The sequence below is a fragment of the Drosophila willistoni genome (genome assembly GCF_018902025.1).
Source record: "Drosophila willistoni isolate 14030-0811.24 chromosome 2L unlocalized genomic scaffold, UCI_dwil_1.1 Seg139, whole genome shotgun sequence".
NCBI classification, from domain to species: Eukaryota; Metazoa; Arthropoda; class Insecta; order Diptera; family Drosophilidae; genus Drosophila; species Drosophila willistoni.
In genome coordinates, this window is record NW_025814046.1 from 3826682 (window position 1) to 3879095 (window position 52414).

A 52414-nucleotide genomic window follows, 5' to 3' on the forward strand; every position below is an offset into this window, starting at 1 on the left:
ACCTTTCAAGTACATAGCTGGAAATTAACATACAACCAATGAATAGTTCCTTTTGGTCAATAAGTTTTTAAATTTTTGAATAGAATTCATCTTCTTCGATATTTCTTATAATTAAGCAGATTTGATATTCAGATATAAGTTGAAGAATATTGTCGATTAGACATAATTACATAGATACTTATACTTATACATATGTATATGTGAATATATATGTATATGTATGTAAATATGTCTCCCCTGGATCGTTGATGATTTCATTAATTAATATTTCGTTTTTACTTTTTAATAGGTCAATGTTTAAATTTTATGATCTGCCTAAATCGTTTAATTTGCCAAACATAAAATAAAGAGAATTTCAGTAGTTGAAATTGTTAAATACTTTATAGCAAAAACATAAAAAAAATAATACAATTAGTTAAGCTCTTTATTATATTCTATATACATAATCTATTCTACTTAAAAAACTCAAATTTAATCTGCCAACAATTTTAACTGTAATTTTTTATAATTTTTGGGATCTACCTAAAAATTGCACATCAATGCTGAAATTTGTAACTTTACTTCTTACAATATAATTTTGTATCTTTTCATAGCCCAATGCTTTTGAAGGCCTTGAAGGTTAAATTTTAAATTCCAGTTGAATCAGTCCAAGCGGTGATATTTTTTATTATGTGTTTTAATGCTGAATTAAACAAATTGAATTTTTTGTTACACATTGTCCGACAATTAAAAGAGGTATTCAATATAATTCATGGTGGAAAAAACTCAAAACTATTTGTTTTTCCTTTTTCATCTCAAGCCATTATAAGCAAAGCTTTCATAAACTTCAAGAAATAGGCAACAAAACGAAAAAAGAAGAAGAAATTTAATTTTTTTGAATATTCTGTAGTCAAAAGTTGTCGTTAATACGATTTTTTGAAAGTGCTTTCCCTTCTTCTACATTCTAAAACATATGGAAATTCTTTTTTGAGGCGGACCAAGCAAAGTAAGCAAAGAATTTATTTACAATTATTAACTTACCATTGCCATTACCATAATTATTAACTACCAGGTAAAAGATCAAAAGGACAACTATTAGTATTTTGTTTCTTTTCTTTAAATTTTGTAAAGGGTCCCAAAAAAATAAGTAATGTATTTAAATTACATACAAATGGTAATAAACCATAATCAAAATTGGTCATTTATGTTTGGTTCGATGAAGCTTTTTGCGTTATGGATGAAGCAATATGGTTACCTGATCCATAAAATAGAAAACCCCTAACAATTTGTCAGGTATAGGTAATAAACAGGTAAAGAACGTTTGACATTTCGGGTGGTGTGTTTATATTACTTAGAAATCGAAATTTGGCGACCCAAAGACTGTGAATTCTGCAACAACTTAAAAGTTTCAAATGAATCATTATGTTGATTTGGGACTGACTAGACTATATAATAGACATTACAATGATTCATTGTTTTTGGCATTTGTAAGTCTAGGGCATAGATTACATAATACCTGAGATCGTTTTTAGCTCGAACTGCATAGGAACCTGCAGCATCCACTTGAAATCACACTCTTGCACGTGTTCTATACTACGTATAATACTTTTTCGAAATGAAAATACCTTGTCAGCAATTTGCGTATTCTGCTGGAAAATGCGTTTATTTCTTCGAAGATAAATATTTCCCTGTTTATATGGAAATATGTTTGTCTGTAAGAAAGTGTGTACAATTTGCAGGGTCTCTGCTTACGTATGCGCCAGTTCTACCAAAAACAAAAACAAACGAAAGATGAAGAAGTGGAAGAAACACACACACAAAACAAAAAAAGAGATATACAAATTGAATTGTTTTTCTTTTAAACCCAACCACAAGACCCATTCCCATTTCAATTGTTGATAATTAATAATTTGCTCATCGAAAAACAACAACCATTTAAATACCAAAAATGAGAAAAAAAAATATATACATATGTATATAATAAAAACTGTGTAAGCTTCTAAATTTAGCTTATTAGAGATCATTGCTGTTGAGATGCTCTACTGCAAGGTGTTTGGTACGTCGTATACAAAAGATTTGTTTGAAATGCACTCATCAACAACGCCCACATGATACCTGCGATTGTGTGTTTGTTTGTGTGTGTGTGCTTTTCGTACTTTGCCAGTAATTATAGTACTTGACAGGTTCTCAAAACCAAATTAGGCAGCCCAGGAGAGGGCTGTCAATCAAATTTTGTAGATTTATCATCTTCCATCCGGTAGATTAAAAAAATAAGCATATTTATTTATATTATAAGAGTTAAAGTATAGCGAGATCAGATGTTTCTCATGGCTGTTCTTTAGTCGTAACATAAACAGTTGGGCGAACACAGCGATCAAGCATTGAAAATGCTAGAACTAAACCCAATCCTCACACCTCGCTAAATTGATAAGAATTTTGAGCGACTTCTCACTTGGCACAAGCTAAAACTGTTTGGGAATTGTTATGCGTCACAGGGGGAAAAAATACGCTTGCTTGTTCTGTAGGCAGCGCAGTAGAAGCAGAGGCCGAGGCAGAGGAAGAGAGCTCTGCCGTTCAGCAGCTTTTTATAGCAACCAGAGATAGGGACAAGGAAGCATTTTAACAAGTCTAAAAGTATAATATTAATTATAATTATTAAAGTATAGCAATAAAAAGTCTTTAAAGCCCTAAAAAACATAATCATTCATTGTTTAAACCTACTTCCTTGTTTGAAAACCTCCCTTAGTTCCTTGTTAGGGTCATAAATAATACTTTTTAATTTAATTAACAAAAATTGGTAGATACTCAGTTTTCCCTTGTGTTTTTATTATGTTTTAGTTATTCCCTTGAAAATCAGTGCACAAATTGTTAAAATTAAACACAAATTAAGAGTCTATAGACAATTTGAAAGAATTTTTTAAAATAGTTTTACAAATCTAACTGATTTTTCTTAGACTGTAGTTTGGCGAACTTCTTCATGACTTCAAAAAGATATATATATCGATTTTATAACAACTTAGCTTATTTTAAAATAGTAGCAGTATTTTGAAAAAGTTAATAATTATATTGGTTTTCGAGTATCGGAAATTTAAAGATAAAAAATTCGAAAACATAGTTTTAAATAAAAACAATAAAAAATTGTCAGAGCTACTCATTCTCAAATTTGAGGGTTTTTGTGAAATTTTTAAAAATAAATTGAAGTGATTCCATGTTAATATGGATAATTCCTCAGTTTATAGTTTGGCCAATTTTTAAATGATTTAAAAAAGTATATTTTAAAAATGTTTATCACGTTTTTTAAGATAGATGAAATTATAAAACTCTCTCAACGATCTCATCCGTTAGAATAATATTCCATTAAATCTTTTAAAAATAAAGAATAATACTCACAGTGTTAATTTCACACATAATTATGGCTTATCACTTGGTCTTTATTAAAATAATGAAATACTGACCGCTAGGTGCGCCACAACGGCTACATGTTTCATCCTTGTATTATTGGAACACAAATATATTTTTACAAAATAAGTTTTCTACTTAGTATAGTTTAAAATTTATGAACTTGAAATGAAATGAAATATTTATGACAAAAACAATTCTAGAAAGTTTTATTACACAAATTCATTCATTTTACAAATTCAAGTATCCTAATTGGGTAAAGAGTATCTGAAAGTCATCCCAACAAAAATAAATTACTTTTGGTTATGGCTTTTTGATTTGGCTATTCAATAAAGTGCTCTGAGACAGAATTTCCATTTTATTATTGCACCAAAACAAATTGCCATTTTTGTACAACTTTCTTGACAAAAACGAAACAAAAAACACATGTTGGCAATTAGATTAATTTATAATATTATTTTTATTATTATTATGGTTAATGACAAATGTATTAATTATATACATATATGCAATAGCCGCACATATAAACAAATTTATATCTGATCGCACACACGCCCACAGTTCGATTGCCGCACAGTTGGTTAAACGCCCAAGTACTAAATGTAGATACAAAATTATATCGGCCAGTGGGACAACTTCATGGGTAACTCAAGTCTGTGAGGTTTACATTTCAATTGGAATGGGATTTGGAATTGGAATTGAAATTGGTATGAGAATTGGTCATGGTAGGTAATAGTTGTCGAGTCTGATATACGTGGGCGTTGGGCTTAGCCAAATTTGAACTAATTTCCATGAAGCGAAAATGAAAACAAAATACAAAATGTTTTTTTTTCTGGGCCACATTCCTTATGTCTACCTAGAAAGTAATTTCATTTTATGTCTATTTTTAAAAATTTACCATTTCGACCAAATATTTTTTTTTTAGCAAGAGACCAAATGAGGACAAGTCCTCGTAACTGATGAAAATTAGCCAAACAATTAAGTGCCTTAGGATTAAGGCAACGAATTTCAGATACCCATTAGAGAAAAAACTAATAATATTTATTGTTTCAAAGATTTGGAAGACAGCAGTCTGAGTATTCAGACTTATATTAGAGAAAAGAATAGTACTTTTTTGTAAGAACAAGTTTTAAGTAGATAGTATTGTTATAGACAGATTTACAAATTGTCATGTACTTTCTCAGAACTATCTAATTACAAGGTATTAGAAGTGGCACTTAATTGTTGTCTTTCTATTTTGCCCACATTTGTTGATTTATATTTGATCATACATTTCTCATAGTCAGTCTCCCCTGAAAAAGTCATTGTCAATGCCAAATGAGAATCATTTTGTCTACGAAATAAACAAAATACACCAAGAGGCATAGAGAAAGATAGATAAACAAGAGGGAGAGAGAGAGAAATGAACACATGTTTTTATGTAAATTTGTGGCATTTCATGTCAGTGACACTCAGAGTCAATGAATTGTATTTTATATTGTTAAAGCTGATTCATGCTGATGATATGATGATGAACGTGTGTTTGTATCAATGTAAAACGTAGCTATAAAAATCTATGACGCTTCAGTTATTAAATACAAATAAAATAAATATATATGTACATACATATATCATAGTTCAAACAAAATCAAATTTTTGCTTATTCCATTTTGATTTAAAGTTTCCTGCTTAGTTGTTTGAGGTCAATTGCAATTTTTAATTCATAAATTTATTCCACATTCTTAGCATAATTAAGAATACAGAATGGAGTTAATATAACGCAGAGAAAAAATTATTACAATCATATTTAATTAACTTTTCATTTTTAAATGTATAAATATTCTACTAGATTCTTAAAAAATTTTGACTTTATTGTTTTATTCAACTTTATTGCTGGTTTTATTTGTATTCTCCATTAACAAATTTGTGTATTACTATATTTATTTTCTCTATTAACTTTCTTTAAAGAATTGTTTGAAGAATTTAATAAAACAATTTTTAAAATTTGCTTTAACTTTGACACTATCTTCAAAAAGATTTTAAGACGTCATGGAATTCTGTTTATTCGTAAACAATTTGCTTACAAGTTTTTTAAATAAAGTTTATTTTAGTGGACCGAAAAAGCTGAATTTACTTTCGTAGAAAAATGTTATTTTCGAAACAAACTGTGTCTAAAATTATATATTAATATTAATTTGGCTTCAAAATTGACAACATCTGGTATATAGTCATTTAGATTGACTAGACCTAAAACATTTATAGAGAGTTTTAGATGGAAAAACATTATTTTAGAGCAGGCTTTAGACATTTTATTTACATATTTAATAAGTTTTTTTTTTTGGGAAATTCCCAATTAGTTAGCTCCAATTCTTGAAGTTGTTCCTTATTGTTTTTTAAGCGTTTAGTTTTTCTTTTTTCCAGCTAAAACTCTTTAAAAATGATTCTTTAATTTCAATTGACACCTTCATAAGGTCCAAAAATTATCGAATTTTTAACCGATTTAAATAAATAATACTTGACGCAAATGATTTAATCTACTTTTGTTTAAGGTTCACGAAATATTGCACTTTAGAATCAATTTATAGAGTAAAAAGATTACAAAATACCCAAAAATAAAAGCAAATTTTGAGCCCAAAACATAGGTAATTTCTGCAGTTTTTCGTAATATTTTTTAAAACTTTTTCATAAAAATTTGTTTGTAACTTCTTTTACTTGCTAAATGATTCATTTTTCCCCTCGGAATCTAATTAAAAATAATTCTATAAATTCAATTGACGCACCTCCATCGAGTCTCGCAGAAATGTGATATTTATTGATTTCAAGGTTAAGTAAGACTAATCAACATGTCAATCAAATGCAAAAAATAATAATAATATACATAATATATAAACCTATATATACTAAATGCTTGAATGTAGATATATACATATATGATAATTTCTTATCTCATATTCAATACGTATAACATGCACAATTAGTGGGCAAAAGAAAACGAATTCTTATGGCTTTATTTTATCTACAAAAAATATATATATATGTATATTCGATAGTCAGCATTAGCGTGTAATGGATAATTGAAGTGACAACAGAAAACAAAAACTTAGACTACTTAAGCGCCACTTCTTAACGGGTGTTTGGGTGTTTAAGTGTCTATTTAGGTGTGAATTGTAACGATTGTTGTTGTTGTTGTTGTTAATTTTCTCTCCCCTTGAAAACCCAAACAAATTTGTTGTCTAGTGAGAAAAGTCAACAATGGGCAAACATTCAACACTAACAGCTTAGTAACTAAAACTCAATAGAGCGTGACGTCAGTTTTGAGATCCGTATTTGCTTTTAGTGTTTTTATTTTTGTCGTCGGTTAAGTGATCAAGTGATCACTAATCAGAAGGGGGGTAAGGAAGCAGCAGCTACAGGTGGTAAGTGGGGGTGACGTCATTTGTCAATTTATTGACAGGCGTCCCCAAAATGTAATTTAGTTAACGATTGAAAGCAATTCAATAAAATGCAATTAATCAATTCAATATGCATCAAGCCAACCGATGCTCAGTGGGGGGGCGTTACGCTACACTTTTGTGTGGTTTTTTTTGTTGGCAAAAGGCCAAAGTTGAGAATCGATCTATAGACAAATAAATATCGTAACTTAGACTGGGTGTGGATTTTTGAATTGAAATAGATATGTATACCCCCTCTGGCCATAATCATCATCATAATAATCATCATCATCATCATAGTCAGCATCGTAAAGATCATTTTGTTTTGTAGCAATTACAAAAATATGCTAAAAACGTGCCAATTTATTTCTATGTACATACATATTTATTTCATTTTTTTGCAAATATATTCTTGACAAATAACCTTAACAGTGCGTATGAGCAATATTTCACTATCAAGTGGCAAAAAAGCGTTAAGAAAAAAAAAAACAAAAACCGATGACTGAGCTGCTCGACAGCGAAAACGTAAACTGCATTTTATGCAATTTACATTTTAATTGCCGCATATTGAATATCAACCCCAAGCCCCCAGACCCCAGACCCCAACCCCAATCCCAATCCCAGTCTGAACAACAAAATCCAAGCAAGCAATTGCAATCCATTTAAATGGCGCTTTACCTAATGACAACCTCACGGCTTGCCATCAAAATATAGCCAAACAAATGCAAAAAATAAACACAGAAATTAAATATCATAAACTGATACAGACATACAGTAAACTCTGGCTAACATTAACCCTCTAATTGATTATGCTAAATGGCTAAAAGTAACTAAGAACCTGTAAGGCGTGAGTTAAATAATTATAGATTCGTTTTAAAGGTGATTTGTTTTAGATAAAAACCTAAGGTATTTCTGGGAATTCGTTATAAAACTTATTCGATGGGATCGATTGGTTGGAGCTGATAGCAAGCCAAATTCCCATTTTAATATTATTAAAAATATGACGACTATAAGAAGTAAAGTATCCACTAATATCAATTCTAATTGGTTTCTTTAATTCGGTTATTTTTCTTAATAAATTAAATTTAATTACTTTTTGCATTACAAAGCCCTTAAATAATGTATTTGTGTTCTAATCTACATTACAAATAGACTTAAATTCCAAAAGCAAATATATAATTAATAATATTTATTTATAAGATAGAAGACTGTAACCTGTCGTCTTCATAAACATTATTTGCCCAGAGATAACTTTATTTATTTCATTATCCGATTGTAATCAAGAATATCATTTTAAATGCAGTTGCACTAAAAGTTTATCTATATATGAAAATATTTACAGTATTTTATGATGGCTGTAAAAGAATTTGTTGAATTAGAATTAGAATCAATAGTTAGTTGAATCCTCATGCTGGGAAACTGAACAAGTGAGCAACTGAACAAGTGGTCAACTGAATAAGTAAACAACTGAGTAGTTCACTCACAACGACAAAACTATTAGAAATGCTTCTTAGTTTATCATAAACTTATAGCATATCTCTTCCCTTACACAAATTCTGGTATTTTATCGTCTTCTGTGAACTGTGAACCATTTTCTGAATAGTAATACATATATTTCTTCGATTACAAAACTGACTTGCTGATTTTTAAGACATATTTAGGGAAAAATGAATACAAGCATCTTAATTTCACATAAACTATAATTTGAAAAGCTTAAAAAATGCTTTCCCCTCATTAGATATGAGATTCCTAGACACTTTTTGTGATAGATCTCTAAAATTGTTAGATTTAATATGGCTTTTGGCAAGGTATGTGGTATGCGATTCGAGGGGTCTTCAACCTTAATGGTGATACACATTTTGCTTTCAAGAGGCCTAAGCCAGTTTATTACCTTTTGATAGACATGCTTTAATGCCAATTCACTGACCCCTTATATACTGACTGTTAACTAAACAGATGAGACGAAATGACATCACCGTCATTTGAGCAGAAAGACCAGTAGCCCGTTTGGGTCATAGTCAAAAAGAGAGGGGGGGATAGAGAGTTTGTTTTTGTTTTTGTTTCTTGGTCTTTGTCTTTGCCATGGAATAGCCGGAACTATTTAAATATTTGTGTTTTGCTTTTGTTTTAGTTTTTGTTTATCAGTTGAAATATTTATGGGCTTTATTGTTACAATTTGCTCGAGTTTTAAATTGTCGGAACCGTTGTTTTTTTTTTTTTTTTTGGCTTTTGTAATATCGACAAAAAATCTGGTTAACCTTAGTGATCAATTTATAAGATTTACATACAAATTTTTAAGGGGTTTGTTGTTTTGTAGTTTGGCCAGTTTCTTTATTTACATATTGGAATCATAATTTTTGGTCTTGTGTTTGTTTTTAATTTTCGTTTTGCGCAGTGTACAAAAGTAAAACAAATAGAGGAAGAAATTTTCTGTTCGACCCCTCAAGTTCACGGTCAATGAAGCAAAATATACATTGCAACATTCTGGCATAACAAATACGTACGTTTGTTTGTATGTATGTATGGTTTCGTTTAAAGAAATATTGTTAACATATTGCCGATCTAAGCCAAAGTAAACATCGAAATCGATGAAGCGCAACACGGCAGTTCTCAACGCCTTTCCAATAACATACATAGACAAGGAAATATTGGCCCGAAATCATCATCAGCAAGCAATGGATAGATGCAAATGCGGTGGGATACCTCTCGGCACCTCCATTAAAATAGATGATCGATTGCATCGTGCAAAATTTTGTACGTTTTCCTTTTGTGGTTCATTCATTCATTCATTCATGCCGTGACTCTCTGCTCAGTTTCACAGTTGCTGCAGTTAGTCAAATTTGCTCTATCATGTTAAATGTATCTACACCCACGAAATGCCATTAGGCAAAAGATACATTCATCTGGCAGCAAGGCAGGAGACTTGCAGCTGATCTTCACATTTTTTGTAAGTGGAACAAAGCAAAAACGAACAAGAACAAAAAACATTCACTGGGTTACTTTCTAGTGCGTTCTTTTTTGTTTTGGATTTTCCTTTGTATCTATGAAAGAGTGCAAGTATTAGATTTTCCGATTACGTTTGGCCCAGTTTTCCCCATTTAACAACAAATAGTAGGTAATATTAAGGCCCAGTTTTCTTCTACTTGGTCAGAAATGGCTTATACAATTATAATCTGGTAATGGCAGATGATCTGATGCATACATATAATGGGAAATATTTTAAATTCATTTGTTTAAGGTTAATTCTAAAAGAATTTCGATTATTTGCATCATTTGAGATCGCAACTGATCTGAATATTCGTTAATCGATCAGATAACTGAATTTGTAATCGTTTGATGTGGTTCAATTCAATAAATTGTCTTAAATAAATATTTAACAAATACATATAAAAATAGCATGAAGTGGAAAATTAAAATATAAACTCTATATAAAGTGATATAAAGTATAAAAAATTGTTTGTAAAAATATGACTTTTTATTGTTTTAGCCCCTGTAGATATTCTGAAAAGGATATCGACTTATATATATTTTGAAATAACAAAAAGAAATAAAACTTCATTTCATTTATCCACCTCTCGAGTCAGCTAACAAAAAAGATTTGATATGAATCAGAAAAATCGCCAAAATCAAACCAACTTATTCTTTAGCATTATTAATGCAAATATTTCTCAATATTTTTTTGCAAAATATATGCCAATATACGTATATAATTTCTTTTTACATCATGAAATCCCTTTGGAGTACATCCCATAGTTAAAAAATATGGAACATGCAAATTTTTTTATACTAAATAGAGTGAAAACTATAGAAAAATCTGATCTCAAATTTTTGTTACTCTTTGCTAAAAAATTTTATTCTATTTCCATTTATGTAGGTTTACATTGAAAATTATGGCATTAATATATTAACAAAAAAAATGGGTTCTTCAAATCTTTCGAACGGATCCTAAGTATGTATGATACTTGTTATAACCTTCTTGGATGTACGATGTTTTCAATTATTAAAAACTACAAACTACATATATGAAAATTTGGCACAAAAACAAGAATTAATAAATATTTTTCAAATTCATTTTTAACTTAAAACAATAACAAGTAAAAACAACGAGTGAGAAGAAAGAAAAGATTTAGGAGTGTCATGCAAAAAATTTATAATAATAACTATATTTTATGATAAAAACTTTCGAACAAATTGCTTTATTCATAAAAAGATACTTTTGGAGGAAAAACACTCCATTATTGATCTACCATTGTAGAGAGTATTTAAAAGTAAGTCAGATGTTGGTAACCCAGAGAAGGAGCTGATTACGACCCCATATATAGATTATATATCATAGCATAAAGTGTCTGCCCGTCTGTTCATATTAGCTTGACGTTCTCAATTAGAAAGCTACTGGAATGAAACTTGGTAATATGTATACGTAAATTTCTTTTAAATAATTCCAAATCCGGAGGATGGGAAGTTTACCATATCTAAGCCATCACAAGAACCATTACAATATATTTATTATTTAAAAGAGACCTAAAAAGATTTGTTTAGTTATGACCAAAACAACAAAAAATACTTTACTTAGTGGTTGCCAGATTAAATTGTATTAAGAATAATTATTTGTTGTTGTTTGTTTTTCATCACCTGCTTTGTGGTTGCATTATCTATCTGTCTGTCTGTCTCTATATAAAACCACAAGACGTCAATTCAAAAAAGTGATATGGATATTCCCCCACCAAGCATTCAATTACATTTAACATTTTCAACACCTTTTTTTTTTTTGTGCTCCACTTCTAGTCAATGAGTTAAACCAATTTTAACCAGATTAAAGACAAGTTTAATTCATGGAAATTATCATTTCCATGCCACACAAAAACTTACCAAATAAATAAATAAACTAACAATGACAACTCAATTTGAATTTTAATGATAATAGTTTTTATCTCAAAATGTTGTCTTCATCTCACTACAAAATAAACACGAATAAACTAAAAATCGAGCAGTCAAATAAAATTAGCGTTAAAAATAATCACAATTTACTTAATTTTTTTTTCTGTTTCCTTCTGTTTTAAACCGCACGCGCGTTTGCTGTCGCAACTGATTTGAAACTAAAACTGAGCCGACTCTCGGCTGGGGGACTTGGTATTGGAGACTGGGGACTGAGACTCCAAAAAAAAATAACAACAACAACAACAACAACGACAACAAAATAATGCAAAAACGGCCGACAGCCAACGACAACAACGAACAGTTTGCCGGCTTCCACTTTCAGCTGAGCAAACGAAATGTTTTCAACAAACTGGCGGGAATCGAGAGGCCAGCCTCATGCAGAAATTTGCCAAAACTTGAAAGTGTCAAGAGAGACAAGTTCTTAGCTTCGACATTATCAATACCCTAGAAGAACAAATACATATTTCAATATCATACATATAAGGAGAAGTAAAAGTAAATTACTTAAGGAAATTTCTTCTTAAGTATATGTATATAGAATAATCTGGTCTAACATAAGTATACTATATAGTGCATATTCTCCATTTTATTCGATTACTTTGTCATTGTAAACTTTGCCACTGGATCAAAAAATATAGTGCCGACTTAGCAGTAGGTATTCTTCACCTGTTTCTATTAGAAACTTTCTAACTATAGAAATCTGTTTTAGTGGTGAAAAGTTCGTTCCAAGGAAGGTTTATACTTAAAGTTGCTTAATTAGGCATATATTCGACACAATTTGCAAAATTGTATATTTAAGAATGTAGTACGCATTCGAGATTTACACGAGTACATTCGAAACACAAAACTTCAAGACTTTTCATCTCGTTTCATTCGCTCCGAAGCAATATAATCAAACCAAATATAGGAAAATTTGTAAGTATTTGAAAGACTGAGGCAAATGAGTGTAATCGTGGAGGACTCTAGTATGCATTGGGATACGTATAATTTGAAACATATTTTGAAGTTTTTTTTAACTTTTAAATATAGTTTCAGTATAATATTTGGGCTTTTGGGATTAAGGCCTTAAAGGTTAAGATCTTAAACTAAAAATTAAGGAATTTAGGAAGGAAATGTTATTATATTTTTTAAAATAACCATGATTAGATCTGGAATTATATTTTGGGGGTCCAAAAGAAAAAAAATTAATAATCAAAATCCAAATAGGACATTGATACCCGATTTCCACAAACTACAATCTTTTTGAGAGATGGGACATTAAGTTTTGCCTTGCGGATATTTTACCATTCCTTTAACCATCCAAAAGAGACCTTTCTCCCTAAGTCGTTCAATGAACTTTTTCTTATTGAAATATTCCGAATGCTAACTCTCAAAATTTGTCATTAATTGAAAAATACAGCAAAAAACAAAATGAAAGAAACAAAATTCAAATAAAGTTTGGATATCATTAACAGATATTTTTCTCGTTGCACTGCCAGTGAAATCAGCTGTTTGGAGATGGTGGATTCTCCCAACCCAATCCCAGCCTTTCCCCGGAGATACATTGAGAAAAAATCGGAGAACTCTAAAATATATAATATCCAAACAATAGACCATTATTTCTTTTATAACCAACTATGAATTATTCATATATGTAGTGTAAGCAATAATCTCTTTCGCTTAAAACTAATATTCCCCTCTTATTAAAGGGTATATTAAAATTTAAAGTCATTTTTCACGCGAAGTTGGAAACTGAGCGAACAACAATAAAAACAAGAAGGAATGAGATGCACATCCATAACGCCACACATTACGTGATCCGCAGTTTAAAGCAAGGACAATGCCAAGTCCTTAATTGGAAGATTGAAACAGAAAATTAATGTTAATTGTTAACTGTTAATAACTGCTGTCATTTCAAGCTCATTCAAATGAACAGCAAACATTGAACAATTGCAAGTCAAAGTCAATCGAGTGACTCTGAATATATATGTTTCACTTGTTATGTGGGTGTATCTAAATAATACTTGAACCTGACATTCAGAAACTGCATAACGCACTTCTCTGGTTGCTACACATAAAGATGTATACATACATAAAAACGTCAGCAGTTTCAACACAACTCGCAGTCTTAATGTTCAAATATTTGTATATGATTCCCAATTTGTATCTTTATAGATATATATGACTGTCTGTGGGTTGATGCGTTTTAAATTGAAATCAATTTTGCTTTCTGCACAATATACATTTCTTCTTTTTTTTTGCATTAGATGTCATCCAAACAGACCTCGGACCATAAATTATCCATCCAAAATGTCAATTCAATTATTGACTTTTCTAAAAATTCAACTACATATATTAATTTGTAATTGCAATCAATTGAAACCCATTTCATTTTTAAATAGCCAAGAAATTGAAACTTATTAACCTTTTCAAATGATTCAGAATTCAGATTTCTGCGATTTGTAACTAAACATTTTGCAAAGATATTGGAAAGAAGGGTTTGGGGAACAAAACAAATAAGTGTTAACGAACAATTGAAGACGAAACTAAACTAAAATGCCGAAACTCCTACATAAAAATGTAGGTAAGTAAAAAAAATATATAAATTTTAAATCTGTAATCTATAAATGAGGAAATCTAACCAGAATGAATTCAGGTTTTTTCTTTTCTGTTTATCTGGGGCAACCTATGAGTATATCTTAAATTAAATTGTCACTGCGGACAATATTCTAATCCAGGAGTTAAATCTGTCTAAAATACCAGCTTAGGGAAGTGATAATCCACCATATATACTCTGCACACATTGGGGCTTATAAAAATTAAAATATAAATATACATACATATATGAATTCATCATAAAAAACTTAAAGTAGCTTAGTCGATGAGTTAGTGACGGAGTACAATTTATTTTCCTATTGGTTTTGTAGCTCAATGATGAAAAGTTGCTTCGGTATTTCAATAGATATGGAAAAGTGAGACTCCTGCATTTCACTGACTGTCATCAGCAACAGAAGCAGCAGAACAGTACGAAAAGGATTCTATTTGCCAAGCCAGGCGATGCAGCCAACGTTTTGCCATTGGCAAGGACAACAATTCTGTTTCATGCCGAGCTTCAGTTGGCTTCAACCGGCGGTTTATGGCCATAAAGGGCCACCAAATGACCGACTGCAGGAGACGTATGTAACGAAAATTCCTAAAAATTCTCCAATAGAAATTCTAAAATTTCAAAAAATAAAAAACGAATTTTGGCCCATTGTGCATTGCAAAAAAATTGAGGTTAATTTAGCAGCCTGAAAGTAGGCAACAAGCATTATGATAAAAACGTGGATCAAATAGTGGGAGCCGGATAAAAAATAATTCAAATTTTTTACACGCCCACTTCCGCCTCCATAATATAGAAAAAGCCGATTGGCTGCCAATCAAATTGAGCTCACTGGTTAGTCTTACTAGTTTTAAGTCGAAGCATGGGCCTATGTCAGTGAGACGACTTACTTACTTTCTTAATCCCAGTGATTTATGAAATCCGGGGCCAGATGGTCTACCGAGATGTGTTGGTTTATTATTTCAGCTCTATAATTCTGTCATCCCTACATGAGTCTGTGAAATGTAGATCTACAATTACTTACCTTTTAGAATTTACCTCTCTGACTATCAATAGATTCAAAAGTGCCGAATAGCTAATCATACCCTATTACTTTTCAAACTGAACGATATCGGGTTTCCATCTCATTTAAAAAATTAAGTAAAATACATATTTTACTAATATATGTTATTAAAATTAAATTTTCTTATTCTTATTCCATACTAACAAAAAATTATATTTTTATAAGGAGAGAATTAGTATTATCTCTGCATCTTTGTTCTTCTCTTCAGCTTCTTTTTTAGTCTCCATGGCAACATCTTTTTTTGTTTAACCCCCTCTAAAATTAACTTTATTGCTTTCCTGTTTTGCTTTCGAATTAAGTCAAAAGATAATAATTTAATTTTTTGGAATATTCATTTTATTATTGTTTTCCATCGTTTCTATGTATTGCACAAAGTCTTTCCATTGCCCACACAGGATGCGTAGGCCATGAAATGAGGAATCGATGACTGTTGCATCACTCCAGTTAGAAGATGGGACTGTGGTCCAATGGCAAAGACGCCAACATCATCGCCAGCATGGACACCGATGGTGCCATGAATATAACTGGGATGAATGAAATCTGCAAATATGGAAATCGTAACAAATGTCTTTTTTATAACCAAATGTTTAAATAACTACTCACCAGCCTCGTCAATTAACTCGGTAAGATCGATACGCTCCCCAGTCTCATCCAAATATTGATTTGTGCCAACTGCATAATTGAGAGTGGCATATTTGACTCCATTCACATCTGTGTCATGGGGATTGAGTCCTAGGATTGGAGAGCCACGACCTGGGTAACCGGAAATGGACAACGGATGGGCATGATCCGAGGTGACAACTATCAAAGTCTCATCCAAATCGACAACACCCAATGCAGCCTCCACAGCATTGGAAAGTTCATTGGTCTCATCAAGGGATCGGGCTGGGTTATTGAAATGATTGCCATAATCGATTAGACCGCCTTCAATGAAAACGAAATAACCCTTTTCATTCTTGCTCAAAACTTCAATGGCCTTGGTTGTCAACTCTGACAGAGTTGGTTGCTGTGTAGGATCGGCATCCAAGTGAAAGTTCATTGTGCTTGAGCCGAAGGTGCCAATCAAACTTTTTATCTTTGAGGCATTCACACTCAGTAGTTGATCACGATTGTAGGCCCAGACGCCACCCTCATGTAGGGATTGCCATTTCGAGAGGAGATTGACACCATCAGAACGTTCTCCCTGCTTGCCGAAAGGATCCGTAATGGTATTGGGCAAAAATTTACCAATGCCTCCACCCAACATCACATCGAAATTCTTTCCCGGCTCCTGGGTAATCAATTGGGTGGCAATATCCGTACAGGTGGCCGGATCATTAATACCATCGCCATAGGTGACAATATCCGTGTCGCATTCAAAGAAGCGATTCGTGGTATGGGCATACGAACCCGATGGACTGGCATGGGTCAGGGTGGTGGTGGTCACGAAGCCAGTGGATTTGCCCTGAGCCTGAGACCAGGCGGCTATAGAGCTAACATGATTGGCAGGATCCTCACTGCCGCTGCAATTGTTAAATGTCACCGCCGAGGTGATACCCAAAGCAACAATATTGGTCTTCACTCCACACAAATAGGCAGTGGCCGTGCAGGCAGAATCGGCAACCTGGGCATTGGAGCAGTAGGTCTAAAGAAACAAAAAGAGGAAATGTAACAGAAATCCCAATCAGCAATTGCAAATTTTCTTCTTCTCACCCTGCTCAGGCCGGAATATGGGAACTTCTCAAAGCTTAAAGAATCCTCTTCGCCTGTATTACCCTTAAGCTGACCCTTGCGTATCCTAGCAGCAGCCACTGTGGTCAATGACATACCGTCACCCAAGAACATAATCACATTCTTGGCTTTCCTCTTGTCAATCTTTCCCGTAGGCAGCTCCAAACGTTTGGTTAACTCCTGATCGGCTATATCATACCAGAACTGAGCATTCATCTCCTCGGGCGGTGTATATTTATTCCTGCCCAATGCATTGGCATCAAAGTCATAGGAAAGACGACTTTTGCCAGCTTCACTTGCACTGCCCACCAGCTGTTCCTGGTTATGCACCTTGTTAACTGTAATTTGAAGACGTTGATCGGATATCTGCATTATCTCGCACTTCTTCTACTCACGGTCTATGGACAGGGACCATGATGAGGTCACCAGGACACTCAAAAGTAATGTTGCTGCCGCGAATCTTGCCATATCTCTCTCTTTCACCTATGGCAGATTTTATTTAACTAATGTCTATGCCTCGGCAGATGCTGCTATTTATACAATCATAGAAATTCTTATCTAAATTATATTGGATTCCACTTGCCTTATTTAGGCTATTGTATAATCTTTTAGGTCTCCCAAAATTTGCTTTTTGCCGCCATAAACCATGGGGCGGACCAGTAAAAAATTTATGTTTATGAGGTGTCTTATTTGAGTGTGCTACCCCTCGGCAAAACCCTTTCCCATCTGGGTGGAAGGCTACGGTTCATGTGCACGCTTCATTAAATTTTTGCTCATCATTATCAAATTTTTTCGAGCATAATGTCGGGCTATAAAAATGAATTATAATATCTAAACACTTAATCTAGACACTTGCGGACCAAATCTAGACGTTCAGAGTTTTGCCAAGAGGAGACACCCACACGATTTTCACAAATTTTTTCGCCATTATTGAATAGGTCTTAATTGTCGTGGATCTAGTTGAAAAGGACATAGGCACAATTCTATATATTCTTAACATTTTTCTTGTTCTATGTTGAGTTCGTTGGTAAGTCACAGGGCAAAGCTGAAATGGTTCACAAAAAATTAGATATATATTTTTGACATGGTTTCTAAAATATCAAGTATATATTCTTAATCTCCTTAAGACGTCAATTGGTCAAATAGAAATTACAAAATATCGTAATGTTTTAGAATTGAAGTATTTTTGAACTTTAATACAAATGGATAGAGGAAAGATCTTTCTATCTCCCAATGTATTCTTATTATTATATTATATTTGAATTTGAAAGCTAAATTTTTCGGCTTTGATGTCATTTTACAAAACTAATTTATACTGAGAACCTATATCATTTTGAGCACTTAAGAAAATTTTGATGAAAACGCTTAGAATTAGATAGTTTTTATAAATATTGGTTAATAATAAGAAAACCGAAGGTTTTAGGATAAATTGCCGTAAGTGGCCAACATATATTTGTTCTTCAAATAGTTCAAAATTTGATTGTCTTCTTGAAAATGAAAGGTGATTATCTCAAGATAGCGCTCGTCGTTCACAGATATGTATGTTCCTTTCCTTCATTGATCTATAATCCATAACAAAGACCTATATTTTCGGGGCTAAATGCTTAAAGTATTGTACGTCCTCTTCTTAATTTAATTGAAAAAGCACTTCTTACATAGACAAATATGTACATATCTATAAAGTAAAAGTGGTGCGAAAGTGCAAAACCATCGGCCGAGTAAAAAAGTGATACTTAAGAGATGTGAAATTGAGGACAAAACAATAAATTTGATTACTGTATTTAATCTACAAGATCTAATAATTATATTAACCTAAGTATGAATGAAAAATATAATTCAATTATGTACTAAACGTTTAAGAAGTCCCTGTAGAAAGAAATCTTGCCTAATCTTGACCTAAATTTATTTGCAGAACCACCAGTTGGTAAATGAGGGAGATAAGCAAAGTATTGCACAAATAAATGTATATATGTTCTTATTCAATCTTTATTTCCCTGGTTTAACTTTTCCCACACCACATAAACCCCCCAGATTAGCTTAGATCGCATACTTTGGGTCCATCGCCAATGCAAGCAGCATAGGCCATCAGATGAGGAATGGTGGATTGCTGCATCACTCCTGCAAATAGATGCGCCTGGGGGCCGGAGGCGAAGATGCCAACATCGTCACCAGAGTGGACACCCTGAGACTGGGTGATGTAACTGGGGAAAATGAAATCATCGCCGCCAATTTGATCGGTCAGATCAATGCGCTCGCCGTTCTCATCCAGATATTGGTTGGGACCGACAGCATAATTGAGAGTGGCATATTTCACACCATTCACATCCGAGTCATGCTGATTGAGACCAAGAATGTTGGTGCCTCTGCCAGGATATCCGGAAATACTCAATGCATGACCGTGATCCGAGGTAACCACAATCAAGGTATCCTCAATGTCGGTTAAATTACGAGCCAGTCCAATGGCCTTTTCGAATTCCAGGGCCTCGTCTAGGGCATAGCCGGCCTGTGTGTAGTGATTGCCATAGTCGATTAGTCCACCTTCGATGAAGACAAAGTAACCACCATCGTTCTGGCTCAGCTTCTTGATGGCCACCTCTGTCAACTCGGAGAGGGTGGGCTGATAGGTTTCATCGGCTTTCAAATGGAAGTTCATCAGCGACGATTCAAAGAGTCCGATTATGCTGGAGACAGCGGATACATTGACACTCAACAACTGCTTGCGATTGGTCACCAGGACTCCTCCAGTGTGTTGAGCCTGCCACTTCGAGAGCAAATTGACGCCATCGGAACGTTCTCCAGCTTTGCCATGGGAGTCGTTAATGGTCTTTGGCAGGAACTTGCCCATGCCGCCGCCAAACATGATGTCAAAGTTCTTTCCCGGTGTTTGGGTAACCAACTGAGTGGCCATGTCAATGCAGGTGCTAGAATCGACTCCATAACTGGTCACATCCGTATCGCATTGCCACATGCGATTCGCGGTCTTGGCATAGGCACCCGAAGGACTGGCATGGGTCAGAGTCGTAGTTGTCACAATGCCCGTTGACTTGCCAGCATTCTGAGCCCACTCTGCAATCGAGGTAAGGCGATTGGCTGGATCCTGACTTTGGGTGCAGTTGTTGTAGGTGACAGCAGCGCTAACCCCGATTTCGATGATGTTCGTCTTGACACCGCACAAGTAAGCGGTGGCTGTGCAAGCAGAATCCGGTACTTGGGCATTGGAGCAGTAGGTCTAGGATGCAATTTTATTAGGTCTTTCGGATATTCTTGGATTATTCCCTTGTGGTACTCACCCGACTCAAGCCGGTGTAGGGGAATGTCTCGAAACTCAGAGAGGACTCTTCACCAGTATTTCCTTGACGTTGTCCCTTTAGAATTCTCGCTGCGGCCACGGTGGACAGAGACATGCCATCACCCAGGAACATGATTATATTCTTGGCCTTCTTTGCATTTGGCTGAGGTAATTCCAAACGCTTGGCAATCTCCTCGTAGGCCAAATCATACCAAAATTTAGGGTCCATCTCCTCGGGTGGTGTATACTTGTCGGTGGCCACATCCGTTGAGAATTTCGCCTTGTTTGCCTGTTGTCCTGTCAACTGGGACACGTCGTGAACTTCCCGTAATCCAGCCTGACCTAGCCCAACCAGGGAGACGAGTGCCACCGCGGCAAGAAGAACTTGGTAATGGAAACCCATTTTAAGTTGTTTCTTTTTGAATTTTAGTTTAGCCAATTAAGGTTTCACTTTGGTGACTTTTACTGGCTGACTGACAACCCAGACGTCTCTCAGTGTTGGGTCTTATATACCTTTTCGGGAGTTGAAATAATCTATCTTTTTTTTTTCATCCTAGACAAGATAGAATTATTTTTAGGTTTTTTGTTTTATACTTTTGTTTATGGTTTTACTATGTTGTTTTTGGGCTTATCTCTTCACGAGTGTGTTCAATGGGCCTCGAAAGGTGGGAGTGTCATGCTAACTAGTTAGTGAAACAATTTACAATCGTTTTGGTAATGTTGTTAACTTATATGGTCGAGACGTGCCTTGTCCATAAACTAATTCGGGAGTCCATAAGAATATTATATAATCCTGAAGATCAGGAACTTTACAAGTGCAGAGAATTCATCTGACCGATGAAGGAACTGTACCATTTATTTTGTTTTGAAATTATCTAATCCTCAACCCTCGTGATGATGAGATGAAAGCATTTTGCTGAGCTCACATGTGCAAATAATACAATCTGAAATCAGTTTTGTCACGTTTTAGGCCATAAAAAAAGAGCACCAAGCGAAAGTAAACTTATAAACCACACTGGCAGATCCTCTAGGAAGGAACTGAGTTAAATTTAGGTCTCAAGGAATGATATTTTACCTCTTAAGATTTCTAAATTTTGATTTTCAAGAACAATTATTTCCCTTAAAATGAAATGATTTAATCCCTAAAATCTTCTTCTTGATCCGCTACTGGCTAGTCACATTTGTTTAGTCCATGGAATTATCCAACTGGAGAAAATGGGAATATGCTTGGTTGTCTGTTCCGCTAAAATATTTAATATTCTTCTAGAAATTAAGATGTTATCTTAGTATACAATTCTAAATATGGCATATTGTATACTATGCCTTGAAAACCTAGACCAAACCAGTTACATCCTTTAAATACAAGAAAATTTGTGATCTAATTGCTTAACTAATTGGTAAATTTTCTGCCAGTGTAGCCTAATGGCACTTTCATTTGTAAGGACGCATGCTTTTCGAACGTGAGTGGGTTTACATTGGCTTATCTGGCCATTCTTATGCTTTTTGCACATTCATTCACACTAATCGTGATAAAAATGATAATGATAGATATTTGGGCTTATCGTGAATCCGAAATACTTCCTTTTTGTTAATTGCACATTAAAGAAAAAAATTTGCAATTGCAAAAATTTTATTGTTAAGTTTATCTTGTTTTGTTTTGTTCGTGAATATTTAGCTTATCATATGATAATTATATCCAAATTTAAACTATCTTCACATATCAACCTGTTGAGAGAATGTTATTAAATAGAAATCTATGACATCTTGATAAGACCAATTATTAAGCTTGATTTCGTGACCATTTCCATTAGAAGGATCATCTCGTGGACTTTCTGAGGGGGAGGGAAATAAATGTAAAGGCTCGCAAATTTTTGACGTCTATTATTGTTACTTTATACTTACCAAAACCGTATTTTCTTTGTTGCTTAAACAAATCTTTTGGTTTTGGCTTTAGTTTGTCTAAATTTATTTAAACTCGGTAACATTTTGATTGCGATTCGAAACATTATTAATTATTATTTTGAGACTGACAACTCAGACGAATTAGAAAACACTGATAGGTCGCATTTACTTTTTTGGAACTGGAAAGAATTTTAGTTCTCCCTAGATAAAGTTAGAAGATGTTAGCATTATTAAGTTTTGGTTTTTACACTGCCACATTGGGTATATTCAAATTTTATATATATGTACATATAAGCTGCATTGTTGATATTCGCCGATTAGTCTTAAACTTGGATCTGTTCGTTTTACTACTCTATATTAAAGAAAAGTATTAATCTATAAAGTTTATGTTTGTCTTTAGATCAGACGATAGATAATACAATCCAAGTATATAGATAAAATGAAGTTGTTATTAAGCAACATTTTCTTATCTCAATAAGAAAACAAAGAGAAGCATTTGTCTTTAGGGTATTCAAAGTTCGGCCCTTCTAATTGAATCTCTGATATTATTTTTATGGTTTTACTATGGGCTTAATCTTTTAACAAGTGTACTCTATTGCCCTAAAAGTGGGAGTATTATAAGACCCTTTAATGTAGTTATATGAGAGCGACGTGTGCTGGCTATAAACTAAATCGGAAGTGCATTTAGCATACGATAATTACAACAAATTGTAGATTATGACGTGTTCTTTAGCGGACGATTTATCTAGCTGACAATGCAACTGTACCATTTTGACATTATCTAAGCCACATCACTCGTGACCAGGGCAATAAGTTAATCAGATGAGTTCACATGTGCAAACAGCACATTGTAGAGTCACGTTTGTGCCATAAACTGCACAAAGAGAAATGAAGAGGAGTTAACACTCATTTAACTTTTTTTCGGAAGTAAATTTAATAGACTTTTAATTTGGGAAACATTTCAAAGGGAAATAAAACGGCTAAAACACGCCATTGCAAAATCATTTTAAAAATTCTTTTAAACGTAAGAAGAGACTTAAAGCAACAAGGATATGCAAAAACGAGTTTAAAAGTGTTCTTAGTGAAAACTTTTCACTGATAATTTTTATAATTTTTAGTAAATTGGGTAATTAATATGGGTAATTTTTGAAACGGAAATAGACCTTTTTTAAAAGTCTTTTGTAAAATATTTGAATCTTAAAAAATTCTCTGGCAGTGTATGCTGATCTGATTTCTAAGGACGCATGCTTTTCGAACGTGTGCGAATTTAAATGGGCTTATCTGGTCATTTCTATGCTTTTCGCATTTTTATTCACACTAATCGTGACTTTGTAAGAATTGTGAAAATTTTGGAAGTTTATCTTCGAAATTATATACATCTCTTTGTTATCTGTCAAAAAAAGATGATATACAATGAAGTGACAGAAATTGTAACACTGAATGTTAAATTAATCATTTGAAAATTGTTTCCAAATTATAAGTTTAGATTTTTAATCGATTGGTAGCGTTTCCTCTGCCATTATCCAATCTGGCGATGTTTAAGCAAACATGCACTCATTTGGCCAAGTTGCCCAAAGCTGATGTGATTCAATGGCTGAATAGCTTCGAATCGATCATCACTGATGCAGATGGAGTACTCTGGCATTTTGATAAGACCATCGATGGATCCGTGGAGACCTTTAATTTGATGCGGGCCAAGGGTAAACAGACTTTTGTTGTAACCAACAATGCATCACAGCTGACAGCAAAAATCCAAAAGAAAGCAACAGACTTTGGATTTGAATTGAAAGAGGATCAAGTGCTTACATCCAGTCTGGCCGTAGCCAATTTTTTGAAGGCAAAGAAATTTCAGAAAAAAGCTTATGTGCTGGGGGAAGAGGGAATCGTCCAAGAACTGGTTAAAGCTGGCATCTGCGGAACTACCAAAACCCCAGAGAGGAATCCGAAAGAGCCAATGGTTGAATATGCCAAGAATATGTCATTAGACCCCGATGTGGGTGCTGTCATCGTGGGTAAAGATGATGACGTTACAATCCCAAAGATTATGATGGCTTGCTCATATTTGGTGAATCCTCGAGTAATATTCCTGGCAACTTGCCTGGATTCCGCCTATCCTGTGGGCAAGGGTATAATAGTAGGAGCAGCGGCTATGGTATCTGCTGTTTCGGTTATTTGTGGGCGCAAGCCTCTTATTCTGGGTAAACCTAATCCCACCATGGTTGCCGAACTGCAGAACAAGGGAGTTATTAAGCCCGCTACCACGCTAATGGTAGGCGACACGTAAGTATTTCACTATCTTAAATTAGAAGCTTTACTTAAATGTTTTTGCTTTACAGCCTGCAAACAGACATTTTGCTGGCCCACAATTGTGGCTTTCAATCGCTCTTCGTTGGCTCAGGCGTTAACAGTCTGGATGATGTCAAGGAACTTCAAGAGAGTGGGGATGAGAAGAAAATGGTTCTGGTACCAGATACGTATGTACCCTGTTTAGCAGATTTACAAGCATATTTGTGCGAAGGCGGCGAAAAATCAGTCAAGCCTAAATAACTTCGAAATACGGTTTACAAATTTTTCAAATAACATTTTAGTTTGTCGAAATAGTTGGCGTTTTTTTCAGTTTTCAAAAGAAAAAGATATTCTATAGTTATCTCCATCCTAATAATTCGAATAAACTTACTTCATCATCTTAAATAAATTAATGATAAAATTGGGAGAACATTAAAATTTGAATTTAACCGCCCAAAAATAATTTGGTGCTGCCAGCTGAATTGACTTTTGCAGCGCTGAAATTTATCGACTGCTGCCCGCAACATTCGATAGCAGACGATAACAAATCGACGTTAGGAGTGTTAACACTGAATTAGTCCATTGCCAACACTGGCAATTGCAAGAACGAAAAAAAAAAAACAAAAAAAAAAATACAGGAAAAGACAAAGAAAATACAAAACTGTGGGAAGGAAAATTCTGAAAAATGTTCCCATCGCAAGCAACATAAAAGTAATCGCAATTGGCTCTTGTGCAAGCAACTTGGCTCGATCGTCGGTGTGTGTAGTGGGCCGAATCGATGCTATTTATAATATTAAATTAAATTCAAATTGCAGCCCAAGAGAATAAGAACTGAAAATCGTGAAAAAAAAGAAACACCAACACCTTGAATGCAGTGCGTGTGAGTGTGTGTGTGTTTGTGTGTGTGTGTGCGAGTGCGAGTGTGAGTGTGTATATGCATGTGGATAAACGAAAATAAAACAAAATCAGCCTGTTCTTCTGGTTGCGCCACCCCGCAAAGCTTGACGAGCGATAGGAAGAGGGAGACGAGAATTGCATTGTAACAGTAAATCTTCCACTACCAACCTACCAACCAACCACCTAACACCCTTTACACCAACAACAACAACAATAACAGGAGCAACCCCCGTTTACAAAAATAGCCTTGTAAACTCTCTCACACACTCAGTTTTGGACATCTTCAGTCAGTGTTCTTCCTTGGGCAATGGATTCGGATATGGAAATGGAATTGGAATCGGACAGCGATGAAGAATTCAATGATGATTACGATTATTATAATACAGGTAAGTCGCCATTACCAACACCAGCGACCTGGCAACCTGGGTCTAACCATCGATTTAACTTGTCTCAAAAATAGAAATAGAAACTTATGCGGGTTTGGTTATTCACCTTTAACGTAACGTAAATGCGTTCAGTAGGCGGGGGTGGTGTCACTGTTAGCGGGGGGTGGGTGCGGGGGTTCTCCATACAATTTGCATTTAACCTTCTACTTGGTTACCACTTGACATTCGCCTTTTGAGGTTTTTGCCTGGCCCCCAATCGGCCCCTGCGTTTCCTCCTAATGTTTGACCATGAAGCTGAAATTATGAAATTGAACTTGAAAATAAATATATACATATATATATCTAAGCGTACTTGCATCAGGTGCGGACTTGGATTTTAAGAGGGTGGATAGCCCTTTTCTGTAAAGTCTCTTTTTGTTTATAGGGTCGACATTTCATTTATTGTCTAATTTTCTTATGTAGTTTTTTTAAGCCAACTTTTTGAATGCAAGGCATGCACTTGGCCAGGTGTTACTTAACCCTTGAATGCGCCCCTGATGTATGTAGTTGTAGTAAGGTTTTTTTACGATTGTATATATAGTATGTGATTCTGCCGTTGCTGCTGCTGCTGCTGGCGTTTGTGGTCGCTGGTTGCCTCATTATTATTGCCTACTATGCCTTCTCCTCTGATTCTTCGCTACGCCATCCTCTTGGCCAGGTTGTTATTGCTGTTGCTGCTGTTGTTGTTGTTCTTCTTCTTCTTGTTTTGTAGCTCTCTTTTGTTCAGGTGCGTGCTCAAGTACACACAAACACACACACAAACACATTGTGGAGTAGTTGCACTTTTGCCTTCACTCCACTTTACCTTTAGTCCCTTATGGAGGTTGTATCCATTGCCCTGGACAAATGTAATTTGTCGATTTGTATCAAACTCACATAATATTATATATATGTATATGTATGTATACCTCAGATGTTTGTGTCTATATTCAGAGAATTACTTTAACCCATAAGCCATTTCTCACTAAGGCATCTTTTTGATATAGAATTTCGACTTGATTTCTCCTTAGTTGGAAATTGAATCTTAAAGATCTTTTACATTTCATAAAACTTGTCAGTGTCTAGATCAGTTTTCATTTTCGGGAGGAAATCAGTCGATTTTAGCCGTTTTTAGCAGCTTATAAGGTAAAATATCGATCTTGGTTAAGTCAATTTCTTAACTAATCTTTCCTAGGGAACCATCACAGGTTTACATCAACTAAGCCAATTAAAAATAAATGGAAAACCAATTTAAAGTTTAATTTATTAAATTATTACACATTTCTTCTATTCCAGGTGAGGACTGTGATGTGGAGCGTTTGGATCCCAAACGTGCTGATCCGGAATACTTTGAATACGATTGCCTCACTGTAGAGGATATTGAGAAGCTGCTAAACGAGAGAGTTGAGAAACTAAACACCATACTACAGATTACACCCGCATTGGCCAAGGTGCTGCTGCTGGAGCATCAGTGGAACAATCATGTGGTCGTTGAGAAATATCGTCAGGATGCCAATGCATTGCTGGTAACGGCCAGAATTAAGCCACCAAATTGTAATAAGGATCAAGCAGATGCAGCTTCGACAAGTGCAGCAGCAGCAGCGGCATCGACCACAACTCAATTGGCGAAAATGGGCAGCTATAAGAACAATACATCAAATCATTCATCGTCATCGACTACGACATTATCCACAACGGTCTCGCCGCAATATCGCAGCCAAATGTGCCCAGTGTGCGCCAGCTCACAGTTGGGTGATAAGTTTTATAGTTTGGCCTGTGGCCATTCGTTCTGCAAGGATTGCTGGACCATCTATTTTGAGACTCAAATATTTCAGGGCATCTCCACGCAAATCGGTTGCATGGCCCCCATGTGCAATGTTCGAGTTCCCGAGGATCTCGTGCTAACGCTTGTCATTCGACCCGTCATGCGTGACAAGTATCAGCAATTCGCTTTTAAAGACTATGTTAAATCTCATCCCGAGCTCAGGTTCTGTCCGGGACCCAATTGCCAGATTATTGTACAATCCTGCGAGATCTCCGCCAAGCGTGCCATCTGCAAGGTTTGCCACACGGGCTTCTGTTTCAAATGTGGCATGGACTATCATGCTCCAACTGACTGCCAGATCATTAAGAAGTGGCTAACAAAATGCGCCGACGACAGCGAAACGGCCAACTACATAAGCGCCCACACCAAAGACTGCCCCAAGTGTCACATTTGCATCGAGAAGAACGGCGGATGCAATCACATGCAGTGCTTCAATTGTAAACACGATTTCTGCTGGATGTGCCTGGGCGATTGGAAGACCCACGGCTCTGAATACTATGAATGCTCCCGTTATAAAGATAATCCCAATATAGCCAACGAATCGGTGCATGTTCAGGCCAGAGAAGCGCTTAAGAAATATCTCCATTACTACGAACGTTGGGAGAATCATTCGAAGTCACTGAAACTGGAACAACAGACAATTGATCGCTTGCGCACCCGTATTAATTCCAAGGTAATGAACGGCAGTGGAACCTGGATCGATTGGCAATATCTGTTCAATGCAGCGGCACTGCTGGCCAAGTGTCGTTACACGCTGCAATATACTTATCCCTATGCCTACTACATGGAAGGCGGCTCCCGTAAGAATCTCTTTGAGTACCAGCAGGTAAGACTAATAAAATCAGATAACTAAATACAAATACTAATACAAACTCTATTTGTATAGGCACAACTGGAAGCTGAAATTGAGAATCTATCGTGGAAAATAGAGCGCGCTGAAACCACTGACCTGGGTGATCTCGAAAATCAAATGGATATTGCTGAGAAACGTCGCACCACATTACTCAAGGATTTCTTTCCTCTGCATGCATAGAGATCCAAGAAGAGCAAGAGAGAGGGAGGGATGGGGTCGCGCATATAGCACAAAACAAATTTTCATTCAGTATGTTATGATAGAGATAGAGAGAGAGAGTAGTGTGGGTGTGGTAGAAAGAAGACGCTTATTTAATTCTGCATATACATTAATATTCAATATCCATCTAGATGTATTGCCGAAAACATTTGTAGCTAATTTTTAAATGTATTTAGCATATTTTAGATGAGATGAAGCATTATTATAGTCGACTACTTGAAGTATATACATAAAAAACAAAACCAACCATAACAAAACGAAGTAAACCTAATCTTAATCATAGCTGTGTGACATACGAAAGAGTCACTCAAAACAATTTCGATCGGTTTAAATGCAATACCAGACGCCATGCGCGATTATAATATCATATAAACTCTAGCATAAACGACGAAAAGCATTTCTGTGGCCAAGTGTTCCAAAAAACAAAACAAAAGATACAAAAACAAAACAGTTTTCCAAAAACTAGCCTCTCAATTAACACTGATTCAATATATATACATGCATATATACCAATTACTTTAAATACCATATAAGCAATTCAAAAATCAACAAACAAAATACACATCTAGAAAGAATACTGGCAAAGGATCCAAAAAAGTAATTATACACACACATCCAGCATTGACAACATTTTGAAAGTATTGGCAACGTTTTAAATAATGTACGAAACGAATTAAGTTACGCCCTCAAAACAAAACAAAAAAATAAACATTCTCGTTTTAAGCTGAATTATAGAAACTATAGTTTAGGATTACGCTATGTATGTATGCTTATGCGACTGAATTTGAATTAAATTTACACTAAATATATTATATGATAAAAGTACAAAATAATCAATGGCTCAAGTGGCGTCAAAAGGAACGAAATTTTCATATCTTAAATTACCCAGACGAAAACTTCTGAGCGCAAAAATGTTTCAAAAATGCTCACTGACAAAAGCTGTTTGCTGCAAAACGAACCAGAACTAAAGTCTGAGTCCAAGTGCTAAGGTCTGAGTAAAAAGTGCTAAGGTCTCAGCCGGAAGTGCTAAGTGTCTAAACTCCAATTCATTTAATTTATTTTATTTCCGTTTGTACTTATTACTTCTTTTTGCCTTTTTTACCCTTTTTGCCTTTTTTACCTTTCTTATTTTTTCCCTTGGGTGGTGCCTCTTTTGGTTTCTCTTCCGGTTTGGGTGGTGGCTCGGGCTTGGGTAAAGCAAACAATCGAAAGTTGGACTTCTCTTCTATAACCTTCTTGGAGAAACGCTGCAATGGTCCGTTGATTGTGGCCACAGGAATCCTATGCATACAGTCGACTTTATTTTGCGGATAAACCTCCACACTGCAACAGCTGGACAAGAGCAAGAGATTGTTATTATCGGTTATTGGATGCCGAATATATAAATCGTTGCCACAATCATTGCATTTGGTACATTTGCGACGCAAACGAAATTTCATGGGAAACACACGACCCACCATTGTATCCTCATCCAAGGTCACGGAATGCTTGTAGGTTGGTTTTTGTCTTGGATACTTGGCCATCTAGGGGGTAGAAATCGTAGAGTGTTACTACAAAGGAGAACAAAAAGAACTTACCTCCTTCATATGCAAGGAAGTTTGCAGGGGCCTGCAAGGAATGCAGCAAGGTTTAGTCTGTGGACACTTTTCCGTATCGCCCTCTAGTTCCGAGGGAAGTCGGCGACAACATTCTCCCTGAACATCAACCATTGTTCTTATCGGACCATCATAATCCAATTCCGATTTGTTGAGATTTGATTCGGGAGGAGGTGTCGGAGGTGGTGGAGCTTCTGTAGGTTGTCCCGGCGCTGCCGATGCTCGTTGTGGTTCTTTAGTTGGTTGTTGGCCCTCCACTCCTACGGTTTTCCTTTGCTCTGCCGGCTTTTGTCCCGCCATTGGATCTTCGGCATCGAGTTGAGGTGTCACCAATTGGTAGTCACAACAGATTCCATCGTTGGGCTCAAAGCATTTTTTTGGGCAAAGTTGAGTACCCACTGTCCCAGATTTACTGTACCAGCGACGACAACTACCCTCCGGGCCCGGCCATGTGTTTGGACCCATTCCTAAACCGGCCATGATGCAGCGCCTCGAAGAAGGTTGTTAAGAGAATAAATCAAAATTTTGTCGGTCTACGTCATTGAGATTGGGAATTCGGAAAGTATATGAATTCAAGTAAGAAAATTAGCAATGAATACATGATTTATTTATTTAATAAAAATTAAAATTGCAAATCCTTGCTACTGGCCCTCAAAGAGCTTAATTTGATATCATCTAAATTATGATTTTTTGGTTTCTTTTCATCCTCTGCATCGAATATCTTTAGATCTTTGGCATAATACCAAACGGCAATGTTGAGTAAACCTCCCAAAAATACACAAAACGCAGCAGTCAGATTCATGGCATATCTGCAAAGGATAACACTCAATGATGACGATGTTGTTCAAGGTCATTGCAAGTTCAACTCACCTCATCGACTTGGTATCATAGAGCCAACAATTGCCCTTACTCGAGCAGGTTTTACCCCAAACCAAACAATAGTTATCAATTAGCCAACCAAAAAATATGGGACTTGGTATAAAGGCAAAGATCTTGAAAAATAAAAAAAGAAAATGTATAACAACCAATTTGGGGGTTAACAGAAAAAACTTACCGAAGCCACCATTGATCCCAGACCGAGGGCAAAACTCTTATCCTCGGGCAAAACAGACCGCAGACTGATAAGGATGCCAGTATTCTTGCTAGAGGCACCAAATAGTTTCAGGATGCACATGACCACCAAGAAGGTGATAAACTGTCCAAAACAATCCACTGGACAAGGACCATCCACGCCAAAGGGTAACTTAAATGAAAGAATAATTATTCAGGAAATACTTTCAGATTGAGATTATAAGGACAATTATTACCTCACTGCTGAGACTGGAATTGCCGAGAAATATTGAGGAATTCCCCATGCATTGGCAATTTGTGAAAATTGTTTGACCCAAATCATCTTTGCCCGTGTCCATGCAACCCGCATGACATGGCGATATATAGGTCACATTCTGAGGTCCACAAATGGGAGCATATGCCACATAGTCACAATGACACGAGGGACTGCAGGTATCGTTAGCCTGACGCGAGATTGTCATATTGGTGACATTGTCACTGCCCTCACAAGCAATGAACACATAACCCACCATTCCGGCCACAGTTAGAAAATCCACTGTGGCATTCCATGCAGCCAAAAGTCTGGCACTTGGCTTATACCTGGATAGCACATAGCCAGAGAGCAGAACTCCAGCTGCCGAGAAACCCAAAGCTATTGTTCCCGTGGCCATGGTGGCCACAGCCGCCGACTGTCTATACTGAACCTCTATGTACTTCGGTGTAAATATCCAATAGACCATATAGCCAAAGAAATAGACGATCGAGGAGAAGGTATTCAATATGAACACCTTATTGCTCAGTATTCGACGAATGGCAATCATCATGTCCCCGACAGAAAGATCTTTGGGCTGCAGGTGTTTAGTTTCTGGCTTCTCCAACATCCGCCTAGCCTTGGCACTGGGCAACTCTTTGGGAAAGAAAAACATGAAGACGGCAGACGCCAGGACTGCAGCAGCAAGGATTAACCAGCCCAGCCACCAGGCACCAAGCCAGCGAGGATCTTTCGGTGTGATCAGAGGTTCCAAAGAAGGTTCTATATAGAGTCGCAGGCAAAAGGCAGCCAAAGAGAAACCAATTGCTGGACCCAACATTCTCAAAAATGTAGAGAGACCTTCAAATTGAAATAGAGTTGAAAAAGAGTTTGGAACAGAACATTATAATATTAACTCACTCAACATGACTGCCGATTTGGCCTTGGTGAGATTATCATCCATATAGGATATGCCCAGGACATAGAACAGAGCCTGGCCCACTCCCGATATGACTTGGGCTGTAAGTAGCACAGCTTGTGGTATCCAAGCATCACTCTCCTGCACACAGGATGAACTGGCATTTTGTTGGCAAAGTTTTGCTCGATTATTCTCCAAATGCATAATATGCTCCGAGCCATTGGCAGCACCAAATTCACGGGTCAATTTCAAGGCTTCATCACCAGCTCCATACAGGAAGTGCAATGAGCTGGTCAACAGGCAAAATATCACAAAGGTAAGGAGTCCTTGAAGGATAATCAGATGATTAAATAAAGACAAATAAACTATGTTGGTTTTATTTTATTTTGCTTACCAACTCCCATCCAACGACAACGATGTCCCGAACCCGCATAGTAACCCAATAGAGCCGAGGCGAACATGGTTGACATGTCATTGCCAACCGAAATAATGCCCGACATTTGAGTGGGTATCTTGTAGCGTTTCTCCAAGGTGGTTATAGTGCCATTAAAATAGGCAAAGGTCATCGCAATGGTACATCCCGCAATGCCATACAATGTCACATACATTCTCTCGGTAGCGAAACTACAAATGAAAACTCGGAAATATAGTAAACGAAACGAGTTTATATCCAAATTGTCTTCACCTTTGCAGGGATTTCCCCTTAAATATCCAAAAGCCACAGGTTGTATCCTCATCTGGTTCATCCGTTTGATTCTCGGGGGCTTCTTTGTGCTGGAGAAAAGGCTCCTCGGCTTCCTTGGCCTTGACAATCGGTTGCTCGCCCATTGTCTTTCACGTTTAACTCAACACGATGAACTGATGGAAATGTTGTCTAGACACTACGTGTATATAACTCAATTCTTTTTAGCTTAATTTTGTTTTATCTTAAAGGTAGATTTGCTACTCACACTGAGTTCAACTTATTTGAAATGCAATTTGAGATGTGAGATCTTATCTATTATCACCCTGACAAGATTAAAACATTATACATGGATACATGGGAGGTGAGTTTAATGTTTGCTCAAGATTTATCTACGGATTATATGTCTATAAGCATATAGAGACGTATCCGGACCTATGTATGTATGTATATATGTACATACATATCTCTCCCCAAAAACCCAACGAGCTGTGTTTATCTGCGTGCCTTTAGTGATGCATTTCACGAATGATTGAAACAATGTGAAATTCTTGTAATTAGAAATACAGTGTAACCTCGAACGACTGATTTTCCGAGTGATCTTATATATTCGGACATATCCGTTTTGAATAAAACTAGAAGAAGTGTATCATACATACACTGTCTATATTCCTTTTTTTCTTTTAGTTCTTTTTCTGTCTTTTTTCAAGAACTATTGAAATAATAAGTTCAGTAGAAACTCGATTATCCGCTTTATCTAAAATACCGGATTTATCCGGACGTCTCTCTTCTAAACTAATGAGACAAAAGTCTATTAAAGCCTGTAGAATTCTTATAATTATAACTACAGTAGAACCTCGATACTCCATTATGAAGATCCCAATTACTCTAGATCAGCCCTGATTATACCAAAAAAAAACTCGGATAAATAGGAGATGACAATTTACTTTACTTTTAGCTTATCAAATCAAAACAAACGAAATTTAACTATAATTCTTCTTTATTCTAACATAATATCTTCCTTATCCTTCAGTTCCAATTCTTCTGGCTCCTTTGGCTTGCCTTCATTCTCATCAAATATTTCCAAATCCTTGGCATAATACCAAACGGCAATATTGCCAAAGCATCCCAGGAATATAAATGTGGCAGATATCAAATTCATGACATATCTGAAAAAAATATCATATTATATCAAATGATAATCTAAATCTAAATCCGTAAGTAATCTCACCTTAAAGATCTGGTATCGTAGAGCCAGCAATTGCCTTTGTTCGAGCAGGTCTTGCCCCAGACCAGACAATAGTAATCCAAAATCCAACCAAATATAATGGGACTGGGTATTAAGGCAAAGATCTAAGAAAGAAAATGAATATCTTTTTTAAAATATTTAGTTATCGAATACACACTGAAACAACGACGTGGCCAAATCCAAGACCAAAGGTCTTGTCTTCAGGTGGAACACAACGTAGAGCCAGGAGTAGATTAGTGACACGTCCAGTGGATCCAATAAATTTGAGAAGACACATTACAACCATGAAAATAAGAAATTGTCGCTGACAATCCACTGGACAAGGACCATCCACTGCAAAGGGCAACTGAAAAGAATTATTGAACTCAGAAGTGTGGAGTAAATGGGAATGGGAGTACTCACCTGAGGATCTCCTGCATCCTTAATGTCTATTGCTACCGATGGCATGCACTTGCAATCGGTATAGATTGTGCGACCCATTGCATCAATCTCTTTGTGCTGGCAACCCGCATGACAGGCTGATATATAGGTAAAGTTCTGTGATCCACAAATCGGTGAATAGGGCACATAATCACAATGGCAGGACAAACTGCAATTGTCTGCTTTGGAGGTCAATGACGATAGGGTATTGGCCCGATCACTCTCCTCACAACCAATGGCCACATAGCACAGGATTCCGGCTATAGTCAGTACATCCACAATGCCATTCCAAGCAGCCATCCATCTGGCACTTGGTTTATACTTTGACAGCACAAAACCAGTAAGCAGGACTCCGGCTGCAGAGAATCCTAGAGCAACTGGTCCAGTTGCCATGCTGGCAGTAGCTGCCGTTTGTCTGTACTGTGTCTCAATGTACTTGGGCGTGAATATCCAATAGGGCAGATAGCCAAAGACATAAAAAGTCGATGCAATTGTATTGCATACATAGACCCGATTCTTGGACAAACGCTTGAGGCACTGCATCATTCCGGCCAGCGACAGCTCAGCTGTGGCCTCCTTCTTTTCGGACTCTCCTTGGGATTTCAAACGTCGAGCATGGGCACTGGGCAACTCTCTGGGAAACATGTAAATAACAATTGCTGAAATTAACATAGTCACGGCCAAAATTAGCCAACCCAACCACCAAGCTCCCAGCCAACGGGGATCGGAATTCTTTATCGATGGCACTTCCCATGGATCAATATAGAGACGGAGGCAAAAGGAGGCCAGGGAATAGCCAGCAGCTGGTCCCAGCATCCGCAAGAAGGCAGACCAACCTGGAAAATAAAAAAGGAAAAAACAGTCAATTTAAGACTTTAATATGATGATGATTTTGGATAGGTTGCTCATCCAAAATTGGAGGAATAATATTGTTAAAGCTTTCACTTAAATTGGTTTCACTTGTAGTTTATTTATAGTTATGAATACTTTTTAAAAGAAGAAGCAGCTTCCATTTTTAATATATTTAATATACAAATATATAGTCGGTAATTAATGAATAACGATCTAGAGGGAGAGATGAGCAGGTTAAGGTAATGGTTTGAAAGGAATGAACCTAAGCCCTTTACCCTTCGGAATAAACTTTTCAACGTAACCGTCGTAATTATATTTATATGTATATGTAAATACTTAAGTAAAATGGCTATATGTGCAAGCCATTAAAACATTTTTTTATTGGGAAACTTGTTCCATTTACTTTAAATTTTTTTGTCGTTTATAGTTACATATCAATGCTAACAGAATAAGGAATAAACATATCCCATATATTTCCCTTTTAAACAAAAACAAGAATTTTAATTCTTATACATAGAAAATAGGTATAAGTGCATTTTACTTTTAACTTCTCCTATTTTACGATTATTTTTTCGCAAAAAAATATTAGTTCTAATACTTAATAAAGTCTCCCATATTTTTATGAAGCTCGTGTAGTCTGTTTGGCATCGACGCTACCAGGTTTTGGAGAGTTGATAGCTCAATTTTTCCGCATTCTTTGATAGATTACTATATTCCTGTTAGTCTACTTAAATAATTCTATAAAGTCATTTAGATAAGCGTTAATTTCTGACTTAAACTGACTTTCACTACCCAGCTGCAGTTATCTAGAAACTTTTTGCACAATATTACTTAAAAATTGATTCAAACAGACATAATAATTCTGATTATACCGAAAGGCGCTAATCATATTGAGCTTAAGATTGAAAACTATACTGATCTGTTCTTGTTTAAAACGTAAAATACTTTTATTTTAAAATGCCTTTAATATTAAATATTTTTTAGGATGATACAAAGACTAAATAACTACCAATTCGAAAATGAATAAAGTGGGAAATTCACTTTGGAACTTTTAAATAAAAAGATTGATATTTTAATTCCGATAAATTTCTTTTGGAAACTATTAAAATGTCTTATTTCATTAGCTTTAAATAAAAATAATTTTACTTTCTCTGGATGTACAATTATGATTTAAATTCATTACTTTTTCGAATCTAAAGATCCATTATATGGAGAAATAGTGCTTCAATGTAAAGATTATACTCCTTACTTCATAATTATTTATTAATGGATCTTGTATTCTATTGAATACGTTCAGTAATTCTAACATCTACTTTCTCATATTTGTATTTGTTTTTGTTTGCTTCAAAGAAAACACAATTCTAAAAGAGTGATTTGAGAGTAGTTCAATATCTAATACACATATGAAAATGTATCATTACCTAAGTCCAATTATCTCTATCATAGTTTTTTTGCAAGTCTGCCTCCCAAAATTGCATTTACTTCTAATCTTATCCTGAACCTGTGATTAGTTTAAACTCGTAGCTTTAGAGGCTTAAGAGAGGAGCAAACTACTGCTTAACACATTAAAGTTTTCTATATATTTCTCCCATACTCACTCAGCATTGAAGGCGTCTTGGATTTCAATGAATTATCATCCATATAGGGGAGTCCCAAAGTGAAAAATAAAGCACCACCAATGCCAGATATAAACTGAGCCATAAATAGCAAAATGATGGGCACTGATGCACTCGTTTCTTTCATTTCACATTGGCTGGTCGAATTCCTATGGCATAGCATTAGATCCTCGGCATTTGCTTTGGTGGAATTCAAAGTATCTAAATGTTGGGCCAGCTTCAAAGCATCCTCGCCAGCGCCATAAAGAAAATGTGGCAGAGCCGTCATCAAACAGAAAGCAAACATAAAGAGTAGACCTTCAATTAAATAAAAAAAAAGTAAAAGGAATTTCATAAGCATTACACTTCAAATGGCATTTCTCTCTCTGTCTCCCTTACCCACTGCTATCCATCTAGGACGATGTCCTCGTCCAGCATAGTAGGCCAAAAATGCTGAACTAAACACTGAACTTATATCATTTCCCACTGAAATGAGTCCCGATATTTTGGTGGGTATCTTGAAACGTTTCTCCAATGTTGTGATAGTGCCATTGGAATATGAGAAAGCCATGGCTAAAAAGCAACCAGCTATCCCATACAACACCATAAACATATTCTCAGTGGCAAATCTACAAAAACAAAATGTAATAATAATTAACTTTTATAATCGAGAGGTCTCATCTTTTATTTATTGTTTACCTTTGTAATTTGGATCCTTTAAAGTGCCAAATGCCACAAGTAATTTCTTTAGGTAAATCTTTAGATTTCTTGCCATTTGCTTGGCTATTATCCTGGAGGAATTTCTCCTGTACTTCAACCTCATCGTGGGACATTTTGCTATCGACTAAACTACAAACTAAAAACTATATTAAATCGCTTCTGTAGATATATGTATATATATATATATGTTGGCTATATAAACTGTGGCCCATAAAAAAGCTCACAATCGAGATAAAGAGAATATATTGTTTAAGGTCGCCCCCTTAACAATTGCAACTCGTTCGCGTTCTGGATAAAGATAACTATCTTCAGGTCTATGATTATTTAAGGCTCACTTATTGTTGTTGTTGTTGTTGTTTCTTTTAATAGTTCTTGGTTTTATCATAATAATACATTCTCTTTATAGATGGTTTTTTGGAATGGTTCGTGGTTTGGGGGAGGGTGAAAGGGGGCAAAAAACAAAACACACACACTGATATTTATTATACATACATGTATATATATATATAAAAACGAGACTTAACATTAAAAAAATAGAAAAACAGAACAGAACTTATAACTAAATCTCTGTATTCTTCTCATTCGTCACTTCTTCCTCATGTTTAACAATTTGCATTTCCTGATCCTTGACATCCTCATCGAAAATTTTCAAATCTTTAACATAATACCAGACACCAGTATCGAAAATGGCACCAATTGCAATAAAAACAGCCGCTGTGAAATTGAGAGCGTACCTAAAAAAAAGATATAATATAGATAATTAGATAGAATAAATAATCTAATGTAATGTAATGGGAAAACTGACCTCATGGACTGAGGATCATAGAGCCAACAATTGCCTTTATTAGTACAAGTTTTACCCCAAACCAGACACATGCGATCCAATATCCAGCCAAAGAATATGGGACTAGGTATAAAGGCAAAGGACTAGAAACAAACCAAATTTAATAAGCACATAGAATTAAAAGGGGATGGAGTTATAAACTTACCGAGCAAACCATCATGCCAAAGCCCATGGCAGCAGTTTTATCCTTCTCCGGGACACAACGCACCGAGACAAGGAAATTGGAGGCTCTGCCTGTGGCTCCCACAAACTTTAGGCAACACATCACAGCCAAAAAGGCAACAAATTGTGTCCAACAATTTACTGGACAGGCACCAGGCATGGCCTGACCAGAGGACAGTAACTAAAATAAAAGAAGGAAATCAGTCTAAAGTTATGTGTAAGATGGAAAGATGCTTACCTCCAATTCGGAAAAGCTGTTGGAGTTTTCCACTAGGGTTATATTGTCGTCAGTCATATCAAAGCTAGTAAGACGTCTGAATTGAGCTGTGGAGTTCTCACTTTCTCCGGGAATGCAAGAGCAGTCATAGAAAATCTAGAAGAGGATAAAAAGAAGAGGTTAAAGATTCTTCGCTTGGCCGGAATGATGTGTACCTTTTTGCCCTCTGAGTTGACTTGTTGACCTTTGCAACCGGCGTGACAGGCCGATATGTAAGTCATATTATTCTCTCCACACACCGGGGAATATCTCACATAATCACAGCCACATGCCGAGTTGCAGGTAACAGACGAATCATTTAACGAATTGTCGTGTATATTCACAATGACTGAACTCTCATTGCCAGGGCATCCGATGAAGGCATAAGCCAGGATTCCCGCCACCGTAAGGAAACCCACAATCACATTCCAGGCAGCCATATAACGTGCCTTTGGCTTATATCGTGAGATAATAAAGCCCGAGAGGAGAACTCCCACTGCAGAAAATGCCAGAGCAACTGTTCCCGTCACCATGGATGAGGTGGCCGCCGATTGTCTGTACTGCACTTCAATATATTTCGGTGTGAATATCCAATAGGGTGTATAGCCAACCAAATAGAACACACTGGAAAGGGTATTGCACATGTAGGTCTTGTTGGTGATCAAACGCTTGAATGTCTTTAACATGTCCTTAAACGAGGCTTTCACTTCAACCTGAGATGATTTGCTATTCGGATCCAAGTCAATTGATAGTTGGGCCTTCTCAGAGTTCTCTTTTATCTGAAGCGATAGTTTCTGATTCTCGCGTCGGCGACGATTCTCCTCGACCTTGCGACGGGCCGCAGCACGTGGCAATTCCTTGGGAAACATGGAAAGAAATATACCCGAAAAGGCCAAAAGGCCGCCCATAATGATCCAACCCAACCACCAAGCACCCAACCAGCGGGGATCTTTGTTATTGATCACAGGATGCAATTGTGGAGCAATATACAGACGCAAACAGAACGAGGCCAAAGCATAACCAATGGCAGGACCCAACATGCGTAGGAAATAGGAGAGACCTGGGGAAGAAAAGGGGAAGACAATAAATGGCATGTCCAATCGATATAACTCTAACTCATACTCACTTAGCAGAGCTGGCGTCTTTGATTTTTTGGTATTATCATCCATGTAGGATACACCGAGTGTATAATAGAGTGAACCACCTATGCCCGATATAAATTGGGCCACAAAGAGTATAAGTTGCGGGGCAAAGTTGCCATCATTACCCTCACATTCGGCACCACGACCATTTAGGCGGCACAAGGTCTTGGAACGTTGCTCCTCAATGGCCTCCTTGGTGGCATTCTCATCGGGTAGAGCCCCGAATTCGGAGGTCAGAGCCAAAGCATCATCGCCAGGTCCATAAAGGAAATGTGGTGTAGTCGTAAGCATACAGAATAGCACAATTGTTAGAAGACCTGTCAGAAATCACAAATTTGCAACCATTTCAAGTCAATATATATTAATGAGTCTTTAATCATACCAAAGCCAATCCAACGTGGACGATGTCCTTTGCCCGCATAGTAGGCCAAAACGGCTGAAACCATTGTCTGACTTATATCATTGCCCACTGATATGATGCCAGTGTTCTTTGAGGGTATTCGAAATCGTTTCTCAATGGTTGTAATGGTGCCATTAAAATAGGCATACGTCATGGAGAAAATGCAACCAACTATGCCATAGAGTAAGACATAGGCGGTTTGATTGGCGAAACTAAAACAAACAACTCACAATTAGTATTGAAATGAAAAAAAAGGTAAAATTTTGTTAGGTGTCTCTTACAGTTGATAGAATTTCCCTTTGAATATCCAAAAACCGCAGGTGACATTCTTTTCCAAAGGCGATTCGGTTAACAATTGATTAATCTCTTCAGTCATTAGACGATCCTGTTCGGAACGTTGTTTCTTTTTCTTTTTTGGCTTTGTTGTTGTGCTGTTGGCTGTTGGCACTTCTGTTGACTTGCCATTATCCAGAAGTTTGGCTCCCTCCACATCGGCATCGACATCGACATCACGATCCTTTTCCATTCTCGTCTCTCTCTCTCTCTCTCTCTCTCTCTAATCACTTTGTACTTTTTGGGCTTGTGGCTGATTGAACTATTTGTGAGTTGAGTGGATCACTTCTTGCCTCTTGCCGTTGCCACTTTCGCACACTCGCCACAACACATTCACATGTAATTAGAAAATATATTTCTTAATTTTTCACTAGGCAGACAGACAGACAGGCAATTAGTTAACTAAAGCAACCTTCTGTCTCAGCAGTAAAATTTCGAATGACACGATCTTTCTTATACGACTTGCGAACTTGACTAAAATCTTTCCACTTGCCCTATCTAGTGACTCTTCAAAAAATAATTTCAATCTCAAATTTGAGTACTTACCTATCTCTGCGAGAAACGATTATCACTTTACCCTCTAATCTCTCTTATGGTTTTTTTCTTTTGTTCCTCTCTTCTCATTTTCCTTGACAATTTCTTTGTACTATCATTTTTATCACCCAAGACATCCATCAATCTCATCCATCCATCCATCCATGGATGTTTTCCTACTGGTCAAAATTTACAATTTGTTTGGTTTGTGTCAAACGTCAGATGAAACCCACACAAAATAGACAGCAAAAGTCTGTATAAAAGTAAATATATGCATTCGGCACACACACTCACACACACACACACACAACTTCAGACTAGACGGTAAGTAAGTGTGTTCAGATATCTGTATATATATATTCATTTAATTGCTGTGATTAACTTGGCAGGCGCCGTCCCTAAATTATAGAAGCTCGACCAGAGATGCAAAATATACACAAAATGCCAAGTAATTTTATTAAAGTCTTTGACTACACTCAAGTAAATTAACTACAGAGAAAGAGATTTTAATGGTCAAGGATTTATAATTTTGAAATGGGGTTTCTAAGGCTCATCATAAGCCAAAAATTCTTCAATCTATTTGGATCCTTGTTTAAGTTTCAGATAATCCAAATAGATATCATAATCCAAATATTCTTCTATCAATTTGGATCCTTGTTTAAGTTTAAGATAAATACTACCAAGAGCGTAAAACAAAGAAATAAGAATACTAATTTTAAAAAATCAATTTATAAACTATATTTAAATCTAACTTTAATAGAGTTTATAATATATCAATGACTCAAATGTTTTAAATTTATAGAAGATGAATTTGCCTTCTTTTAAGTTTTCTTATTTTATTTATTTTCATTTTGTTTTAACGACCAACTAAGCTAATACAAATACATATACTATATGTGAAAGCTCTGATAGAAACAAGTTTATGATGTTTTAATCCGCGAGATAGACAGATATCAGGAGAATTCCAGTTATATCCCATATTTGTGCTTTTTAATATTATTATGCTAATGTCATCATGTCTATTTTACTTTTTGTATGTAAATAGGTTGATTTTCACTTTGGGTTTTGGCACCTTGTAGCCTTCACGTAAATCTTATCACATTTTTAGTTTAATGACCATATTGCCATTTGCACAGAAGTGCGATGAGTTCGTTGTGGGTTGAGATAAAGATGATAAACCATAATCTACACTGTGTTTAGCGTTCTCGTTGTTTTAGTTATGGACCACAGATTTGTCATCGTATTGTCAGCGTTATTTTTCACAAAACACAACAAGAAAAAAATAAACTATCTTTTTTTAGGCAATTTAAAGCAAAACAAGATTAAGAGATATGTAGAGAGAATTAGAGAGAAACAGAAAGAGAGAGAGACATAGAGAGAGAGAGAGAGAGTGATAGTCCCCCGTAAAGCTCATATCTCACTTTTCTTCACGCCATTCACTAAGATTCACTTCTATCACTTAATATGTGCGTATGTATGTGTTTGTTTGAGTGTGTGTGTGTTTGTGTGGGTATTTTTTTCGTATGTATTCACTTAGCATATTTAAATTTATGCGCAGCTTATCACTTGAACTTTATCTTGATAAATGCCTGTACTTGACAAATACATACATACATGGTACATATATGTATTAGTCTAAATATATATAATTAGGCGATTGCTACTAAGTTTTCGTCTTCTTTAGCATTAAATGCTTCTTCACTAATCACAGTTTTGACACTTGTATTCAATTTTGCAACTTACTTCTGCTCTATATTATTATTGTATTATGTTTATTTTTATCTTTTACTTATATTACGACTATAGGTTGAGATTAGAAACGCAGCACGATCCCAACGACAACAAGATCGTAATCGTACTAAATCTAAAGCTTAAGCAAAAAGCATTTCTCCATCTCAGAAATGCTCAACAATAATCATTATGATGATCATTCATCTCATTCGCATTTCCATTCTCATTCTCAATCTAGTGGCGAGTTTTATTTAGTTGTAAGCCGAGCCTTCAACGCCAATTCAGCGCTCTCTTTATATAGATACATATACATATACATATATTTGTATTTTCGTGTGTTTGTGTGTCACTGACATCAATTTCCAAGTCCAAGCAGTCACTCAAATGTTTAGTACGTACTTAGTTAAATAGTTGAGAATGAAAACTTGGTTGCTCTGCTCTAAAAACAAACTTGAATGCTCTGAAGAACTATAAGAACATTTTCAAATCGCTTAATTTTTTCAAGCATACTTTTTGGGTGATATAAATAAAAGTTCTACGTTCTTTGATAAAAGTTGTGTAATTAGCTACAACTTTTTATGACTAATTTTATATCCCATTGTTTGTTTATAGTATGATTTATAACTTATGAATATATCCCTGTTATATATTCAATTTCAGTTCAATATCAGCTCTGCTGTTGCTGATTGAATCAATTGTAAAAAATTGCAACTAACAAGTTGTTTGAAGCACACTTCAAGGAACTGGCATCAAGGTTAAATTAGATTTTTGGCTACTTTTATGTAATATTTCAACACAGAGTACTATTTTAAATCTTGTTACTTTTTTTAGCTTTATATTCTTTATAATTTGAACAAATTCGAAAACATAACAAACGATTGCGTGCACTAATCATACATTCAAAATAAAGGTACAGGGTATTAGAATAAAGGCATAATATGTAGCTATTATTAGACTAGCATAAATATCAATGCGGAAATCGTAACCACAATAGTATTTAGTAATGTTTATATACCCTATACAGCAAAAGATGGAAGAGTATTAATTTTAAAAGCAAAGGACAATATAAAGAAGAACAGGACAAATGATTATGTAGAATTTCTCGTTCATTTAAGCATAAAAAGTATCATTTTTTGGTAATATCTTATTGTTAGTTAGGTAATTGGGCAAAATTTACTATTTTATTTTCTTAAAAACGAAAAGCAAATTAGGGAAATTGGCTCCCAAAATTATACAATGGGCTGGAAAACCAAAAAACTATATTATTTGAAACAAATTTTTAATTTTTCGCAACTTAAAAGTTGTGTGTAAGTAATGTTTGAGTTGAGGATTTTTTTGTAAACAGAATATTCAAAAACTTCTTTTCTAAAAGCGAATTCTTGACTATTGCATACTTTTGGGATCAAATTTTCCCGATTTTCTCTCCTTACAGATCCGTAATTGAAGGTCATATAAGTTGCATCTAACTAGAAAATACAACTTAAGAATAGTTTATTGGATTTAAGGTCATTTTGCTTGATATAGAATAAAAAATATAATAAAATTTAATATTCCACCCTTTAAAAACTTATACAGGGTATATTCATGTTTACATCCCTTGTTTGTAGCTTATAGAATTTTGTTGTTGTTGTTGTATCAATAAATACAATTTGTGGCTAGCTGAAAGATTTCTAGAAATGCTACTCACCCCTTCCCCTTCATTTACGCGGCGCAGGTATCAAATTTCACAGTAGCTCATTCTTTATCTATCTATCTTTCCCTATCTCTCAACCTCTACCTATCTCTGTTGCTCACGCTGTGTTACAATATCGTAAACGATAAGCTAAAAACTTGCCTCAAAATTGAATTCAAATTGCAATTACAGCCACAAGCGGCACATATGTAAGCTTGAGTTTGAGAATAGAATACAAACAACTAAATCCCCCTCGATGGCAAGACGGCAAAAGCCTTTCCACATAATTGGCGGGGCGGTCATAGCATAGCGAGTATATGTGAGTGTGTGGTTGTGTGTGTGTGTGCGTGAACATCATATGTTTGTTCTAGCAATAAAAATCAAAAACATAATTTCTTTAGCAATAAAATGGCAAACGAACCGAATGGCAAGCCAATGTTTATTATTATTTCTATTATTATGGTTGCAGCTGCGTCGTTTTGTTTGGTGGCATGTAAAAAAAAGTAAAAAATAAAATAATAAAAAGCAAGTTCTTAAAGGGGATTTTCATAAATAACAACAAATGAGTGTGTGTATTTGCCTCTCTCTCTTTCTCTTTCTCTGTGTAGGCGTGTGTGTGTGGCATCTTTATCTTGTGTGTGCCTGTAAGTATGCTATGCTAAAGGGAAATGGAATCTCTGCTCTGGTTCATTCATTCTTCGTTCTTTATTTTTCTTTTTCGCAAATTATGCTGCCGGCACGCGTTTTCCTTGTGTGGTATGGGATATGCAAATGATATGGTATGGGCCTTGTGTGTGTGTGTGTGTGTGTGTGTTTGGGTGGTTGGGGTACGCGGTGGTAAGACATTCATGTTCCACGTTATCGCCAAAAAACGAAAGGAAACCAGACCAGGCCAGGCCAGTTCGTTGACAATAAATAATATTTCTTATTTTTTTTCTTCTTGTTCTATTTTGCAAATCAAGCCATGAATTATTTGCTTATCTATAAAGTTGAAACAGAAATGAACTTCAAAAATGGCAATGGCATTTCGTAATGGAAATGGAAATCATCTTGCTTTTCTTATGTATGCTGAGACGGCTTACTAACGCCACAGAAGACACACATAAAGATGTGGAGAGAGGGCGGGGAGACTCAATGAGGATTCCATCACCATGAACCTGTATCCTTAACCCCTTTTATGCACCCAAAGTGAAGCTGGAGTGGGAAAGACGTGCCAACTAAACCGCTTAAGCACTCAATTTGCGCGTGAAAAGGAACTTGACACCCATGTGGCATGTGTGTGTGTGTGTGTGTGTGTGAATATGAGCGTGTGTCTCCATATCTTCGTCTGTGTGTGTGTGTGTGTGTGTGTGTAACCACATAGGCTCATACGCCAACCGCGGCACATGTCAGCACTTTGTTGTGATTTCCGTTTCCGTTTGCCGCTTTTGCCTTTCACCATCCCTTTTCCTCTCCTCTCTACTTCTCATTTACCCCCTTCACATGTGTGTGTGTGTGTTTATTTGCCTGGGTGTATTGATATTGGTCTCTTCCTTGCAGTCACATAATGGCATTTAACATACGTTTTCAGTCGTATCAAAATGCTCTACTCAATTTGAAGAATGTTTCCATTAATATCTTTTTGAAAAGTCTTATAAATCTCACATAGAAAAAAAGGTAAAAAATGAAACTTATATTAGTGAAATATGTGGAGAAAATTATTCTTAAATAAATAATATATTTCATTTGTTTATTTCCAAATTTAAGTACTCTAATATTGTTTACTTTCATATTGTATTTCTTCCGTATTGTGTATCTCCCGTGGCATCATTTGACCTACATTGTCAAGCCAATGCTGATTTGGTAGATATTAGATTATCCCGATACGAAAAACTTCATAACCAAGTGTCATGATTCAACATATACGCCTATAAACAATCTGGCATAGCCATCTAGATGTAGTTTTAGTCGTATTTTAGTGTTTAATTTAGCTTGTAATAAATTACCTTGGAGTTTTTCTACTTCTTTGTTTTTTCTTTCCCCTCATAGTTATGTCATCGCATACGCCATGTGTCATGTAAATAAATATCTAAGTAGAAAAGGCTTAGTTCTTAGTCTAAACTCTTAAAATATTGTAAGATACCATTCAAAAACAAAAAATCTGTATTTATAACAAAGCATGAAATAAAAATTAAATTGAATTGAATTGAATATTGTATTTCTTCAAGGTCTCACAAGTTGAATTATCTTTACTGTATTAGATCATTTCTATACTATATAATTATTTAAGTTTAAGGACTAACAAGTACAGAAATATAGTAAATATATGATTTGCTGTTCAAAATGTTTTCAATTCAGTTCAGTTTTTAAAATTTGCTACTCTTAGATAAACTCTTACCCTGAACAGTAGTTCCTTTAGTCCCGGGTGAAAATTTCGATCAAATTTTCAAGTTATTACCTACTAAGCTAAAAAATATTGTAGAAATATTCTTAATCAGTAGTCAAAAAGTAAACTTATTGATGTATTGTCTGATTTTTTAATCCAAATTTCAGTTTTTACAGTTCTTAGCAAGTTTTTGGCTTTAAAATTCTATACTAGTAGCTTAAATTAGCAAACTTCTCTCTATATTTTTTGACAAAAACTAACAAACAAAAGACTATAACACTCAACTAACTAGTTCTGGAAAAATATCGATATTTACCTATATCGATATTTTGATATTTTGTATGGGTTCAGATCGATGTATCGAATTTTGTATCAAAGTTTTTTAACTCCCAAATATTCAAAAAAAAAGTTCGTATCATAAACAAAAGATACATTTCTTATTTAATTCATAGTTAACACAAGTGTCATATCCTTAAATTACTTAAAAACCATGAATTTATTTCATGAGATCATTTTTTCACTCTAATCATGTTTATCCAATCATTTTTATTAATGAAAATGGTTGACCAACATTTGGCTATCGAATTCTTAGGATGGCTAAAACTGAAAATTATGTATAAAATAAATCGAAAAGAAAAGAACATATTTTAAATTCATTTTGAAATGTTATTTGCATTAAGGGTATACAAACTTCGTTTTAGAGTCCTGTAAAAAAAGAATATAAAAAAACTTGTCTCTTTTTTTATAACGCTTGATAACCGTATATGTATTTATTTGTGACTTCCCGTATCACCCCTCAATACAGAAAATATAACAAACAGCCCCGGTTAACATGTGTGTCAAATTAGGGTTAAATGTTGAATGTGCCCCCTCTTACTCTTCTCTCATCCCTTTCTCCATGTCACTTTGCCTCACTGATGATGAGCTTCTTAGCTAATTTCTTGTTGAGTTTCATTTTTTGTTTAAGAAATTTTTATATTTTTAGGCAGCTTTCGAATATTTTGCTTTTTTTTCTTTTGCTCTCTCGTTATACATGACCGCATTTGAGATACGCTTTTGCCTTAAGTAGGCCTTAAGTCTTCATTTGTCTATTAGTCCCATGGCCCATCCTGTCCGCCCGCCCCCCCACCCCCTGACATCACCTTTGCCCCCTGTTTTGAGAGTAAGCGCTTAATATGCCGACCGCATGGAAAACCCACAATTTTCCGGTCCAATTTTTGGCTGTCAATTTAAGTTGTAATTAACAGCCCCGACGACGTCCAAGTGAAATAGTGGCGAAGGCAAAAAAAATAACCATAAGATGAACTGAAATTTGACCAAACCATATGGCATGCAACTCACGTGCGCTCATTACGCATTTGATAAATTTAGCTTGCAGGATGGTGGCATGAGGCAGGAGGCATGGAGCGAAGGAGATGGAGCGAAAGAGTCTAAATTCAAGCCACTGTCAAAATAGACAATACGGCGATTACCTGACTTACCTTGCCATTACCCTCGGCATACTTTTTTTGCTCTTCCCTTCACATAATTAATCAAAAAATTTCAGTTCTTTATGATGATTTCCCAAACCCAAACAATGAATGCTTTTGCTTTTGCTTCTGCCGGATTTGGGTCATTAAAATTTTGTTGCCCTCGCATAATGAGAAGCTCCTCAACTTTTGGCTTCATCTCCGTTCTTCTTCTTCTTTTTTTGGAAAGGATTAAGCCTAGCGCTTCAAATTTTAATGTGATTCCTTTTTTTTTGTTGTTGCCGTCCTCCCTCCCCCCGCCTGTATTGTTTGTTTCTTGGTTTTCTTATTGTCCCGTCGACCATTTACAATTTTTAATTCCCGGTCCCAGGGTTTTTTTTTTCATTTTTTGTTCCTTCTGCTTTTGGTTCTTTAAGCATCTTGAAAAATAAGCTTAGCAGTTGGGCGAAACAAAACAAACCAAACCAACCAACCAACCAGCCAAGCGAATGGAGTTGAGTCCAATGTCCATTGTGTGGGGTTTTCCGTTTGTTTTTTTATACCCTTGCAGAGGGTATTTTAAAATTGGTCCGAAGCTTGTAACGCCCAGAATGAGACGTTTCCGACCCCATAAAGTATATATATTCTTGATCAGTATGAGAAGCTGAGTCGATATCGCCATGTCCGTCTGTCCGTCCGTCCGTATGTCCGTCCGCCCGTCTGTGCAAATCAGCTTGACGCCGCCATTTTAAGAGTTATCGGGATGAAATTTGATATTTGAGCTACTTATAGGCCGGAGCAGATAAAGTATGAAAATTGTTAGGATCGGACCACTATATCATATAGTTATATAACAAAAATAGGTGAAGAATTTGGATTATCCCTATGAAGTTCACTAATAAGATAGTTTTGAATATAAAACGTCAGATCCCGAAATTTCAATCAGATCGAATAAATAAAACACAAGTTACAGTCAATATAAATCGGCTCTTCGACGTCATTGCTTGAGATCCACAGAGCAGCTGAGCACACGCATACACACATAGTTACAACGCTACATAAACTGTATGTGTGGAAGAGGAAGAAAAAGAAATGGACATGATATTTGGAAGGTTTTTGTCTGTGCATTGATAAAAAAAAAGAGTGGAACATGTAAAAGCATTATGGCCAAGGATTGCAAGGGTATATAAACTTCAGTACAGCCGAAGCTAGCTTCTTTGATATTTTTGTTTGTTTTTCTCTTACTTTTAGATACTCTTTTGGAGGGCATACTTAATCGGCGTATATTTTGTCCTTTTCATCATAGTAAAAACCCGATTTACTCCTGTCTTAGCTTTTATTTTCTATATAAAATTACTTGAAGATTTCTTTTATTGTGGAATTGTCTTTGAAAATCTTTCTTTTCCTTTCAAAAGCCTACGATTTTTCTATGCAAAGCTAAAAAAATAGAGTATAACTATTCCTGTTTGAATTTTTAAATAATAGTTGATGCATTTTTCTCTGATACCTCTTTTAATTCTTACGTTTTTTTTAGCCTTGGCATACGCTTTTGCTCAATTAGAGACGTGTCCTTCCTTCCTACTGGCCCCTCCTCCTATAGACGTTGGCATAGCACGCGGGTCACGCGTTTGAGTTTTGAATTGGGACTCTCCATTACATTGTAAAATCCTTGGATTTTTTTTCCCATTTCTTGGGATAGGGCTTAGGCTAGGGTTGAATTTATTTCCACTTTACTTATTGTTGTTTTTTTTTTCTTCTGTTTTGGTGTTGTTGTGTTTTTTTCCTCGATCTCTTTAGACCCATGACCACTTAAGTATTCTAAGCTCATAGATTAATCTGGGCTAAGGGTTTGACCTCTTTTGTCTCTTTTCTCTCCCCTCACTAAGCATAATTTAGCGCCCTAAAGTAGGCAATGCACAATTGCTCGATTTAAAAAATCACGAAATTTTTGCTTAAAAAATGGAAGAAAAAAAAACACAAGCGAAAACAATTCCGAAAACTTAATTTTTCAGCGATTATGTGTGTAAACACCATCATCATTTTCCAACCCCCATTTTCATTTTCATTGAGAACAAAAAATATGAATTTATTTTCCATACTTTTCATCTCATTTTTTGGTTGTGTTGTTTGTGCGGGTTTTTGTTTTCACTTCTCGTCGCTATTATTTTTGTTGTTGTACGCTTAAGTCCCTGTCTCAGTCTCTCTCTCTCTCTCTCTCCCCCAGTCTCAGTTCCTGGGTAAAGTGACCCTTTTTAATTTTTCTTGCGCTTCAACGCATTGTTGCCACTTAATGGTATCTGTAAACCAGCCGCCCCTTCTCCCTGCCACACCCCCCACACTCTAGCCTTCCCCACATACATATATACATTTCGAGTCGTTGATAGCAAAACATTTTTCCGGCATTTTTTGCTCTCGCTTCCTCGGCTTTTGTCATTTAATTTAATATATTCATGCGCTGCGGCACATTTTTTGCGGTTTGACACGCTTGTTCTGTTGTGATTTCCCGATATCATCTGCCGAAGGATGGCGCAAAGGAAAAGCGGGGGAGGAGATACGGCTGACAATCGGCAATGGAATGAATGTATCAATACATTTGCCTCTGTCAAAGCTTTGATTGGCTTTTATTCGTTTCGTTCATTTTCAGTTTGTCTTTTGTTTTTTATGTCCTTGCGGATGGCATTATGAATCAAAAGGTTCTAACCCCTCAAAATGGAGCAAAAAGGAATCTGAATAAAACAGACCATACATTTCTGAACTTCATCAATTAAAATTTTGGCTTAAACATCTATTTGTACCAGCATCTATATCTATAAAGATCTGAACTACCTCATTTAAAGAACTATATGTGCATTGTAATTTTTTAACGAAAAATCAATCTTCCACGGCCAGCCGTCAAATTGGCCTCATACAGCGAATATAAATGTCGGTAGGTCGGCCAGTCCGATTATTTTTTCCGTAGTTTTCTGGGTTTCTGAGGAAATTGGCCACTGTATTTTTATGCCTGTTGACTCTGGAAGTAATATATGCTATTTTTTCTTTAGCTTTGGCCAATCCAAGGATCAGAGCTTGGTCCTCCTCCGACAAATGTGATCCACGAGGCATTCTAGAATTAAAATCGTTTTACTAACTTTCTTATTAGAAAAGAATTTGTGTGTTTGTACTCTTGAACGCTTCATCGTACATTAAAGCCCCTATTAGAGAATTTCATAAGAAACGGACCATCTGGCACTTAATTTTGATGTAAAGGTACTAAGAATGAAGTCCAAAGAGAATCCGTGTACATATGCTATAAGTATGCAAATACATGCATACTCCAAATCAATGTACGGGAAGATTTTAATAAAATACAAGTGCAAGAAAAAATGCACATATACTTCTTTCACTGAGATATGTTTACACTTGGGAGTTAGCTATGAAAATCTTCCTTCTTAAAGTTTTCT

At 35.6% G+C, this 52414-nt stretch overlaps 8 protein-coding genes and 1 long non-coding RNA gene across 10 annotated transcripts; 2 read left to right on the forward strand and 7 right to left on the reverse strand.

The window, feature by feature from the left end:
- Nucleotides 1-15683: 15683 nt before the first annotated feature.
- On the reverse strand, nt 15684-17548 carry LOC6638464 (membrane-bound alkaline phosphatase). Its single transcript, XM_002061252.2, has 4 exons — nt 17476-17548; nt 17063-17418; nt 15974-16994; nt 15684-15910 (listed from the first exon to the last, which is right to left on the reverse strand). Exons 1-4 carry the CDS (start codon nt 17546-17548, stop codon nt 15729-15731), a joined length of 1632 nt encoding a protein of 543 aa, XP_002061288.1. The 3' UTR covers nt 15684-15728.
- Nucleotides 17549-19048: 1500 nt separating this feature from the next.
- LOC6638463 (membrane-bound alkaline phosphatase) lies at nt 19049-20828 on the reverse strand. Its single transcript, XM_002061251.4, has 2 exons — nt 20371-20828; nt 19049-20309 (listed from the first exon to the last, which is right to left on the reverse strand). Exons 1-2 carry the CDS (start codon nt 20770-20772, stop codon nt 19113-19115), a joined length of 1599 nt encoding a protein of 532 aa, XP_002061287.1. The 5' UTR covers nt 20773-20828; the 3' UTR covers nt 19049-19112.
- A 2844-nt stretch (nt 20829-23672) lies between these two features.
- Nucleotides 23673-24871, forward strand: LOC6638371 (chronophin). Its single transcript, XM_002061250.4, has 2 exons — nt 23673-24551; nt 24608-24871. The coding sequence occupies exons 1-2, from the start codon at nt 23806-23808 to the stop codon at nt 24816-24818; spliced, it is 957 nt and encodes a 318-aa protein (XP_002061286.2). The 5' UTR covers nt 23673-23805; the 3' UTR covers nt 24819-24871.
- Nucleotides 24872-25472: 601 nt separating this feature from the next.
- On the forward strand, nt 25473-29380 carry LOC6638370 (potential E3 ubiquitin-protein ligase ariadne-2). Its single transcript, XM_002061249.4, has 3 exons — nt 25473-25840; nt 27155-28509; nt 28570-29380. Exons 1-3 carry the CDS (start codon nt 25762-25764, stop codon nt 28714-28716), a joined length of 1581 nt encoding a protein of 526 aa, XP_002061285.1. The 5' UTR covers nt 25473-25761; the 3' UTR covers nt 28717-29380.
- Nucleotides 25955-26877, reverse strand: LOC124459814. The gene is made up of 3 exons (XR_006953824.1): nt 26788-26877; nt 26193-26717; nt 25955-26134 (listed from the first exon to the last, which is right to left on the reverse strand). It is a non-coding gene; the product is annotated as an uncharacterized LOC124459814 (long non-coding RNA).
- Nucleotides 29381-29819: 439 nt separating the features above from the next.
- LOC6638369 lies at nt 29820-30909 on the reverse strand. Of its 2 annotated transcripts, XM_047009520.1 has the most exons (3): nt 30333-30909; nt 30213-30278; nt 29997-30087 (listed from the first exon to the last, which is right to left on the reverse strand). In XM_047009520.1, exons 1-3 carry the CDS (start codon nt 30828-30830, stop codon nt 30055-30057), a joined length of 597 nt encoding a protein of 198 aa, XP_046865476.1. In that variant the 5' UTR covers nt 30831-30909; the 3' UTR covers nt 29997-30054. The 2 variants fall into 2 exon arrangements, with proteins under 2 accessions (XP_002061284.3, XP_046865476.1); XM_002061248.4 differs by having other exon boundaries at nt 29820-30278.
- Nucleotides 30910-30917: 8 nt separating this feature from the next.
- Nucleotides 30918-33401, reverse strand: LOC6638368 (solute carrier organic anion transporter family member 74D). The gene is made up of 7 exons (XM_002061247.4): nt 33255-33401; nt 32964-33193; nt 32572-32895; nt 31658-32511; nt 31405-31593; nt 31221-31342; nt 30918-31159 (listed from the first exon to the last, which is right to left on the reverse strand). The coding sequence occupies exons 1-7, from the start codon at nt 33395-33397 to the stop codon at nt 30973-30975; spliced, it is 2049 nt and encodes a 682-aa protein (XP_002061283.1). The 5' UTR covers nt 33398-33401; the 3' UTR covers nt 30918-30972.
- Nucleotides 33402-34193: 792 nt separating this feature from the next.
- LOC6638171 (solute carrier organic anion transporter family member 74D) lies at nt 34194-38207 on the reverse strand. Its single transcript, XM_002061246.3, has 7 exons — nt 38067-38207; nt 37767-37996; nt 37371-37685; nt 34903-35756; nt 34658-34846; nt 34483-34604; nt 34194-34420 (listed from the first exon to the last, which is right to left on the reverse strand). The coding sequence occupies exons 1-7, from the start codon at nt 38198-38200 to the stop codon at nt 34252-34254; spliced, it is 2013 nt and encodes a 670-aa protein (XP_002061282.1). The 5' UTR covers nt 38201-38207; the 3' UTR covers nt 34194-34251.
- A 379-nt stretch (nt 38208-38586) lies between these two features.
- LOC6638170 (solute carrier organic anion transporter family member 74D) lies at nt 38587-41615 on the reverse strand. Its single transcript, XM_002061245.3, has 8 exons — nt 41173-41615; nt 40874-41103; nt 40476-40808; nt 39526-40409; nt 39332-39466; nt 39077-39274; nt 38893-39014; nt 38587-38821 (listed from the first exon to the last, which is right to left on the reverse strand). Exons 1-8 carry the CDS (start codon nt 41415-41417, stop codon nt 38647-38649), a joined length of 2322 nt encoding a protein of 773 aa, XP_002061281.1. The 5' UTR covers nt 41418-41615; the 3' UTR covers nt 38587-38646.
- Nucleotides 41616-52414: the final 10799 nt, after the last annotated feature.

Coding starts and splice junctions, on each gene's coding strand:
- LOC6638464 (XM_002061252.2), bottom strand. CDS start 17,548: ATGGCAAGATTCGCGGCAGCAACATTACTTTTGAGTGTCCTGGTGACC. Junction 16,995..17,062: donor CATATTCCGGCCTGAGCAGG/GTGAGAAGAAGA, acceptor TTGTTTCTTTAG/ACCTACTGCTCCAATGCCCA. Junction 15,911..15,973: donor CGAGTTAATTGACGAGGCTG/GTGAGTAGTTAT, acceptor CCATATTTGCAG/ATTTCATTCATCCCAGTTAT.
- LOC6638463 (XM_002061251.4), bottom strand. CDS start 20,772: ATGGGTTTCCATTACCAAGTTCTTCTTGCCGCGGTGGCACTCGTCTCC. Junction 20,310..20,370: donor CCTACACCGGCTTGAGTCGG/GTGAGTACCACA, acceptor ATTGCATCCTAG/ACCTACTGCTCCAATGCCCA.
- LOC6638371 (XM_002061250.4), top strand. CDS start 23,806: ATGTTTAAGCAAACATGCACTCATTTGGCCAAGTTGCCCAAAGCTGAT. Junction 24,552..24,607: donor ACGCTAATGGTAGGCGACAC/GTAAGTATTTCA, acceptor TTTGCTTTACAG/CCTGCAAACAGACATTTTGC.
- LOC6638370 (XM_002061249.4), top strand. CDS start 25,762: ATGGATTCGGATATGGAAATGGAATTGGAATCGGACAGCGATGAAGAA. Junction 25,841..27,154: donor TTACGATTATTATAATACAG/GTAAGTCGCCAT, acceptor CTTCTATTCCAG/GTGAGGACTGTGATGTGGAG. Junction 28,510..28,569: donor ATCTCTTTGAGTACCAGCAG/GTAAGACTAATA, acceptor CTATTTGTATAG/GCACAACTGGAAGCTGAAAT.
- LOC6638369 (XM_002061248.4), bottom strand. CDS start 30,830: ATGGCCGGTTTAGGAATGGGTCCAAACACATGGCCGGGCCCGGAGGGT. Junction 30,279..30,332: donor CTTCCTTGCATATGAAGGAG/GTAAGTTCTTTT, acceptor TCTACCCCCTAG/ATGGCCAAGTATCCAAGACA.
- LOC6638368 (XM_002061247.4), bottom strand. CDS start 33,397: ATGGGCGAGCAACCGATTGTCAAGGCCAAGGAAGCCGAGGAGCCTTTT. Junction 32,512..32,571: donor CAAATCGGCAGTCATGTTGA/GTGAGTTAATAT, acceptor TTCAATTTGAAG/GTCTCTCTACATTTTTGAGA. Junction 31,343..31,404: donor TGGGATCAATGGTGGCTTCG/GTAAGTTTTTTC, acceptor TTATTTTTCAAG/ATCTTTGCCTTTATACCAAG.
- LOC6638171 (XM_002061246.3), bottom strand. CDS start 38,200: ATGTCCCACGATGAGGTTGAAGTACAGGAGAAATTCCTCCAGGATAAT. Junction 34,605..34,657: donor TTGGCCACGTCGTTGTTTCA/GTGTGTATTCGA, acceptor TTTCTTTCTTAG/ATCTTTGCCTTAATACCCAG. Junction 34,421..34,482: donor TACGATACCAGATCTTTAAG/GTGAGATTACTT, acceptor TATTTTTTTCAG/ATATGTCATGAATTTGATAT.
- LOC6638170 (XM_002061245.3), bottom strand. CDS start 41,417: ATGGAAAAGGATCGTGATGTCGATGTCGATGCCGATGTGGAGGGAGCC. Junction 39,467..39,525: donor TCAACTCAGAGGGCAAAAAG/GTACACATCATT, acceptor ATCCTCTTCTAG/ATTTTCTATGACTGCTCTTG. Junction 39,015..39,076: donor TTGGCATGATGGTTTGCTCG/GTAAGTTTATAA, acceptor GTTTGTTTCTAG/TCCTTTGCCTTTATACCTAG.